At 36.7% G+C, this 72,089-nt stretch overlaps 7 protein-coding genes and 1 non-coding gene across 8 annotated transcripts in view; 4 read left to right on the top strand and 4 right to left on the bottom strand.

The window, feature by feature from the left end:
• Window positions 1–774, top strand: part of LOC115984984 — a 951-nt gene extending 177 nt beyond the window's left edge. Inside the window, exon 1 of the mRNA XM_031107960.1 lies at window positions 1–774. This exon is cut by the window's left edge and continues 177 nt beyond it. Coding sequence (XP_030963820.1) covers window positions 1–774 — 774 coding nt within the window.
• Window positions 775–812: 38 nt separating this feature from the next.
• Window positions 813–3,665, top strand: LOC115984983. The gene is made up of 4 exons (XM_031107958.1): window positions 813–1,115; window positions 1,389–1,681; window positions 1,874–2,794; window positions 3,482–3,665. The coding sequence occupies exons 1-4, from the start codon at window positions 813–815 to the stop codon at window positions 3,663–3,665; spliced, it is 1,701 nt and encodes a 566-aa protein (XP_030963818.1).
• A 5,264-nt stretch (window positions 3,666–8,929) lies between these two features.
• On the bottom strand, window positions 8,930–9,784 carry LOC115988080. Its single transcript, XM_031111720.1, has one exon. It carries the CDS (start codon window positions 9,737–9,739, stop codon window positions 9,077–9,079), a length of 663 nt encoding a protein of 220 aa, XP_030967580.1. The 5' UTR covers window positions 9,740–9,784; the 3' UTR covers window positions 8,930–9,076.
• A 13,947-nt stretch (window positions 9,785–23,731) lies between these two features.
• LOC115984982 lies at window positions 23,732–24,229 on the bottom strand. Its single transcript, XM_031107957.1, has one exon. The coding sequence runs from the start codon at window positions 24,227–24,229 to the stop codon at window positions 23,732–23,734; it is 498 nt and encodes a 165-aa protein (XP_030963817.1).
• Window positions 24,230–38,459: 14,230 nt separating this feature from the next.
• Window positions 38,460–42,787, top strand: LOC115984981. Its single transcript, XM_031107956.1, has 4 exons — window positions 38,460–39,350; window positions 39,716–40,768; window positions 40,895–42,189; window positions 42,256–42,787. The coding sequence occupies exons 1-4, from the start codon at window positions 38,460–38,462 to the stop codon at window positions 42,785–42,787; spliced, it is 3,771 nt and encodes a 1,256-aa protein (XP_030963816.1).
• Window positions 42,788–51,939: 9,152 nt separating this feature from the next.
• Window positions 51,940–53,908, top strand: LOC115987557 (trihelix transcription factor ASIL2-like). The gene has a single exon (XM_031111139.1). The coding sequence runs from the start codon at window positions 52,278–52,280 to the stop codon at window positions 53,460–53,462; it is 1,185 nt and encodes a 394-aa protein (XP_030966999.1). The 5' UTR covers window positions 51,940–52,277; the 3' UTR covers window positions 53,463–53,908.
• A 4,467-nt stretch (window positions 53,909–58,375) lies between these two features.
• Window positions 58,376–58,447, bottom strand: TRNAW-CCA. Its single transcript has one exon. It is a non-coding gene; the product is annotated as a tRNA-Trp (tRNA).
• Window positions 58,448–60,427: 1,980 nt separating this feature from the next.
• Window positions 60,428–67,660, bottom strand: LOC115988070. The gene is made up of 5 exons (XM_031111701.1): window positions 67,095–67,660; window positions 65,354–65,452; window positions 63,857–63,901; window positions 62,074–62,211; window positions 60,428–61,127 (listed from the first exon to the last, which is right to left on the bottom strand). Exons 1-5 carry the CDS (start codon window positions 67,470–67,472, stop codon window positions 60,783–60,785), a joined length of 1,005 nt encoding a protein of 334 aa, XP_030967561.1. The 5' UTR covers window positions 67,473–67,660; the 3' UTR covers window positions 60,428–60,782.
• Between the last annotated feature and the right edge of the window lie 4,429 nt (window positions 67,661–72,089).

The following is a 72,089-nucleotide window of genomic DNA, read 5'->3' as shown; positions in this document are numbered from 1 at the left end:
CTGAGGCACTTTGTTAGAAGCGATCATAAAGATGAGAAGTTGAAGGGAAAAATGGAAGAATCTTCCCGGCCCCCACTAGGAGAGATAAGGATTATCATAGGAGGAACCTCGACGGGGCAATCTTCCAAGTCAAAGAAGACATATCTCAAAGTGGTGCAAAACGTCCAACTCTTTGGACGATCACCAAGGACGAGATCAATGGACGAGCCGGCTACTTCATTCACCAACGAAGATGCTGAAAGGATCCATCACCCGCATGACGATGCAATTGTCATTACTCTGTTTATTGCAAATTATACAACCAGGAGAGTGTTAGTTAACAATGGAAGCTCAGCAGATATATTGTACTACCCTGCCTTCCAACAGATGAGGCTTATGCGGGATCAACTTCATCCAGTGTGCTCACCATTGATAGGGTTCGGAGGAATGAAGGTGCAACCCGTAGGCACCATTACATTACCTGTAGTGGTGGGATCATACCCGCAACAGATAACTAGGGAAGTCAATTTCCTTGTGGTGGATTGTTCATCCTCATACAATGCTATTATTGGAAGACCAACTCTGAACAGTTGGAAGGCGATAACATCTGCCTACCATCTATCAGTCAAATTCCCTACGGAGTACGGGATAGGACAAGCACAAGGAGATCAGTTGGCAGCTAGAGAATGTTATTTAGCCATGATGGCTTTGGACGAGCAGGTGCAGACGATGAGTATTGAGGAAAGAAGGGTTGTTCCAGAGCCCACGAAAGTGCTGGAAAATGTTCTTTTGTAAGAAGATGATCCCGAGAATTCACCAGAATTGGAACAGGTATGAAGGAGAAGGTAAGAAAAGACCTCATCCAGTTCCTGAGAAAGAGTATCGATGTTTTTGCATGGAGTCATGATGACATGCCAGGAATCGATCCAAGTGTAATCACTCATCGATTGAATGTGTACCCCTTTTCTAAGCCTGTTCGTCAGAAGAAGAGGGTGTTCGCTCCTGAGAGGGATAAAGCAATCAAGGAAGAGGTTCAGAAACTGACCACAGCACAGTTTATTAAGGAAGTCTATTACCCGGATTGGTTAGCCAATGTGATGATGGTGAAGAAAGAAAATGGCAAGTGGAGAATGTGCGTAAATTTCACTAATTTGAACAAGGCTTGCCCTAAGGATAGTTATCCTTTGCCACGCATTGATCAATTGGTGGACTCTACAGCTGGCCATTAGTTGTTGAGCTTCATGGATGCCTTCTCAGGATATAATCAGATAAAGATGGACGAAGTTGACCAGGAAAAGACCTCATTTATTACCAGTCAAGGTTTGTTTTGCTATAAGGTGATGCCCTTTGGTCTAAAAAACGCAGGGGCAACTTATCAAAGGTTGGTTAATCACATATTCTGTCCACAGATAGGGCGGAATATAGAGGTCTATGTCGACAACATGCTTGTGAAGAGCCTAGACGAGGGAAGCCACTTGGACGATCTACAGGAAACCTTTGAAACACTTAGGCGATATAAGATGAAATTGAACCCAAGTGAATGTGCATTCGGAGTATCATCGGAAAAATTTCTGGGGTTCATGGTTTCGCAAAGAGGAATTGAAGCGAATCTAGACAAGATCCAAGCTATATTGGACATGGAACCACTAAAGAATATCAAGGAAGTCCAATCCCTCACTGGGCGAGTTACTGCTTTGAACAGGTTTGTTCCGAAAGCCACAGACAAATGTTTACCTTTCTTTAAAGTCCTCAGGAAGGCATTCGAATGGACGGACGAATGTCAAAAGGCCTTCTAAGATCTGAAGGACTATCTCACTACAGCTCCATTATTAAGTCCGTCCGTGCAAGGAGAGGAACTGTATCTGTACTTAGCGGTGTCTCCACATGCCGTAAGTTCAGCGCTAATTAGGGAGGAAGGAAAAGTGCAAAAACCCGTGAACAACACTAGCCGAGCACTCAAAGGAGCAGAAGGAAGGTACCCACTGATAGAGAAGTTGGCTTTTGCACTAATAACAGCTTCTAGAAAGTTAAGACATTACTTCCAAGTTCATGTCATCAGTGTCATGACGAACCATCCGCTCAGGAAGGCAATGAACAAGCTGAAAGCTGCAAGACGATTGATTCAATGGGCAGTCGAACTTAGTGAATTTGACATTCGATACCAACCGAGAAATGCAATAAAGACCCAAGCCTTGGTAGATTTCATTGCAGAGTTCACTCCAAGTTATGAGGACTTAGGCGGAAGAGAGGACAATAAAAAATGGGTCGTCCACGTTGACGGATCGTCTACACTGCATGTTGGAGGTATAGGAGTTGTTTTGCAGTCACTAGAAGGAGACAAATTAAAGCACAAGGTTCGTTTGCAATACCAAACCACTAATATTGAAGTGGAGTATGAAGCCTTTTTAAAGGGGTTGGAGTTGGCTAAATTTGTAGAAGCAGACTCAATACTTGTCTCAGGAGACTCTCAGTTGGTCATAGGCCAAGTAAATGGGACATGTGAAGCTAAGGAAGACAGAATGAAGAGATATTTAAAGAAGGTAGTACGTCTTGTGAAGAAATTCAAAGAAGCTGATTTCATTCAAATCCCGAGGGAAGAGAATGTGGAAGCAGATACTCTTGCAAAAGAAGCCTCTGTGAATGAAGCAATGGACGAGTTGGATGAAGTACAATACATGCCAAGTATAAACCTTCCAGAAATGCTGCAGATAGAGGGTGATGAAAATTGGATGACCCCAATAGTGTCATACTTGAAGGACGGAAGGCTTCTAGAGGAGAAGGACGAGGCCAGGAAACTCAGGGTTAAATCAGCAAGGTACATCCTTACAGACGAAGTGTTATACAAAAGAGGTTTTTCCCAGCCTCTCCTAAGGTGATTGACTCCAGATGAGGCCAATTACATGTTGAGGGAGGTTCATGAAGGAGCATGTGGTAACCATTCAAGAGCCAGATCACTCGTCCATAAAGTCATCCTTAGTGGATTCTATTGGCCAACCATCCAAGCTGATGCTAAGGCATATGTTAAGGTATGTGATCAATGTCAGCGCTTCAGTAACATTCCTAGACAACCAGCAGAGTATCTTACGCCAATGATGGCCCCTTGGCCTTTCGCGCAATGGGAACTGGATATTTTGGGGCCCTTGCCAACTGGAACTTGGCAAATGAAGTTTTTGGTGGTAGGAATAGATTACTTCACAAAATGGGTGGAAGCCGAACCCTTGGCAAAAATTACACAACAGAATGTCAAGAACTTTGTCTGGAAGAACATTGTATGCAGATTTGGGGTACCTAGGGTACTAGTGTCTAACAATGGACGACAGTTCAACAACACACCTTTTAGGGAATTTTGTGAACAGCTTGGAATCTCCTCACCCTCCCACCCACAGGCCAATGACCAGGCAGAAGTAGCAAACCGATCCTTGTTGAAGATCATCAAGACTCGGCTTGAAGGGGCAAAGGGAGTATGGCCAAATGAGTTACCGGGTGTTTTGTGGGCTTACAGAACTACAGTGAGAACTCTTACAGGGGAAACTCCTTTTAAACTAGCCTATGGAAGTAAGGTAGTTATACCAGCAGAAGTACATATGGCCAGCCACAGGGTGAGGAAGTATCAAGCTGAAGAAAACGAAGAACAGCTCTGTCTTAACCTTGACCTTATGGACGAGGTGAGGATGGATGCAGAATAGAGAACAGCAAGGTACAAAAATCTTATGGCAAGACAATATGATGCCATGGTGAAGCCCAGGCGCTTTAATATTGGGGATCTCGTCCTGAAGAGGGTTACCTTGGCAACAAGAAACCCGGCCTACAGGAAACTGGTGCCAAATTGGGAAGGACCTTATAGGGTTATCAACTGCAAGAGGCAAGGATCCTACTATTTGGAAGTTTTGGATGGACGGAGGCTAGAACACCCTTGGAATGTTGAGCACCTAAGAAAATACTATCAATAAATGCTGAATCTGGACGAAAGTGGCCACGGATGAGATACCTGGACGAGTGGAAGTATTCTCGTGTTTGTTTGTTTACTACTACTATGTGTTTTAAGTATTTCAATAATCCCCTAGAATGTACATTAGTGTTTTCACTTTTGTGCTATTCATGGACGAGTTGGTGTGTATTTTTAATTCCCTAAGGCACTAGCTCTCGAGCATGTGCCATGCTTGTGGACGAATGTTTGCATAAGTTTGGATTTTCAGATATATATATATGATGTATTTTCAAGTATATTGTATAGGAATCCTTTATTTTTTGTATATTCATTCAGAGTGATCAACAAAGAAGCAAACAAGCATGGACGAATGAAATCCTTGGACGCAAGGATGTATCGTCCATAAGCTTTCCTTAAAGGAAAAATAAAACAAGGTATGTCCGTCTAAAGCTTAAGACGATATGAAACTTGAGAAATAATCGTCCAAAACATGGACGAACAAAGATTGTGCAAAAGCACAAGCCCATAAACGAATCTAACCAGCATAACAATCCAATGCATGGACGAGAAGTTGCTGGGAACAGTTTTATCAAGGACGGAAATATGATCGTCCCTAAATTTGAATAACGAATAAAAGCTAGCCAAGAAGAACGTCATTCATAGACAAACTGCACTTGATAGCTAAAGGATTCAATTTGCTCTATTTCGGTGATGTAATAAGAAATTCACCCATATACTCAAGACGAGGCAAACTGATTTCCTGAGTGGACAAACCACACAGCCATTAAAATGATATGAATAATGAAAATAAATTTCATACATAAAGCTGGAAATTTATGTATTCAAACATAATGGAAGGTGAAAATAGAAAATATTCATTTGTTCATAGTATTTAAAGAAGGGTGGACGACCCACGTCCAAAAAACCCTTAAAAGTTATGAAAATATAACTGATTGTATATAAGACTCGTCCATAATCTTAGACGAGATAATTGTACTTGGATAATCTTGAATAAAAGAAGCAAGAACAAAGCCCAAAACAACGGGCACTTCCAAATAAAAGTAAAATAAATTTTCTAAGGAAAATGTAATCACTTGGGTAAGCTAGTCTTGGGGTCGTCTTGAGTCACTTCATTGTTAGCATCGTCCATTATGTTGACGTCCTCAGAACTCGTCTACAACAAGGAGCTTTCATTAGCAAGTGGAAGCTTGAAAGAATCAAAGTCCAAGTCAGGATATGTTTTCTTAGCGTCAGCACGAAAATCCTCATAGCCAGCTGCATAGTGGCTGTCTAGACGATTCTTGTACTCGTCAGACTTCTTGAAGGCTACTATGGCTTCTTCACGTGCTTTCTCTAAGGACGAGACAAACTCAGAAACTTGTCCTTCGAGATAGACGATACGAGTATCTTTTTCTATATTATCAGCTTTAAGCTCCTCCACCTCGTTCTTCAGCTTTGTCTCACTTCCTTGTAGACAATTAAAATCTTTAGTCAACCTAAGAACCTCCCCCTTTTTTAGCAAAATTTCATTGTTTAGCTCCTTAGCTTTGTCCTTAGTAGTCTTAGCCTCTGTAGCGAGCTCCTTAGCCTGACAGGTTGCTGTATAAAAGTTTGACATTGCCTGCGTATGGACGAAGGAGAGTTAGACATCCTATTCAAAAAAAAAAATATATATATATATATATATATATTTTTTTTTTTTTTTTTTTTTGACAAGCAAGGACGAGGGAAAGACTTACCTTAAAAAGGTCATAGATGCCAGAACGTTCAAATTCTTTCACTGACATGTTGTAGCATTCATTGACTTCATGCTCAGTGACAATTCCTTTGAACGTCCTCCATGCGTAGCCCTCGTCCAAAACCAGGTTGGAAGGACGATCAGATGGCTCTGACGAATTAGGCTTACGAGAAGCTTTGACTGGAGGGGGAAGAGGATCAGTCTGGACGGGATGGACTGTTTGGACAGGCTCCACATCCACCGAAGGGTCGTCCAGGTTCACCGTTGGAGGTGTAAACTTGGGAACCTTAGGAAGAGAAGTCTTACCAGGCTTTTGCTTCTTGGGGCCTCGACGACTTGGAAGGTCGTCCAGGTCCACGGTACTAGATATCGACTTAGACTTTCTCTTCCCTGTCTGGACGGAAGTCACTTGGACGACTGGTAATGCAATTAGGGGTGCAGTAGCATCTTCGTCCCCACTAGTTATTGTTTTTTCTTTGTTTTCCCTTATTGTAGTTATCCCTGCGACGAGGAAAATCAAATTTTAAGAAAAAAGAAAAGAAAAAGAAATGACATGAAATAAAGTGGATGATACTTACTTCAACGGGTAGTCTCTTCATGACTGAGATTTTTAGCAGTAGGTACTGGGCCAAGCCCCCAAGCTGCTAGACAACTGAGAGTAACCAAATCATGAAAAGTTCTCCCAGGGAAGGTACGAACCTCGTCTATCCGATCCAAGTAAAATTTGTCCAAACGTGGATGGATAATAGCTGCATTACCAAGAGAAAGAGTTAGACGATTGAAAGATAGAAAACATGTAAAGAAAAACAAAATAAAATGGAAAGGAAACATATCCTTAGGAAGAAGACGACCTAAAGGACTGGTAAAAGGTGGGAAGGGGGGATTACCCACATCAGCTGGGTCCCCAGCCCAATTTCCAGAAATAATAAAAAATTCTTTTTTCCAGAGCCAGTCAGACGAGCTACGGCCCTTTATTAAACTGTAATAACAGCCCCTGGGAGAACTGGTAAAAACCAGTAGATTTCTTTATCTCCGAGGGCTTATAACAGTAAAGGAACTCGTCCACCTTAATTGGACAATTCCCTTCCAATGCCTCACGCCATAACACTTGCATAGCGACTATCGTCCTCCAACCATTAGGGTTGAGCTAGTTAGATCCAATACCCAACCTATGGAAGAGGTCTCTGCAGAAGAAATTTAGAGGAAACCTAAGGCCAGCTAAAAGGTAAGAAGTGTATACCCCTAAACTAGAGGAAGGAGAACAACACCATTCTCCAGCCTTGGGTAGACGAGGGTTAAGCTCCCTAGGAATTTGGTATCTATCTACAAGAGTTTTTAACTTGGCAGTGTCTAAGGTGGATGCTACCTCTGGGGCACAACTATAAATGACATCCTCCTCGTCCTCTTCCTCGTCTTGAGGAGGGCTAGGTGGCTGTCTGGATGAGCTTGCCCCAGATCCAGAAGCCATCCTACGTTATAGTTCCTGAAATTCCTCCAAGGGAATGCCAGGAACCCCAGACGAATAATGCTCGTCTGAGGAATCGCTACAGGACGAGCTACCTACACTACTCTCATCACTACCCTCACTCCCAGAAGAATCGTCCTGGTACTCGTCTATCTCCTTCTCTAAACTACTAGACGAAGACATGGTTGAAATGAAGAAAGATTTAAGATGAAAGCCTAAAAAGAAAGAGAAAATACCTGATGGAACTAGGAGGAGAGCTAGACGAGGCTCTTGGACGAGATGGCAGAAAGGAAAATGAGAGGAAAGTGAGGGGCATGAAAGAGAATGCACTATTTATAGGCCCCAAAAACAGTGTCAGTGAAACGACGTGCGCCACTCAAAAATTGATGCGTGGCAATTCCTTGGGGAAACGAGATCGACACAACTGGCCAACCAATAGCTTCGTGACACATGGCTCATAAAAGTAAAACTTGATTAAAATCATATAAACACACGTTAAATCACGACAATATCCTAGACGACCCTTTGAACAAAAGGGCAACTGATAGGATAGTGTAAAATTAGTCCATCTCCAGTTCGTCCATAAGGATCGTCCAGGGCCATTAGAGCAAGCAAGATCAGGAATCACCCAAGGACAAGAAAAGACGTTCATGGACGATAATATCGCTCATGAACAAAGAGGTCTCCCATGGATGATGACTAGGTCGTCCATGGTGGTCGTCCGTGGACGATGATCAGATGTCCAGGGACAACCAAATCGTCCATACAATGGATGGACGAACGCGCAACACTTAGGAAAACTTTCAAACACTTTGGAACGGTTATTAAACCCATAACTATCTCCATGAGTTCCTCGAATAAATTAACTTCCCTTAGCGGTTACAACTTCTGTAGCCGTTAAGGAAGTTATGTCCGGACTCATTGGCTTCTACGAATCCTGAGGAAGTTATTGGGTGAATAACCGTCTTCAGGGTCTCTATATAAAGGGCCGGTCTGAACATAACAAGGGTAAGAACATTCTGAGACTTGACTCCCAAAAAGTTGAACTCCTTTCCTGCGAGAGACTAACTTTGCCATTGGAGGGTGTTTGGCCGGTCAACCCCGGTCCCCTTTGATTGCGTTTTCACTTTTGTAGGCCTTCCACAGTCACCAGTAGCCCACCGAAGCCGGAGCGTTCAACCTACTGATTTTATACGTTATCAAATTGTATAATATATGAAATGGAGAGAACTTTGATGTAATTTTTTTTTTCTGTTCTCTTTTATTTTTTTCAAAGCATTATTATCTAGAACATTAAATATCCCTTATTAACCAATTCTTTTACGCAATATTTGTTTTTGTTTACAACACATTATACAACTTTTTTTTATACAATCTAGAGTTTAGGAAAATGATAAGTTCTCTTAAATATTTATATATATATATATATATATATATATATGTATTTATTTAGATATGTTTTTTGAGTTTATCTTAATTAAGTCTCCTGATTATTGTATCAATACCATAACTCGGTTCCCAACAAATATTATTGGTTTTGCCCGTGTTATAACAAAAACTTAAGAACGCTAAAAATATCAGATGTCAAGAAAAGATATGTTTTTTATTAGAATAAATCTAACATATGTAGTGAGGATATTAATGGCCTATTGGGTTTGAATTTTTCAAGTGGTTTAAAAAAATACATAAAAATAATTAAACTTGATTTATATCTTTCTTGGTTAACCCAAAAAATAAAAAAGATAATATAATTTTTAATGTGAAAATTCCATAATATTTATAACTAAAGATACATACATAGAGGAGGGAAAAAACATCGAAAAAGCAAAATCAAACAGACCCATGCAAATTTGTAAATAGATATAGCAGCTGTCCCACGACAGTTTTATGGCATAATAATACAGAATCGGAACATGCTAGACGTCTTCTGAACTTTATTTTTGATACAACTGATGGAAATTCAAACTTAGACGCTTCCTGAATTTTTGGGAATCTCCTCTCTACATTTTATGCAGAAATTCCCACTTCTACATTTGTCACACAGATTCTCTTGTTCTGAATTTTTAATCTCTTGTTCTTGATCTGCATATGCTTTGGACATATAAATCAAAACTCGTAGCACAAAAGGCAAAGCGGCTGCTATGAGGATGAACCGAAATCTATAAGAATAATCAGCTGGCGTGACAGCAAATATGGCCGATGCGTAAGTTGCAAGCATTGAAGCTGTGGCAATCAATACTTCTAACTGGAAAGGGAGGTTATATGTGAGAGACATAATGACAAGAACCGAAGTGGAAAGTGCCACAGTGTTACAGATCAAGAAAACATAGAAGTCGGCTTCTCGAGACGCATAAATGGCCGTCCCTGCTTCATGTTCATCACATGAAGGGTCTGGGCCGTCTGACCAATTCCCTCGAACAAGATTTCGAAGACATGAATTGATATTCCCTCTCATAGTATCTTGCCAAACACCACCAGGAGGGTTAACCCCAGCTTGAAAAGTGACTGCAGCAATTAGAGTGGCAACTACCAAGAGAATGTTTCGGACTTCGCCTTCTATGTCCTTTGGGTTAAATTTGAAGGCTAGGAAGCAGCTCTTGCTTTTGCTAAATGGAAAGCAGCTAGCCATTAATTTTCCTCAAGCAATAACAATGTATCAATGCTTGTGTTGTGTACCTAGACTTATATCTATATATAATAGAATGAAAGTTATATGTTTGTCTCTCTCACTCTTTGATAGTTCACGAGCAATGATAGGAGTACGACTACAACTTTTATAATGATCAATTTTTGTCACAATTTCACCATTCATAACTTGCCATATAAATAAATTATAGCAAAATTTATTGTGTTAGCATTTTCCGATTGTCCACTTATCTTTTCCTTGGGCCCAAATGTTGGCACATTATCTGAACGCGCATACTGTAGATTGGTATACGTGATTCACGTGGGTTGCATGTCCATCCTTATCTATTCTGGGGTTTACGTGTTCACCTACGACTCAAAAGTTTATTGCATAATGTTATTAACTGTACGGTAAAGTTAGAAATCTATAAAAATAAAAAGAGTTGATGTACTTTCTATGATAGAAAATAAAGAAGAGAAAGAAAGATCGTTCTGTACAAGCAAATTAACCTGCAATACATTATTATTATTTTTTTACCTCTGTTGTTTCGTTATATTGAACATGTAGAGGGAATTTTTTTTTTTTTTTTTTTTGTTCACTCTTTCTTCTTTTCTTTTCTTTTCTTTTTCCTATCTCATTAAGTTGAAAATTTTCTCTTTATTTTACAAGCAAACCTGCAATACATCATTGTTACATTTATCAGCTGCCAAAAATTAGTGGAATTACATCCTCGTTTGGCAAAAATTAGTGTGCATAATTCATAGGGACCACTAAATTTGACTCACAAAGCGTAAAGACAAACAAGTGGGCTATTAAATAATAGTGAGTGGACGAGCATGATCTAAAGCAAGGAAAACAACAGCTATAAAGTGCAACAAAAGGAATCTAGTGTTTTCTAATTATGCATGCACTTACTGCTCAGGGAAAATGACATTTAACTTTAATTTTTGAAGTATGTTTCAAACTATATAGCAAAATACTATTGTTTTTTAATTTGATATTATTGATGTCAAGTTTTGCGTGGAACTCGACATTAGTAATGTCAAGTTCTATACGTATTTTTCTACTTGAATTTTTTTGAAAATTTTGTACAAAATTTGACAATAGAAATGTTGAGTTCTACTTTAAAATACCCATATGTCGAGTTCAAAAAAAGTAGTATTTTGCTAAAGTAGTTTGAAAAAGGGATTATTTGACTATATAGGTGCAGTTTGGATAGAGCGTTGCGCGACTACGTCTCAAGTTTTCTGCTTTTTTTTTTTTTTTTTTTTTATTATTCTCCCCAGCAGCAATTGTTGACCCGGTCCTCTGTGAACAGTGCATTTGTGCACTGTTCACGGGTCCCACAAACTCCATTTTTATCAACTTTTTCATTTAAAATGGGTCCCACAGCACTATTCACACATTTAAAAATTATTTTGCTACAGTGTTTTTAGTTTTCAGTTTTCAGTTTCAACAAAATAAGTTCTATCCAAACAGACCCATAGTTCAAAAATTAAGGTTATTTAGCCATTTTTCCCATCTAAAGACCAAAAGTCTTGGACACAATTTTTGTCACTACCATCATATATGTGATTATAAGTGATAAAGAAAAAGTAATGAGTTTATCTGCATGTGATAATTCATCACTCACAATTACACATATCATCAAATTGTGGCAAAAATGGTGGCAAATGATATGGTACTCAAAAAACTTGTCTAAAAATTGCTCAATAGTGCAGTATGTGATGCATGAAAATTATATTTTTGTGCTCAATAGTGCTAATTAATTGCGTACAGAAGGAGTCGTTAACAAACACAATCAAAAAAATTTTGAGATTATGTTCTACGGAAATTAGATAATCATTTTGGGATCTAATCTTGCTAATCAGTGCAATTCTCATCATATTTAGGGATCTTTGCTAATTATTGGAGATTATTAAGCAAATATTTGTAGATACTCAATTTTTTTTTTCTTCCAAAATGACACGCAAGAAGGACCATCAGTTGGAGAAATTTGTCTTTTCTCTTAGGTCATTAGGGATTCGATTAGTAGGGGAATCGAGTTTGTTTGGGGGTAAAACATACATGCCTTCTTTAGGGCCAACTAAAAAGTTTTCTCCCCAAAATTGGGAGAAAACTTGGTGGGGAAAATCTGATGGGTGAAGGACAAAAATGCCCATATGCAAGTTGCACATGGGCTTCAATACGTGTTGTGTTGTGTCGTGTTTTATTTATTTACTATATATTTAAATTCCAGTTTTAATAACTGTATTATTTTTGTTCTCATTCTTTTCTTTTTTTTTTCATTTGCTTTGCTAGGCTCCAGTACCCTTGTTAAGTGTTTCTTTTGTTCTCATTCCGGTTTTTTTTTTTTTTTAGATGTGATTTTTAAGACATGATTTTTATTTTTTTAATAAAATTTGGTGAATGTATTTTTTGAGGTTTTTCTTTTTTTTTTCTTTTTTTTTTGTTTTAATTGGGCATCATTTTTAACAAAGGTATATAAGTAAATTTATACAAACTCACTTTTTTCATCCCTTTACTTTTTCACTCCCAACCAAACAAAAAGGAGGGAAATTAAAATATTTTCTATCTTTCCACTTTTCCATCCTCCCACAATTTTCTATCCTCCCATTTTTCCACCCCTCTAATGAAACGGACCCTTAGTCCCATATGAAAGTGGTATATTGTGAAATAATTTATGTCCCTTGACTTATTCATTGAGAATAATTATACCAATGAGGCTTGAATGAGTTTGGCATATATTTTGTGTTCTTGTGCACTAGAGATGGAAGTCTATTGACATTAACCCCCCCCCCCCCCAAAAATAATATTCTATATGTATTATTTATCTTTATTAAAAGATTTCGCCTCCACAAAAATTTTAATCATCCCCCTCCAAAAGGAGGGAGAGAGAGAGAGAGATCTTTTGAACTCTAAAAAAATTTGTAGTATCTCATTAAATATTGATAGATTATACAAATTTTATAAAAGCTCAACTCAAATTTATTGTTTTTTGTGAAAATAATATTGTGATAATTCTTTAGTGGTTCTTATACAACTAAATTTAAGGCATGTGGCAAAGGAAATTATATTTTCAAATTCAAAAATTAAATACCAATTTGGTATGAGTAATAAATGTTGTCTAAGGAGTTTAGGCTTTGTTAACTCACGCTCAATAATGCACTTTTCAGACTATATTTTCAATATTCTTAGTTTTTATAATTTTCTTGAGTACTCTTTTTTATTCAATTTATTGTTATTTTTTAAAATATATTTTATAGTATTTTGTTGAACTTTAGGACAATGTACAAAGTCGCATGAGATATCAATTGAAAAGAAAATCGACTTTTTTGAGAGACTAAATTGGAATGATAGTTTTCTATTGTTATTTATTGGTCAAATAATTGTTATATATTCTTAGTAATTAGTGTATTACACAAGTTTTTTTTATTATTAATTATGAATGGTAAATGAAATTACTTTTTTCTAAATAAAATTTCAAATGTTTAAGAGATTAAAAGTTTCATTAAAGCAAAAGTTATCTCAAAACACATTAATAAAGTTAAGAATATGTTACAAATACAATATAAACTCTCAATTTAAATTCAATTCTTTATATAACACTTAAAGATCTTTCAATTACTCAATAATACTTATTCAATTTTATAAGAAAAATAGTACATAAGCCAAGCTTATGATGTTAAAAAATACATAAAAGAAATTAAATTAAGAATTTCTTCGTAATTTTAACTTAATTACCTCTCACAAAAAAAATATATAAAAAAATTCACTAACATTTTTAATCGAAATAACAAACATATGCATACCTCTGCATGTTTATTTGTGTTTGAGTTTCATACAATTTTAATTTGGTCCAAAAATTTGTCCAAAAATAAGTTTTGGAAAGAAGAGAGCAAATTTAATTGATTCTACTTTACCATGCAAGACGAAAGCTTGCCACATCAGTAGGTGACATAAGCGTTATGACGGAAAGGATCAACATTTTCTTTTCGGGTGGGTTTGGGCCTACATGTTACAATTATTTGACAGTCACATGTGATAAAGGAAAATTTATACTTTTTATATTGTAGATTAAAAAAATGTGTACAATAATTTTTTTTTTTTTTTGCAAATGTGTATAAAGTTGTTACATATTTGTTTAATCTATATATATCAACTATCAACTAGAGCATAGATTCTTCTCCTAAAAAAACAAACTAAAGCATAGATGTGCTTAATAAAGTGATGACGACATGAAAAAGGAGTTTAAATTTTCCAACTGGAGAGCACTTCCTCTTTTTTGGATAGTGAAATTTTCTTCAACATTCATTTCACACTCAAATGGCCAATTGGCATCCTCCAAATAAAAGATAGCATGTGATGTGCCATGCTAGCTAGTTAGAATAGATCTGTCTAGCACCAATAATTCAAAATAAGATTTGATATAGAATTCAAAATCAAATAGCACCGTCGAGTAAAAAATTTAAAATGTTTGGCCTATAGCATCAATAACTCAAATCAAAACTTTGTTAACTATCAAATTGAACCTATGAAAAATAAAAGGAAACGATCACACTTCAAATAGAACTAGTAATGAATCAAGATATGATATAGACCTAAAACCTACATATTTTTACCATAACTTTTTTAATAATCCTATAATATGTGTGATTATGATTAATAGAGAAAAAAATGATGATTCCATATAAAAAATGATGGTTTACCAATCACAATTGCACATATCATTAATTATGACAAATTCAATTGTCTTTTTGGGAACTAAATCTAAAACTCAATATCGACCCAAAGGAGATTATTAGCTATCGGTGTACCTCTTCCGCCTATAAGATAAACCAAGCAAAAAATTTGAGTAGCAATACACGTGTGTTGATATAACATTAATCTGTGCCCAATTGGCATGACATAAAACATAGCAATATGTGGCATACATCCAACAATAGGGTAAGATCAAACTGTAACCATGTTTTAAGAACCAGAATTGTCAAAGATTGAAAAAGGGTCTGGTTTCCAATTTTTACTGATTTTTGTCCGTTTTACCCGACCGGTTTAGACATAAGCAACATCAATTTCCAAGGAATTTATTGTTATCATACTATCCCTAGTTCCTAAGAAGGTTTGGGGTGAAGCAGCTTTCACCATTGTGTATGTAATGAAATGAATAGAATTCCCTCCTTAACCGCCATTGGTGGAATTTCACCTTTTGAGATGCTCTACAAAATTCCTCCAAATCATTCTGAACTTCGCTGTGTTAATTTCGCTCCATTTGTTTTGTCCTTCTCCCCAAAGTTGAAATGAAAAATTATCTAAATGAGCTACTATTTATGTGTTTTTAAGCTATGGTATTGGGGAAAAAAAAGGACATTAGTGTTATATATGTTGTTCATGTTGTCAGTTAATCTATGACATCACTATGCACAGTCCATTTTACAGTTGTCCTTTGTTGTGCGTGGGATAATGCATAAAGGACTATTATTATCTTGTTCATCTAAGCTCGAGTTTAATGCTTAATCTGTAGTTGTTTACTCCTTAACTGAAGTAGAATATTGAGCTTTAGCTTACGCTACTTAAAAAGTTATTTGGCTTCAATGTTTACTCAAAGTGATAAAGGGATTTTTTTCCTAGTCTTACTCCGCTTTATTGTGATAGCAAGGTCATGGTCTAAACAACACATAATGATGTATTTCATAATCGCACCAAACACGTCAAGATAACATGACATTTTTCGTCACTGCATGCGTGAAGGAGTCATTGTCATGCCTTTCATTACTTCACACTTACAAGTTGCAAACTTTTTTTTGATAAAGTCTCAATCCGCCACTCACCTTCTCTACTTAGTATCCAAATTAGTTACCACCAGCAAGTGTTGTGCAGCCATAGGAAGCCCTGAAAAGACCTCATCACGACTAAGTGTCAAGAGGTCACTGGTTTGAGTACTAGTATTGACTCATACTTCCTAATATGCAGAAATTGTGTTAATAAGATCAAATAGTGGCACATCTTGTGTGCCGGTGGTACTCACGAGCTTATCAAAAGCCCAAATGACAATATACCATGAGGTGTGGAGCGATAATTACACACAATACATGCGAGCTCCCTTTTTCATTTTTTCTCAAAACAAATCCAAATTTGTTTGAGAGGTGTTAATTCACAATAATATTTTTTTATTTTTTTTATTTGTGGAATAGGCGGATAGGTGGCCAATTAGGGTCATAATATTTGGGCCAGGGCTTTTGTAGATTGTAATTGTGTTTCAAACCCTAGTGATGATAATATTGTGCCGTTATCATAATGTTTCTGTTTGCACCGTTCATATATAAAAGCTTATGTGAAATATATTACTTGTCCAAATGTTTTTTTGCTAGGTGTTTGGTCCTCCCATTCGATAGAGTCTCCCATATGATATTTATAGTTTTACTTTGAAATTCAGCCTCGTTGGATACTCGTGATCTTATTCCTACTCAAGTTTTTTTTGTTGTTGTCCGGTTTATGTCCTATAACACATTAACACTGCAATTTATTAAAAAAAATAAAAAAATAAAAAAAGGCATGTGTGTTCCGGAAATTTGATTATCTGTTCTAACTTGACTTTCTTAAATGATAAAAGGGTCATTTAAAAAAATAAAAAAATAAAAAAAAGGCATGCACTTTTCAGAAATTTCACTATTATAGGTCATGTTAATGGGTGCCCTTAAGACAATGGTTAACAATCCATTTTAGAAAAGTTTTGATATCACTTTTGTAGAAAATAGAAAAAAACTGTCAAAACATTAATTGTTTTTTTTTTTCCCATAAAAATTTTCTTTAAATAGATTATTAATCATTGCCTTAAAAGTATCCGTTAGCATTTCCCTAATATTATTACTTATTAATTGTACGGAAACATTAGAAATCTATAAAAATAAAATAAAAATGAAAATGAAAATGAAAAGAGCTTACTTTCTATGATAGAAAATAAAGAAGAGAAAGAAAGACCGTTGTTTACAAACAAGTTAACCTGCAACACATCATTTTTTTTTTTTTTTTCCTTTTTTGGTTTTCCACTCCCTTTCTTTTCTTTTTCGTATCTCATTAAGTTGAAAATTTTCTCTTTATTTTACAAGCAAACCTGCAATACATTATTGTTCCATTTATCAGCTGCCAAAAATTAGTGGGTTACATCGTTGTTTGGTAAAAATTAGTGGAGAAAAAAGTGTGCATAATTCATAGGGACCGCTAAATTTGACTTACAAAGCGTAAAGACAAACAAGTGGGCTATTAAATAATAGCCAGTGGACGAGTTCATGATCTAAACCAAGGAAAACAACAATTATAAAGTGCAACAAAAGGAATCTAGTGTTTCCTAATTATGCATGCTGCTACTCTAAAGATTCAAAATTACTATTTAACTTTAATTTTTGATTATGTAATTAAACATCCCCTTTTCAAACTATGTAGCTAAATACTACTATTTTTGAACTCAATATTATTGGTGTCGAGTTCTATACGTATTTTGCTACTTAATTTTTTTTGAAAATTTTGCACAGAATTTGACAATAGAAATGTTGAGTTCTAATTAAAAATACACATATGTCAAGTTCCCAAAAAGTGGTACTCTGCTAATTAAAATAGTTTGAAAAGAAGGTTGGTTGGCAACATAGTTTAAAAATTAAGGCTATTTAGCCATTTTTCCCATCTAAAGACAGAAAGTCTTGAACAATTTTTGTCACTACCATGATATATGTGATTATAAGTGATAAAAAAAATAATAATAATGAGTTTATGTGCATGTGATAATTTATCAATCACAATTACACATCAAAATTGTAGCAAAAATTATAACAAATGGTGTGGTAGTCGTAAAATTTGTCTAAGAATTGATCAATAGTGCATAGTATTGTATTGTGTATGTGATGCATGAAAATTATTTTTTTGTGCTCACTAGTGCTAATTAATCGCGTCTGGAAAGAGTCGTTAACAAACACAACCAAGACAATTTTGATATTATGTTGCACAGAAACTAGATAATCACTTTGGGATCTAATCGTGCTAATTAGTGCAGTTCTCATCATATTTATGGATCCTTGATAATCATTGGAGATTATTATGCAAATATCTGTAGATACTCTTTCTTCTTCTTCTTTTTTTTCTTCCAAAATGACACTTGGGAATTAAGGACCATCTGTTGGAGAAATTGGTCTTTTCTCTTAGATCATTAGGGATCTTATTAGTAGGGGAATCAAGTTTTTTTGGGGGTAAAACATAAGTGCCTCCTTTAGAGCATTAGCATTGGTGGTGCCAACAATTTTAGCTTTTGGTACTACAAAAAGCTAATTTATCTATTTTTACCATCTCACTTTACAAAACACCCGACATTAGTGATTTTATTTTAGCATTCAACACATTAAAATAATATAAACAATACAATAAAATAATTTATCCACTAAAATAAATAACAACCACCACCAACACCACCCAAAATAAATCCCTAACCCAAAACCAAACAAAACTCAAATCCAAAGAGAGAAGAAAGGGCGACATGGGTCGATGATGGAGAAGAGATGGGTTGACTTGGGGCTTGGGGCTGCAGTGAGTGGAGGAAGAAAGATGGGTCAGCGTCTAGGCAGGGGAGTTGGACCGGTGAGGAGTGGAGGAAGAAAGAAAAAAACAATGAAAGGGAGAAGAGAAGGGCGGTGGCTTGGGTCAGCGGCAAGTGGAGGAAGAGGTGGGTCGGAGTTAAGCAGGGGAGATGGGTCGATTGACAGTTGGCCAGGCGAGATGGTTCGGCAAGGTGGAGGAAGAGAGAAAAATATCTAGGGGGAGTGGGTGAGAGAAGTGAAGACTAATGAGAAGAGAGAGGAGGAGCTACAATGGAGGAGCAATAGGAAAATGAGAAAAGAAAGGAAGAGAAAAAAAAATCATTTAATAATCTGAGCTACAATGGAGGAGCTGACAAAATATAGTTTTTTTGTTTAACATCTGAGCTACAGTGCACTGCCAAAGATGGTTGTGCATTGTAGCTCAATAGCCAAATATTTTAGCTTTTTCTCCACTGATGCAGCCCACTTTTGTTATATTTGGTTGCTAAATTTAGCAATTTGGCACTACCAATTCTACGCTCTTAGTCCCATGTGAAAGTGGTATATTGTGAAATAATTTTTGGCCCTTGAATTATTTATAGAAAATAATTTTACCAATGAGGTTTGAATGAGTTTGGCTTGTATTTTGTGTTCTTGTGCACTAAAGATGGAAGTATATTGAGATTCCCACCCCCCCCCCCCCCCGGCAAAAAAATTAATATTATGTATGTCTTATTTATCATTATTAAGAATTTTAAGAGCTTTCAAAAAAAAAATTAAGAGTTTGCCTCCCAAACCATTTGAACCCCCCCCCCCCCCAAAAAAAAGAAAAAGAGAGAGAGAGAGAGAGAGAGAGAGATGTCCCTTGAAATCTAAAAACAATTTGTAGTATCTCATAAAATATTGATAGATTATACAAATTTTATAAAAGCTCAACTCAAATTTATTGTTCTTTGTGAAAATAATATTGTGATAATTCTTTAGTGGTTCTTATACAATTAAATTTAAGGCATGTGCCTAAGGAAAATATATTTTCAAATTCAATTTATTGTTATTTTTAAAATATATTTTATAGTATTTTTAAACGTATGCATACCTCTGCATGTTTATTTGTGTTTGAGTTTCATACAATTTTATTTTGGTCCTAAAAATTGTCCAAAAATAAGATTTGGAAAGAAGAGAGCAAATTTAATTGATTCTACTTTACAATGCAAGACGAAAGCATGCCACATCAGTAGGTGACATAAGCGTTATGACGAAAAGGATCAACATTTTCTTTTCAGGTGAGTTTGGGCCTACATGTTACAATTATTTGACACTCACATGAGATAAAGGAAAATTCATACTTTTTATATTGTAGATTAAAAAATGTGTACAATATTATATATTTTTTTGCAAATGTGTTGTACATATTTATTTAATCTATATATATCAACTATCAACTAAAGCATAGATTCTTCTTTTAAAAAAACAAACTAAAGCATAGATGTGCTTAATAAAGTGACGACATGAAAAAGGAGTGTAACTTTTCCAACTAGAAAGCACTTCCTCTTTTTTGAATATTGAAATGTTCTTCAACATTCACATTCAAATGTCCAATTGGCATCCTCCAAATAAAAGATAGCATGTGATGTGCCATGCTAGTTAGAACGGATCTTTCTAGCACCAATAATTCAAAATAAGATTTGATATAGAATTCAAAATCAAATAGCACCGTCGAGTAAAAAATGTTTGGGCTATAGCATCAATAACTAAAATCAAAACTTTGTTAACTATCAAATAGAACCTACGAAAAATAAAAGGAAACGATCACACTTCAAATAGAACTAGTAATGAATCAAGATATGATACAGACCTGAAACCTACATTATTTTACCATAACTTTTTTAATAATCCTATAATATGTGTGATTATGATTAATAGAGAAAAAATGATGATTCCATATAAAAATGATGGTTCACCAATCGCAGTTGCACATATCATTAATTATAACAAATTCGATTGTCTTTTTGGGAACTAAATCTAAAACTCAATATCGACCCAAAGGAGACTATTAGCTATCGGTGTACCTCTTCTGCCTATAAGATAAACCAAGCAAAAAAATTGAGAAGCAATACATGTGTGTTGATATAACATTAATCCGTGCCCAATTGGCATCACATAAAACATAGCAATATGTGTATACATCCAACAATAGGGTAAGATCAAACTGTAACCATGTTTTAAGAACCAGAATTGTCAAAGATTGAAAAAGGGTCTGGTTTCCAATTTTTACTGATTTTGGCCCGTTTTACCCGACCGGTTTAGACATAAGCATCATCAATTTCCAAGGAATTTATTGTTATCATACTATCCCTAGCCCCTAAGAAGGTTTGGGGTGAAGCAGCTTTCACCATTGTGTATGTAATGAAATGAATAGAATTCCCTCCTTAACCGCCATTGGTGGAATTTCACCTTTTGAGATGCTCTACAAAATTCCTCCAAATCATTCTGAACTTCGCTGTGTTAATTTCGCTCCATTTGTTTTGTCCTTCTCCCCAAAGTTGAAATTGAAAAATTATCTAAATGAGCTACTATTTATGTGTTTTTAAGCTATGGTATTGGGGAAAAAAAAGGACGTTAGTGTTATATATGTTGTTCATGTTGTCAGTTAATCTATGACATCACTATGCACAGTCCATTTTACAGTTGTCCTTTGTTGTGCGTGGGATAATGCATAAAGGTCTATTATTATCTTGTTCATCTAAGCTCGAGTTTAATGCTTAATCTGTAGTTGTATACTCCTTAACCAGAATATTGAGCTTTAGCTTACGCTACTTCAAAAGTTATTTGGCTTAAAGGGGTTTTGTTTCTAGTCTTACTCCGCTTTATTGTGATAGCAAGGTCATGGTCTAAGTAACACATAATAATGTCTTTCATGATCGCACCAAACACGTCAAGATAACATGACATTTTTCGTCACTGATCACACTTACAAGTTGCAAACTTTTACATGATAAAGTCTCAAACCACCACTCACCTTCTCTACTTAGTATCCAAATTAGTTACCACTGGCAAGTGTGGTGCAGCCGTAGGAAGCCCTGAAAAATCCTGATCACAACTAAGTTTCAAGAGGTCATTGGTTTGTGTACTAGTACTGACTCCTACTTTCTAATATGCAGAAATTGTGATAATGAGATCAAATAGTGGCACAACATGTGTGCTGGTGGTACTCACAAGCTTATCAAAAGCTCAAATGATAATGTATCATGGGGTGTAGAGCGATGATTACACATAATACATGCGAGCTCCCTTTTTCATATTTTCTCAAAAAAAAAAATCCAAATTAGTTCGAGTGGTGTTAATTCATAATAATATATTTTTATTTGTGGAATAGCCGGATAGGTGGCCAATTAGGGTCATAATATTTTGGCCAGGGCTTTTGTAGATTGTACTTGTGTTTCAAACCCTAGTGATGATAATACTGTGCCGTTATCATAATGTTTCTGTTTGCACCGTTCATATATATATATAAAAGCTTATGTGAAATATATTACTTGTCCAAATGTGTTTTTTGCTAGGTGTTTGGTCCTCCCATACGATAGAGCCACCCATATGATATTAATTTATAGTTTTACTTTGAAATTCAGCCCCGTTGGATACTCGTGACCTTATTCCTACTCAAGTTTTTTTTGTTGTTGTCCGGTTTGTGTTCTATAACACATTAACACTGCAATTTATTATTTTAAAAAAAATAAAAAATAAAAAGAGAGAGAGAGAAAGAAAGAAAGAAAGAAAGGCATGTGTGTTCCGGAAATTTGATGATCTGTTCTAACTTGACTTTCTTAAATGATAAAAAAAAATAAAATAAAAATAAAAATAAAAAAAGGCATGCACTTTTCAGAAATTTGACTATTCAATTCTAATTTTTCCTCACGGAAAGAACCACAGTATCATTGAGCGACACGGTTCTTAACATAGTTCTTGAGTTAGGCCAAATGCTCGAGAACACCAAATATATATATATATATATATATATATATATATATATATATTTATCTCAAGCAAATTTTTCTTGTTACCAAAAAAGAAAAAAAAAATAGAGAATATATTTGGCATATGCAGCAAGGATATTAAGGACCTGGTTGGTTTGAATTTTTCAAGTGGTTTAAGTCATTATAAAAACTAGTCGCTAACCCGTGCGATGCACGGGATAGTTAAACAAAATTTATACACATTCACTTTTATTGGTACAATCATTTGAAAATAATTCTAACTAATACCCAAATGTAAGAGACACATTGACTTACTATTTAAAGTAGCCTTATGAAAAATTTACACATATTGTGCAACTGAACCTTAATTTCTCATCAACAATAAAAACATGGAAAGAAAATAAAAATTACAACAATTAATTCCATTATCTTTCATGCTATACTTTGTAATTGTACGGAATTAAGTCAACTCAATTTAAGTAGTTGTAATAAAATTGGCTTCTACTATTCTCTATTCTATAGAGATATGAACATATTGGATTTCTCAAACAATTACCGGTATTGCAATAAAATGATTTATTATTGAAAATAAGAAACAAAGAAAATCTGTCTATAGCTTAAGAAACACAATATACTAAAATTAAAGAGATAAAATTTTCAGAGGACAAAATATTATAGATAATTTTAGAAACAGATTATACACTTAAAAGGGTTAGTAATTTATAGCACTTACCCCCCACTGTTAGTATACAGGCACCAAGTGCGATCGTCGTAACCCTTTGAAAGAACCTTCCCCAATTGGACCCTATCAAAAAAAAAAAAAAAAAAAACCCAATTAACAAAATTGATCCAAAAGGGTCTAAAAAGCACACAAAATCAATTCAAAAAACAAAAATATTAGACAAAGTAATTACTTTCCGCTGCCAATGAAATCGTCTTTTATATTGCTGTTCCAAACTGCAACACTTATCTCTCTAAGGCCTTCAATTAATGAAAATACAAACTTCTCTTGGAATATAAAGAGAAATTAAAGGTGTTGAATTTGATATTTACGTTTGGAGAGAGAGAGTTTGCAAAATCTGTGGCTTTATATTTCTTAACTTGAGAGAGGGGTAAAGTTACTAGGGTTTTGAGGTGTTATAATATTTTTATTTTTATTTTTTATTTTTTAAATATTGTGCTGACGTGGAAAATTGTGGTGCCAGTAAAGATTTCGGTTTTATATATATATATAGATGATTAAATTTTATTTTTATCTGATTTGAATTAATAAAATGATGAACTTTTTAAAGTGAAAAATCCATAAAAGTTACAATTACTTAAACATGGAGGGAAAAGTAAAACACATTGAAAAAGCTGATCGGACATGCCCCAACATGCATGTATATTGCTAGAGCAGCTGTACCTCGACGGGTTATCATAATAACAAAGAAAGTGGCAAATGATAGAAGATTTCTTAACTAGTTGGAACTCAAACTTCTATACTTTTTGAATATTTGAATCAAACATCGTAAAGCAAAAGGCCCAAGAGAAGCTATTAAGATGTACCGATATCTAAAAGATTCATCAGGCGTGACAGCAAATACCGCAGATGCATAAGTAACAAGCATTGAAGCTGTGGCAAACCATACTTCTAAATGGAAAGGGAACCTATATGTGAGGGACATTATGACAAGAACCGATGTTGAAAGAGCCAAGGTGTTAGAAAACAAGAAAACATAGTAGGCTTGTTTTTGAGACGCATAAATTGCTCTCCCTGCTTTGTGTCCATTTGGACCATATTTTTCATCTTGCCAAACCCCTCCAGGGGGGTTAACCCCAGCTTGAAAGGTCACTGCAGCAATGAGTGTGACAACTACTAAGAGAACGTTTCGCGCATCGTTTGGCGAGTCCCTTCCTTCCTCATATTGGAAATATCTGAACCAGCTCTTTGGAGTTGGAAGAGGAGGGCTAGCCATTTTCCACAAGAAATAACAATGTACCAATATTCCAATGCTGGTGTCAAGGATTGAAAGAAAGTATATATATAGAGAGAGAGAGAGCAACTAGTAATATCTTTATACGCCCTTTGTTGTTGTTAATGTATATTATGTTATGGGCTTTAGGCCCAATTAGGTTACTTGTATAGCACACTGGTACTTGTACTACACCCTACTTGTACTGCACACATATGCCTCCTATATAAAGGCAGTGATGTATATTCTTTAATTTATGAAATACAATACACTCTTCAAGTATTTCTAACATGGTATCAGAGCCACTGCTCTAATCCTTTGGTGTGCCGCTCTTAAGCAGTCTTGTCTTCTTGGGTGTCCTCTGCAGCCGTTTTTGTGAGCAGCACCGCTGCCTTCACCGCGACTCCAGTACATCAAAGACCACTGCCTTGCCGCCACCACCCCTTCCGCATCTCCGATCAGACCACAGATAGCATCATTGGAAAGTACTCTCTCCGATCTGCCGTTCTGTAAAATTTCGTCTTCATCGGACCTTCCACGCGCCTCCACGCGCCACCAGAAATCTCGGCATCATCTGCACGCGCCGCCACGCGCCTCCAAAAATTGTCACGCGCCGCCACGCGCCTCCTATGTCAGTCACGCACCTCCACGCGCCTACACGCGCCAGACTTTTCGCTGACGTCATCATCTGTTTGCTTACGTCAGCCCTAACTGACGTCATCTGCATACGTCAGCGCCACATCATCTGCTGACGTCATCCGTTGACTTTGACCAGGCTGACCTTTGACCGTTGACTTTTGACCAGAGTTGACTTTTTGCAGTCCGGGTCCTCCTTACCCAGTTTTTCGCGTAGATTTCATTTTTGCGCTCCATTTTTGCATATTTTGCTTCTAAATGAGAAATAAGGACAGGTCTTCTTCTTGCAATAATCGTCGCCAACAATCCAGCAAACGTCTTTGCAGTTTTTGCAAACGTTTTGGCCACAATATTGAGACTTGCTATCGTCGCAACAAATCAGTTGTGTCTGTATCCGCTGCTACTGTTGCTAACACTGAGAGTGTCCAACCAATGGCTCCCATCTCTGCACAGTCTAAGTCTTCAGGACGCACTTTCACCATGTCCACAGATGACCTTAAAAACATCATCGCCAATGTCATTCGTATGGTTGGTAATACATCTTATTCCTCTTCTCTCTCAGCTTTATCTGGTATGTCTCCTTCCTCTTGGCTTATGGATTCTGCTTGTTGCAATCACATGACTCCTCACTCGTCCTTATTTTCTGAACTTAAACCTGCACCACACCCTCTTAATATTCACACAGCAAATGGTTCCACTATGTCTGGTCATAATATAGGTTCTGTTTCAACCGCCAATCTCTCGGTTCCTAGTGTCTTTAATGTTCCTGACCTTTCTTACAATTTATTTTCTGTGGGCCAATTAGCTGAGTTAGGTTATCGCATTATCTTTGATTATTCTGGGTGTATTGTGCAGGATCCAAGGACGGGACAGGAGCTTGGGACCGGTCCTAGAGTTGGGCGTATGTTTCCCGTGGACAACCTTCGTCTTCCACTTGTTGCTCCTGTTTCTGTTGTTGCAGCTGCTACAGCTTCTTCACTTCCTTCCCTTGCACTTTGGCATGCTCGACTTGGTCATGCATCTTCCTCTCGGGTACAACAATTAGCTTCTAGAGGTTTGTTAGGTTCAGTGTCTACAAAAAATTTTGATTGTGTTTCGTGCCAATTAGGAAAACAACCAGCTTTGCCTTTCAATACTAGTGAATCAATATCCACTGATATCTTTGACCTTATTCATTCTGATGTTTGGGGCCCTTCTTCTGTCTCTAGTATTGGTGGGTCTCGATATTTTGTTGTCTTTGTTGATGATTACTCTCGCTATAGCTGGATTTTTAATATGAAACATCGTTCTGAATTATTGCAAGTATATTCTAATTTTGCAAAAATGGTTGAAACTCAGTTTTCCAAACGCATCAAAATTTTTCGATCTGATAATGCTCTCGAATATACTCAATATGCTTTCCAAGCTGTTTTACATTCCTATGGCACTGTTCATCAACTAACTTGTCCAGGTACCTCTCAGCAAAATGGTAGAGCCGAACGGAAACTTCGTCATATTCTTGACACTGTTCGTGCTCTTCTTCTCTCTGCCAAAGTTCCTGCTCCTTTTTGGGGCGAAGCTGCTCTTCATGTTGTTCATACTATTAATCGCATTCCGAGTCCGGTTATCCAAAATCAAACTCCATATGAGCGCCTTTTTGGGTCATCTCCAGACTATCACCACCTTCGCTCCTTTGGTTCTGCTTGTTTCGTTCTTCTTCAGCCACATGAGCATAACAAACTTGAGCCTCGGTCAAGGCTTTGTTGTTTTCTTGGCTATGGCGAAACTCAAAAGGGGTATCGGTGTTATGACCCTGTCTCTCATCGTCTTCGTGTTTCCCGCAATGTTATCTTTTGGGAACATCGCCTCTTTGTTGAGCTCTCTCACTTTCGTGCCTCCCTATCTTCCTCCTCTGTTTTAGATCTTTTTCCAGATGAGGCACATATTCCTTCTGTAGCTGTTCCTGATCCTCCTGTAGTTGCTCCTGATTCTCTTGTAGACTTCTCTGTCCAACCACCAGATATCACTGATCCATTTCCTAGTTCACCCTTTAATGAACAGGTGGAAGATGAACAGGTTGAAGACGAGCTACCCAACCCCAACCCTGAGCTTGGGTCCCCTGCTCCTGCTCCGCCTGAGGATCTTGCGCAAGACATTCCACCTCGTCAATCAACTCGAGTAAGATCTATTCCTACACATTTACTTGACTATCATTGTTACACTGCTCTTGCTACATTACATGAGCCTCACACCTATCGTGAGGCTTCCACTGACCCTTTATGGCAGATTGCAATGAAAGAGGAACTTGATGCATTATCTAAAAACCATACTTGGGATTTGGTGACACTCCCTCCCGGGAAATCTGTGGTTGGTTGTAAGTGGATCTACAAGATTAAGACTCGCTCTGATGGGTCCATTGAGCGCTACAAAGCTCGTCTTGTTGCAAAAGGTTTTACACAGGAGTATGGGATTGATTATGAAGAGACCTTTGCTCCGGTTGCTCGTATCTCATCTGTTCGTGCCCTCTTAGCTGTTGCTGCTGCCCGTAAATGGGATCTTTTTCAGATGGATGTCAAAAATGCATTCCTTAATGGGGATTTACATGAAGAAGTTTATATGCAACCTCCTCCTGGTCTCTCTGTTGACTCAAACAAGGTTTGTTACCTTCGACGTGCACTTTATGGCCTTAAACAAGCTCCACGAGCTTGGTTTGCCAAATTCAGCTCTACCATCTCTCATTTGGGTTACATGGCCAGTCATTATGATTCTGCCTTATTTCTTCGTCGCACTGATAAAGGCACTATTTTACTTCTCCTGTATGTGGATGATATGATCATAACTGGTGATGACCTCAGTGGCATTCAAGAACTCAAGGATTTTCTCAGTCAGCAATTTGAGATGAAAGATCTTGGACATCTCAGCTACTTCTTGGGTCTTGAAATCACTCATTCTACTGATGGACTTTATCTTACTCAAGCTAAGTATGCTTCTGAACTCTTGTCTCGAGCTGGACTCACTGATAGCAAGACTGTTGACACTCCAGTTGAGCTTAATGCGCATCTGACTCCCTCAGGGGGGAAACCATTGTCTAATCCCTCTCTTTACAGACGATTGGTTGGCAGCCTAGTTTATCTCACAGTTACTCGTCCAGACATCTCTTATGCTGTTCATCAGGTGAGCCAGTATTTGTCTGCTCCACGATCAACTCACTATGCTGCTGTTCTGCGCATTCTTCGATACTTGAAGGGCACCCTCTTTCATGGCCTTTTCTACTCAGCTCAGTCTCCTCTTGTACTCCGTGCATTCTCTGATGCTGATTGGGCAGGAGATCCTACTGATCGCAGGTCTACTACAGGTTACTGTTTTCTCCTTGGTTCTTCTTTGATTTCTTGGCGAAGCAAGAAACAAACTTTTGTGGCCCGCTCCAGTACTGAAGCAGAATATCGTGCTCTTGCTGATACCACATCTGAGCTCCTTTGGCTACGATGGCTCCTTAAGGATTTGGGTGTGTCCACCTCCTCTGCTACTCCCCTTTATTGTGACAACCAGAGTGCCATTCATATTGCTCATAATGATGTCTTTCATGAACGGACTAAACACATCGAGATTGATTGTCATTTTATCCGTTATCATCTTGTCCATGGTGCTCTTAAGCTTTTCTCCGTCTCCTCCAAAGATCAACTTGCAGATATCTTCACCAAGTCACTTCCTAAGGGACGCACTCGTGATTTGGTTGACAACCTCAAGTTGGTCTCACATCCACCTTGAGTTTGAGGGGGGCTGTTAATGTATATTATGTTATGGGCTTTAGGCCCAATTAGGTTACTTGTATAGCACACTGGTACTTGTACTACACCCTACTTGTACTGCACACATATGCCTCCTATATAAAGGCAGTGATGTATATTCTTTAATTTATGAAATACAATACACTCTTCAAGTATTTCTAACAGTTGTTATGATAAGTTTTATCAGTCTGTATATATAATTTCCAGTTGTGACTATTTCAAAATGTATGTCCATTAAAGTAATTTTATATAAGGTTCAAGGAATATTTCTTTCTAATTCCTTACATTTACTAGTTCAAAGTGAGAAAACTGGGAGTTAGTCTTTAGTTATCCAGTGAAGTCAATTTTACACAACTAGGAAGAAGGGGCGAAAAGAGTTTGCTTTTGTTAAATATGATTTTGTGGCCAAAGAAAAATACAGAAAGTAAAAGTCAAATTTAGGTTTGGGGAGCCTATGCCAATCATGGTCAGTGTGTTTAGTCCTCCTTTAAAATTCAAAGCCTACTATTATTTTTTATTGGAAAAGGTTAATAGATGCACTAACAAGGATATTGAGATATAAAAAATATTTTATGAGAGAAAAAAAATGTAATTAATTTTTTGAATAGCTTATTATATTTTTCATAAAAACGATGGTAAAACTTTCTTTGAATGGTTTATTAACAAATATCATAAGAGTACATATTAAGCAAAATTTAAATTAAAAAAAAAATTAACCATTTGTAGTAAGAATCTGAAGATGGAGAGCAAGGATTCTAATAGTGTCTCATGATCATCGGTCTTTGACTCAGTCACTTTCTTAGCTGTCATAGCTAGAGACTCTAATTAATTGTAAGGTTATGAAGGTTTGGGCTAAATTGCATGGAAAGTGCTCCCATTTCCAAGCTGAAGCTGCGGCACTCTTGCGGGCAGTTCAAATTGCTGCAAGCAAGTAATGGAGCTATTTCATTTTTTACGGTGACTCTAAAGTTTGTTTTGAGCCCTTAATTTCCAGAGATCTCCCATCTAATTGGTCCTTAAGTAACACCATTTGTAATATTATTAGTATCTCTAAGTTTTGTCTGTGTTTTAGTTTCCATTGGGTTAAGCAGGTATGCAACTCTGTGGTTCATACCGCAGCAAAGCTTGCTATACGCTACAAAATTTCTTTTTATTTCAATAACGATAATCTGCCTGCAGAACTTGTCTCTGCTTGTAAGGTAGACTATCCTCATGCATGTTTCCCTTGTTTAATGTTAATAGAAGATCATTAACGGAAAAAAAAAAAAACAACCAAGGAAGAAGGAACAACGAACAAGTGCTGGCCAGACAAAGTCAAGAGCCTCTCATCAGGTCAGCCTTGTGCTCATGAATCCAACAAGTCAAGCACTGGGAAGCCCTCCTTTTCTTTTGCTTTTGTTGAATGCTGCATGGTAGGCGAAGCCGTAAATGATGAAAAAGAATCGTTAAGATTAATGAACTAGATGAGGACTCAGGAAAATAAAAATATATAATAAAAAAAAACTAGATGAGGAAGCTTCCAATATCAAACATGGATGACACTTCATGATGCTAGGCTCGATCGCCCTTGTTTACTTGTTCACATATAATAATATTAACCTACAATGAAAATGGAATAATAAACTTACACTCTCAATAACATAACTGCTACTCATCATCGTTTTTACTCTGTTTTTTTTACCACCCATTACAGATAACCTTCTTTTTTTCTTTTTCTTTTTCTTTTTTTGAGGAACACCCATTAGAGATAACTTAGTAATTATTTATGGACCAAATGTTGGTGGTATGAGAACTTGATGTTTTCATCCATTGCATTTGTTATTATTAAATTTTTTAAAAAAGATACAATATGATTTAAATTTACGGTGTTTGCTTCATAATTATTATTCTTTATCATTAAATCAAAACACCAATTAATTTTTAGTGTAATCATAATTCTAATTAATAAGTAAGATCCCATATTCGACAACAATTAATTTTACTAGTGTAACTAATTGAAATCCACCCATCTATTATTTGGTTAATAGTAGTATTATTTTTATATATTTTTATAGTTTGATGTTATCTTGGAAACTGAACTTAATTTATAGTCTTTCAATGAGAACAAAGAGTCATGGTAATTGCTAGGAAAATCTTACATTTATTATTATTATTATTATTATTATTATTATTATTTTCAATAGCCTATAATAATGTGAGGCAAGATTTTGTCAAGGTACAAAAAAGCCTTGTAACTTTATTGGCATCTCCTCATACATAAAATGTTTGAGAGTCTAGGAGGGAAAAGATTCGAGAAAAAAAAAAAAGTTCTCTTTATTAGTTCATTTAGTCCTCCACCTCATAAAAAATGTTGCATCTATGTCAATGCATTAATTACATGAAATTTAGTAGAGAAAAATATATCATGCATCAAATGCATGAGTCCCCTCTCTCACATGAGGTGTACTAATATTTATATAAAATGAATTTATGTGATAGATTTTTTTAAAATTATGTAAGAAATAATGTATTTGGAATACTTATGATATAAAATAAAATAAAAAATAAAAAAGAAGAAGATAAAAACAATTGATTTTGGAATATGAAATTCCTTCTCATATATAATTGTTTTGGCATCAATTGAAACAAAAATATCAATAATAGACGAGGCAAATTTAATAAAACGTTCAATAAAAATAGAAAATGTATACATGTGTGACTAATATTGCATATTCTAATTTATTATTCTTACGAATTTACATTTACAAACTCCTTTAATGACATAATGTATATGTGTGTTTGACCAATACTGTAATAAACTAATTTATACTATGTAATTAAACAATGTATTAATAGGGTATATACATTTATTTTCATGTATTAATTAATATTTACTAACTTGTAACCTCATGTATATGCATAAATACACTTAAAGATATACAATAAGATGCATTATATAATTCTTATATATATAATTTAAATATTATTGATAGTCATTTTTATATTTTATTAACTCTTTGAAAAAATTTGTAAGGATATTATTAGGTATAAAATGTAAATTGTCCATTTTTTTTAATTATTGTGAAGCACTTTTTGTTTTTTACGATTCATTTATTCTAGACTTTTTGGTTTTTATCCTTAATAACTCACTTGGATGAATATTTATGATATGGTCCCACAGTTGATTCTAAAATTAAGAAATAAAATTCTTTAAGAATAAATAATTTAAGACACATGACGCAAAATTGGAACTCTAATTTGAAATTCTAATTTGAGTTTCTCTTAGTTTAACCTAGTATTATATATATAGATATATAAATAGGTGGTGATTTAATTATTTATGTAAAATGATTTTTCATAAATAAGAATTAATTTATTTTAAAAATAACATTCTTATTCAAATTTAGTTAGCTATTTGGAAATAATTAAAACAAAGTCCTAAAAAAAATTAATGTACGTTCAAGAGTATAAAAAATAATTGATGAAAATACTATTTTGATCCTTACATTTTGGGTCACAATTAATTCGGTGCTTACATTTTGGTAGCAATCAATTTGGTTCCTATAATTTTTGACTTGCAATTAATTTGGTCTTTACCTTTAAGTTATTAACAGAAAATGCCTACGTGGCAAATGATGTGCACTATGACACACTTGGCCCAACCAAATTCAGCTATATCGATTAAAAAACTGACCCATATCCACGATAGCAAATTTAACAAAACCATCCACTTTCTCCATTAGACATCTAACAAGACCAACTCTACTTTCTCCTGTCTCTCCATTCTTTTTCATTCGTTCTTCATCACCCTCCATCACCACCATCACCAATACCATCTCCACCATCCCATCCCCTTTAGTTGCCTCTCTCTTCGATTACTCTGCTCCTTACACTCTTCCTTGTGTGGATTAGCACCTGGCAAATTGCCTCGCTTGACTTGATGTCCGCCTTAATAGCTTCAACAAAGAGATGAAGATGAGGAGTAACAGAGGAATGACTAGGATTGAGTTTGGAGAGAGAAGGGATTTGGGTTGGATGAGTAACGAAGAGACAACTAGATCTGTTAATTTTTCTAACATGGATATGACTTGGATTTTTAATTGACATGGCTGATTTTGGTTGGGCCAAACCTGTCATATTATAGGCCACATAAGCTTCTTAGTTCACACCGTTTGCCACATGTTATTTTCTGTTAGTGAGTTAATGATAAAAATCAAATTAATTGCAAGTTGAAAATAACAATGATCAAATTGACTAATATTAAAATGTATGGACCAAATTGACTATGACCACAAAATGTAGGGACCAAAATGGTGTTTTTGCCAAAATAATTTTACGCTTAATTAAATAAATGAAAATAATTAAACATTTGCCCATTCACTCAAGTAATAATTTCATATTCTTAATTATATTAATTCTAACCATTTGCATTCCACTTTTTCTAATCACATAACTGAAGTTGATTTCCCCTTTTTTTTTATGGAAAGATTCCCCCAAATGTTGTAATTCATAGTAAGTATTACATATACTAAAAGATAATTTGTTACAAAATGAATCGGGCGAAACAGTAGCCAGTAACACAAAAAAGACCAAGAACATAACAAAAAGACAACCAAGGCTTATACCCTTTTAAGGCCACAAAAACCTCCACAGAAAAGCCCAACTAGAAAAAGATCACAACAACCTTCACAAGAAAGCCCAACTAGGAAAAGAGCCGAGGCATTACCAGACTGATCCAACTTTCTTAGAATATGACCTCTATTTCGTTTATCTGTACTAGCCCACTATAAAACAAACGTTACCTTAGGGGTTTTTTTTTTTTTTTTTTTTTTTTTTTTTTTCCTTTATTTATTTATTTTTTTGAAATAGTTACACTATGTTATTGACGTTGCAACTCGAACCTATTTTTTCCCTAAACCTCCAAACACTTTGTGTATGGGGAAGTGTCATATTACATTAGAAAGTCTGCTCATTCATTCATTTTTTTCTCTTTTTTTTTGTAAATTACAACTTATCCACTTGTGGTTTGACCGAAATTTAAGTTGCCTACCTGTAACTTGAAATTTAACACTTTACTTACCTGAGATTTGACCAAAATTTAAATTGCCTATATGTAGTTTGAAATCTCATTATGCAAATGTTCTGCTAGATTCTTTTTTATCTCATTTGATCTTGTATTTTTATGTTTTTTGTGTTTTTGGAGGAAGGAAACATAAAAGTGAAGCAAAATTACATATTTAGCCATGTTTTTAACAAAAGTGGATTACGAAACTCTAACTAAGCTAAATTACCATTAACCTCTTTGATATTTAACTAAAACACGAAAGTATTAGTTATATATTTTAGAATTATTGTTAGGTGATTATATTTTGTAGTAAATTTTAATCTTTAAAGTTATCCAAAAAAAAAAATTAACCTTTTAAACAAATACTAGTTTGCCAATTATTATTGCAATGAGGATCTTCATGAACCAATTAATGCTAGCAATACTTTAAAACGATATCTAAATGGAAAATTAGGTCTTCATGAACCAACGCCACCAAACACTTTAAAGGATCTTTCTACATAGAAATTAACTTTAAAAATCTCAAGTAGCATAACTATACCATATAGATACTTCACTCTATATAGGCAATAATCAATATTCCAAAAACCACCGCACACGTTTGGTGCAATGGTCACTCCACAAGTATAAATGATTTTGGGTGTGGGGGGCAAGGACTGAGGTTCAAGTTTCCAAGAGGAGTTTCACACATATATACACTTAGATTAAGTTAGAGTAGAAACTCTATCTTGTATATATATATATATATATATATATATATATATATAAATAAAATAAAAAATCCAAAATGAAAATCAAAAGCATTATGTGAGGGACATGATCACCAGTGGTAGCTTTAGGATTATTTTTTAGGAGGGTCAATAAAAAACATAAATTATATAAAATTTTAAATAAAAGAGAACTTAATATATCAATATCACAAACAAAAAAAAAAAAAATTTGAAGTAAATAAAGTTTTACAATTGTTTTCTAAGATGTTTCATATTTTGAAATCATTACATGATATCTTCATTATTAATCCTCCGAGCTACATCTTTTTTAATGTACACAGTCAAGCAACCATTCATCAATTGATCTCTCATTTGATTGATTTATTTCAAATTTTTTAAGATTTAAATGAGTTTTTTCTAATGTTTAAGATTAACAAATTTCTATTTTTTTTTTTTAAGGTCAAGATATTGTTAAGATGATCATATTCAAACTTATTTCAGCTGGTTAAAAAAATAAAAATAAAAAAGTAAAACATATTATATATAATTTTTGTTTGGGTCAGTTCAAAGGGTTTAAATGAAACCCCCATGCTCCAAGTGGAGCCACCCCGATGATCACAAAATTAATACTTTCCGGGGGGTTTCAACTTTAACCCATCTTGAAATGTCAAAGCAACACAATTAATATTAATAATCGTGGCTACTAATATTGGAAGAACTTGAAGCATTTGACACACGTTTTGAATTGGGTTAACTCATTTTTTGTTAAACAATAGATAAGGCTTGCTCTACATGATGTCTTCATAAGAAAACGAATTTCGGTAAGTTGGGGATATTAGTGTGTGCTTCTGAACATTTTTTTTTGTATTTTGCAATTGTTTGTTGAATAATGCGATTGTTAGTTGTTACTTTTCTTTTTTCTTTTTATTTTAATTTATGAAAAAGAGGAATTTATTAAAACAAAACAGAGGAACTACAAAGAAGTATGACCGCTTGCCTCGACCTTGATAATAGACTCAAAACAAAGGGGACAACAACCAATATTAAAAGAACCAAATATATTATGCTTGAGAGACCATTTAGCTAAGGTGTGGGCTGCGCCATTAGAATTCGTAGGATTGGAACTCAATTTACAGAAACGACGTAGTCAGCGTGATACCTTAGTTTTAAAAAATTTTGTAATTCAAAGATAGAAATAATTTTAGCATTTACCCCATGAGAACTCTCATTTGTGATAAGACATGGATCTATGCGAGTGAGCGACCCATATATATACATGCTCACACTTGGTATAGTGTAAAATTCTGGTCAAAACAAAGTATTTTCACTTGACTTGGAAAATCAGTTTCCCTAAGACGTAAAATGTTATATATACTCCCATAATTAATTGGGCACAAACATTTTCAATTCTTACTCCCCACCTGCCCAAGCTTGTATAATTTCGACCCAAATTTCTCTAATTTGCTTGTATTTGACTGAACAAAATTTTATTTTCAGAGTCCAAATATGTTCAGTTGTACGTCAATATCGTGCCAATATCTCACCCTACTACGTTCTTTCCTCTCATTCTCTCACTTCTTGGAATGCTGCAATTCTATATAGTTAATTCCTTCTTCGGGTTAGGGAACCTCTGTATTGTTTTTTTCTTTTGAATGTGTCCCTAAGTTTTCATTTCGTCACTAGTTTTCTATGGTATTTGCTTCTTTTATTGTTTATTATTTTATAATTGGTGACTTATATGCTAATGGTAATAAACTAGAAATCAAACTAAATTACATAATTGATTGATTTTTAAAAAAAGAAATTGAATAATTTTGTAGTAAATCAACTTGTTAAATTACTTTTCAGCAAGCTTTATTAACTACTGTAATTCAGTAGTTACTATACAAGAAAACTCAAACCCCTAATTGATAGCCGCAAGTAAAACATCTTCTACTTTTAGTAGGAAGGCCTCCCCATATCCTCAGCAACCAAAGTAAAAACCGAGCAAACTCCACAAGAACAATCACTGCCACTAATGCAACAACAACAAATATAGTCCCAAGATTCGTTGGAGGAACATAAAAAAACTCCAATTACATATGTAGCAATCATCGCAAGCATGGCGAGCTACAAGCCTGCCTTAAGAGGAAATCCAGTACTGATCTGACGAGTTATATCATGCCAACAGATGCAAAGAACCCTATAGCATTAAAAACAGTGAACACAGCAAAAATTCCTGGCCATGGCAGCTTCTCCAGGTGCTATCACTCTCATTAAAACATTCCTATTGATTCTAGATCTTCTGTTCTCTACTGACGAAATACCACTTGAAGGGTTAAGCATTGCTTGGTATGTCACTGTCGCTATGAGAAACATTTTGGCTTTCCATTGATGATTCTTTAATTTCTTTTGTTAATTCTGTCCAAATGTTTGATAGACGAGAAGGTTTTCAATATCTTTTATGATTTCGGTATGTCCAGCCAATGATGATATGTGTAGTTGTAGACAGTTCTCAACTTAGTTCAGCACAATTTATCAAAAGAAGAAGTCCAAGAAGTCCTCTAATCAAGCAGCATCTGTTGCTAAAGTATCAGTTGTAGCAGATAAGTTCATACACACAGAAAGCAGGGGAAGTCAAGACTTAGAAGAACAGAGCAACACGACTTGTAGTTAGTTGATGTATGCGACCTGTAGTTTTGTTTAGTTAATAGTGTATGTATGTATTACTCGCGTGCAAGCTGAAGTTAGTAATACCCGTGGCACGTGCCAAGTGCTGTTAGTGATTAGATTTCTGTTAGTTATCTCTTAGCTTGTATATATATAGATTAGTGCTTGTAATTCTAATCATGCAATGAAATCATTTTTCCCAAATTAGTTTTCACACAATTTGGTCAAGTAAAAGCGGGGCCTTCAACCAGTAATGAGTGAAATACAATCATGTCATTGTGAGAAGCCGCTCAAATAATCTTGGATCCATCCTTGTATAAAAATATATGTCAGACTATAAGAGCTAGCTTTTGGTTTTTACAACATTAATTGGATTGGAGAAATTATTTTATAGTTTATAAGATGCCCGCTTATCGCGTTTCTCAGGGAATTTTGTAGTGGAGGCATGAGTATACTAGGAAAGTTTTAAAGAAAGGGATTAGTTGCAGTAACTTATTATCCTCTATTAGAGCCACGTCAAATATCAGGGTCAAATAAAAAATAAAAATAAATTTGAGAAATCATAAATAAATAAAAAATGTGTGTATGTATATACATACATATATATATATATATATATATATATTTTAGCACTCCTTTTTACTCCACCAAAGCAAAATCTTTCTCTCCATATGGCAGAACTACTAATAAAGACGAAGATGATACTAAATCTGTTATATATATATATATTGATAGAGAAGCGGAAAATAATCCATCTCCAGCTCGTCCAAATGGCTCGTCCAGAGCCTACAGCGCAGGTTGATTCCAGAGTATTATCCAGAAGAAGAAGAAACGTCCATGAATAATAGCACCACTCCATAAATTAAGTCTTCGATGGACGACATGATCGTCCATCAGGTTCGTCCATGAGCAATCGTTAGATATCCTTGGACGACTAAACCGTCCTACGCCAGACAGACGGAAGGTCAACACTTAGACTTTCGACTAAACCCGCAACTATCTCAACAAACCCTTCGAATAAGTTAACTTCCATTAGCGGTTACAGTTTTATATCCGTTGAGGTAGTTAACTCCGGAGTTGTTGGTTTCCACAAATCCTGGGACGGTTATTGGACAAGTAACCGTCTCAGGCTCCCTATATAAGGGATCGGTCTGAACCCGACAGAGGTAAGATTTTCTCTCAGACAATTTTCCAAAATACTTGGAACTTCCTTCTCTACGAAACTAACTTCTCCATCGGAGGGGGTTCGACCGGTCTTCTCCGGTCTCCTCTTTGATTGTGTTTCCTTCCTTGCAGGCCATCAACTGTTTCGATAGCCCACCGAAGCCAAACCATCCACCTTACTGATTCGGAGCGATATCAGTTGGCGCCGTCTGTGGGAAGCGAAGGTTGTTTTGCGACTTTCTTTTCCGCGACAAAGGGTTAGGATGGTCAGGACCAGGTCGAGGGCTACTAGCCCTAGCCGTCAGGGAAGCAGAGGCGCTTCAAGTGATCCCCAGCGTGATCGCCAATCTGCACCAGTCATGCAGACGTCATCCGTTCAGAATATGCAATCCATGGCGGCTGCAATGGCGGAATTGACTCGCCAAAACCAGGAGTTAAGGATGGAGATCACTCAGAGGAGACAGACACGTGAGGAACACGCAGGGCAGACACAAGGCCATGGTGACACACAGAATACTGAGATTGGAAGTCAGTTTAGAGGCACCACTTCACGGACAGTGCCACACTTAAAAGAGGAGATGGACCAAATGAAGAAAGTCATGGAGGAGATGAAGGAGAACATGAGGAGAACGAATCCTATAGAGGATTTGGTCCACAGGACTGACTCTCCTTTTACGGCTTCCATCAATGGTCACCCTTTACCATCAAAGTTCAAACTACCTTCCCTGGACTCGTATGATGGGACACGTGACCCCTTTGATCACATTGCAACATTCAAGACAACAATGCACCTTCAAGGGGTCCCTGATGAAATCATGTGTCGAGCCTTCCCTACTACCCTTAAAGGCCTGGCACGAGTTTGGTTCAATAAAATCCCCCCAAGTTCCGTAAGTTCTTTCGAAGAGTTGAGCAAATTGTTTGTTAACAATTTCATCGGGGGACAGAGGCACAAGCGCTCTTCGTCCAGCTTACTGACCATAGAACAAGGGGAGAACGAAAGCCTGCGGTCATTCATCACTCGTTTCAACAGAGAAGCCCTTAGTGTGGACGAGGTGGACGACAAGCTTCTACTAGCAGCCTTCCACAACGGGATTAATTCCGATTTATTTATCCACAAGCTATACGAGAAGGAGCCTCAAACCATGGCCGAGCTCGTCCATTCGGCTCAGAACTTCATGAATGCAGAAGATGCAATCATAGCCAAGAAGAGAAAAAGAGCTGAGAGGATGGAAGCGCACCCAGCTCGACACTCAGAACAAGCCCCTCGTCCAAAGAAGGGACGGACGGAAGATAGGAAGAAACGAGATAGCAGGAAGACAGGTCCCTTGGGAAGAAGCCAGAACTATACACCCCTGAACGCTCCACTTAATCAGGTGCTCATGCAAATCAAAGACGATCCTTCTTTAAAATGGCCAGAGAAGATGAAAGGGGATCCCAACAAGCGCAATAAGAACAAATATTGTCGCTTTCACAGGGACCATGGGCATGACACGGATGAGTGTTGGAAGGGATCGTACAGAAGAGATCGTACAGAAGAGAAGCTGAAAGGCAAAATAGAGGAATCATCCCGGCCCCCACTAGGAGAGATAAGGATTATCGTTGGAGGGAACCCGATGGGGCGATCTTCCAAGTCGAAGAAGACGTATCTCAAAGTGGTACAAAATGTCCAGCTCTCTGGACGAACACCAAGGACGAGCCAACCATTTCCTTCACCGATGAAGATGCTAAGAGGATCCATCACTCGCATGACGACGCGATCGTCATTACACTGCTCATTGCAGATTATACAACCAGAAGAGTGTTAGTTGATAATGGAAGTTCAGCAGACATATTATACTACCCCGCCTTCCAGCAGATGAGGCTTGGACGAGATCAACTTCGTCCAGTATGCTCGCCGCTGATAGGATTTGGAGGAATGAAGGTGCAGCCCGTGGGTACCGTTACATTACCAGTTGTGGTAGGGTCATACCCTCAACAGATAACCAAGGAAGTCAATTTTCTCGTGGTAGACTGTACTTCTTCATACAATGCCATCATTGGAAGACCCACTCTTAATAGTTGGAAGGCGATAACCTCGACCTACCATCTATCAGTCAAATTCCCTACGGAGTACGGGATAGGACAAGCACAAGGAGATCAGTTGGCAGCTAGAGAATGCTACTTAGCCATGATGGCTTTGGACGAACAGGTGCAGACAATGAGCATCGAGGAAAGAAGAGTTATTGCAGAGCCCACGGAAGAGTTGGAAGATGTTCTTTTGCAAGAAGATGATCCTGAGAAATTTACCAGAATTGGAACAGGTATGAAGGAGAAGGCAAGAGAAGACCTCATCCAGTTCCTGAGGAACAGTATCGACGTTTTTGCATGGAGTCATGACGACATGCCAGGAATCGACCCAAGTGTGATCACTCATCGATTGAATGTATACCCCTTTTTTAAGCCTATCCGTCAGAAGAAGAGGGTATTCGCTCCCGAGAGGGACAAGGCAATCAAGGAAGAAGTTCAAAAACTGACCACGGCAAAGTTCATTAAGGAAGTCTATTACCCGGATTGGTTAGCCAATGTGGTGATGGTGAAGAAAGCTAATGGAAAGTGGAGAATGTGCGTAGACTTCACTGACTTGAACAAAGCATGTCCCAAGGATAGTTATCCTCTGCCACGCATTGATCAATTGGTGGACTCTACTGCTGGCCATCAGTTGCTGAGCTTCATGGATGCCTTCTCAGGATATAATCAGATCAAGATGGATGAAGCTGATCAGGAAAAAACTTCCTTCATTACCAGCCAAGGCCTGTTTTGCTACAAAGTGATGCCCTTCGGCTTGAAGAACGCAGGGGCAACTTATCAAAGGTTAGTGAATCATATGTTTCGTCCACAAATAGGACGGAATGTGGAGGTTTATGTCGACGACATGCTTGTGAAGAGCATAGACGAGGGAAGCCATCTAGACGACCTACAGGAAACCTTTGAAACACTTCGGCGATATAAGATGAAGTTGAACCCAAGCAAGTGTGCGTTCGGAGTATCGTCGGGAAAGTTTCTGGGGTTCATGGTCTCGCAAAGAGGAATTGAGGCAAATCCGGACAAGATCCAGGCTATATTGAACATGGAGCCACCGAAGAATATCAAAGAAGTCCAATCCCTCACAGGACGAGTTGCCGCCTTGAACAGGTTTGTTTCGAAAGCCACAGATAAGTGTTTACCTTTCTTTAAAGTCCTCAGGAAGGCATTTGAGTGGACGGACGAATGCCAAAGGGCCTTCCAAGACCTGAAGGACTATCTCACAACTGCCCCATTATTAAGTCCATCCGTGCAAGGAGAAGAACTGTACTTATACTTAGCGGTGTCCCCACACGCCGTAAGTTCAGCTTTAATCAGAGAAGAGGGGAAAATACAAAAACCGGTGTACTACACTAGCCGGGCACTCAGAGGAGCAGAGGGAAGATATCCGCTCATGGAGAAATTGGCTTTTGCACTGATAACGGCTTCTAGGAAGTTGAGACATTACTTCCAAGTTCATGTCATCAATGTCATGACGGACCATCCGCTTAAGAAGGCAATGAACAAGTTGGAAGCCGCAGGACGACTGATTCAGTGGGCAGTTGAACTTAGCGAATTCGACATTCGGTACCAACCGAGAAATGCAATAAAGGCTCAAGCCCTAGCAGATTTCATCGCAGAGTTCACTCCAAGTTACGAAGACCTGGGGGAAGGAGAGTACAACAAATGGGTCGTCCATGTAGATGGATCATCTACATTATATGCTGGAGGAATAGGAGTTGTTTTGCAGTCGCCGGAAGGGGACAAATTGAAATACAAGGCCCGTCTGCAATACCAGACTACTAACAATGAAGTGGAGTATGAAGCCCTTTTAAAGGGGTTGGAACTGGCCAAATCTGTAGAAGCAGACACAATACTTGTCATGGGAGATTCTCAACTGGTCATAGGCCAAGTCAATGGAACATATGAAGCCAAGGAAGACAGAATGAAGAAGTATCTAAGGAAGGTAGTACGCCTTGTGAAGAAATTCAAAAAAGCAGATTTTGTTCAAATCCCAAGGGAAGAGAATGTGGAGGCAGATACTCTGGCGAAGGAAGCATCTGCGAATGAGGCGTTGGACGATATAGATGGTGTACACTACATGCCAAGTATAGACCTTCCAGAACTGATGCAGATAGAGGGAGAAGGAAATTGGATGACCCCAATAGTGTCCTACTTAAAGGACGGAAGGCTTCCAGAAGAGAAGGACGAAGCAAGGAAGCTCAAAGTCAAGTCAGCCAGGTATGTGCTTATGGACGAGGTGTTATACAAGAGAGGTTTTTCCCAGCCTCTCTTAAGATGTTTGGCTCCGGACGAAGCAAATTACATGTTGAGGGAGGTTCACGAAGGAGCATGCGGGAACCATTCGGGAGCCAGATCACTCGTCCATAAAGTCATCCGTAGCGGATTCTATTGGCCAACCATCCAAGCTGATGCTAAAGCATATGTCAAAGTATGTGATCAATGTCAACGCTTCAGCAATATTCCCAGACAACCAGCAGAATATCTCACGCCAATGATGGCCCCTTGGCCTTCGCGCAATGGGGACTAGACATTTTGGGGCCCTTTCCGACTGGAACTCGGCAAATGAAGTTTCTGGTGGTGGGAATAGATTACTTCACAAAATGGGTGGAAGCCGAACCCTTAGCCAAAATTACACAGCAGAATGTCAAGAACTTCGTCTGGAAGAACATTGTATGCAGATTCGGAGTACCAAGAGTACTAGTGTCTGACAATGGACGACAGTTTGACAACACACCTTTCAGGGAATTTTGTGAACAGCTTGGAATGAAGAACCATTACTCCTCACCCTCCCACCCACAGGCCAATGGCCAAGCAGAAGTCGCGAACCGATCCTTGTTGAAGATCATCAAGACTCGGCTCGAAGGGGCAAAGGGAATATGGCCGGATGAATTACCAGGTGTTTTATGGGCTTATAGAACGACAGCGAGAACTCCAACAGGAGAAACTCCTTTCAAACTAGCCTACGGAAGCGAGGCAGTCATACCAGCAGAAGTACACATGACGAGCCACAGGGTGAGGAAGTATCAAACTGAAGAAAACGAGGAACAGCTCCGTCTTAACCTTGACCTTATGGACGAGGTCAGGATGGATGCAGAACAGAGGACAGCAAGGTACAAAAATCTCATGGCAAGACAATATGACGCTATGGTGAAGCCTAGGCGTTTCAACATCGGGGATCTCGTCTTGAAGAGGGTTACCTTGGCAACAAGAAACCTGGCCTACGGGAAACTTGGCCCAAATTGGGAAGGACCTTATAGGGTTATCAACTGCAAAAGGCAAGGATCCTACTATTTGGAAGCTTTGGATGGGCGGAGGCTGGAACACCCTTGGAATGTCGAGCACCTCAGGAAGTACCATCAATAAGTGCTGACTCTTCACCAGTGTCCTTGGACGAGATATCCGGACGAGCAGAAGTGTTTACTACTATTAAGTGTTTTTAAGTATTTTAATAATCCCCTAGAAAGTACATTAGTGTTTTCACTTTTGTGCTATTCATGGATGAGTTGGTTTGTATTTTTAATTCAATAAGGCACTAGCTCATGAGCATGTGTCATGCCTGTGGACGAATGATTACATAAGTTTGGATTTTCAAATATATATATATTGTTTTCAAGTATATTATTGGAATCCTTAAATGTTCATTCAGATTGATCCACAAAAAGAAAGCAAGCATGGACGAATGAAATCCTTGGACGCAAGGATATATCGTCCATAAGCCTTCCTCCAAAGGAAAGATGAAAAGGTACATCCGTCCATAATCCTGGACGAGATGAAAACTAAACTGAAAATTAAGCAAAGGTACATCCGTCCATAATTCAGGACGAGATGAAACCTAAACTGAAAATTAAGCTAAGGTCCGTCCGTCCAGAACATAGGACGAGATGAAACCTAACCTTAAAATGAAACTAAGGTCCATCCGTCCAGAACATGGGACGAGATGAAAAGGGCATACTCGTCTAGACCTCAAGACGAGGTGAATTCCTAAAAGTGTTCGTCCGAGACACGGACGAGCAAAGACCTCAAAACTAGCTTAACAATCCATTACATTGGACGAGAAAACGCTAAAAAGTCTAATCATCAAGGACGACAAAATGATCGTCCATAATTTTGGAATGATGAAAAATTTAGCCAAAAGGAATCAATTTACTGTATCTTGGTGATGTAATAAAATTCACCCACATGCCCAAGACGAGGTGAACTGCATTCCTAGATGGACGAACCACACTGCTGATATGAAAATAAAAATTTCATACATAAAGCAGGAAACATGTATATTCAAACACAATGGAAGTAAAAATAGAAGTATTCATTTCTTTCATGAAATTCAAAGGGTGGACGACCAACGTCCAGAAACCCCTTCAGTTTTGAATATGAAAATGTATATAAAACTCGTCCATAATCCTGGACGAGATGATTGTACTTGCATGAACTTTAAAAAAGAAAAAAAGAAGTAAAAAGCCCAAAACAACAGGCACTTCTATGAAAAGGCAAATAAAAGTAAATTTTCTAAGGAAATAGATTTCACTTGGGTGAGCTCGTCTTGGGGTCGTCCTGAATAACTTCAGTGTTAGCATCGTCCATGATGTTGACGTCCTCGGAACTCGTCTGCAACACGGAACTCTCTGTAGCAAGAGGAAGCTTGAACGAGTTGAAATCCAAATCAGGATACGCCTCTTTGGCATCAGCACGGAAGTCTTCATACCCAGCTGCATAATGACTGTCTAGACGATTCTTATACTCGTCAGACTTCTTAAAGGCAGCAACTGCTTCCTCACGTGCCTTCTCCAAGGACGAGGTAAGCTCTGAAACTTGTCCCTCGAGATGGACGATGCGGGTATCCTTCTCTAAGTTGTCAGCTTTGAGCTCCTCCACTTCGTTCTTCAACTTCGTCTCGCTTCCCAGCAGACGATTAAAATCCTCTGTCAACCTAATGACCTCCCCCTTCTTGAGCAAAACCTCATGGCCCAGCTCCTTAGCCTTATCCTTGGCTGTCTTGGCCTCTGAAGCAAGCTCCTTGGCCTGGCAAGTCGCTGTATAAAACTTTGACATAGCCTGCATTTGGACGAAAAGGAGTTAGACATTTCATTCAAAATTAAATGTCTACACACTAGGACGAGGAAGAAACTTACCTTGAAAAGGTCATGGATGCCAGAACGCTCAAACTCCTTCACTGACATGTTGTAACATTCGTTAACCTCATAATCAGTGACGATCCCTTTGAACGTCCTCCATGCATAACCCTCGTCCAGAACCAAATTAGAGGGACGATCAGAAGACTCAGACAGGCCAAGCTTTTGAGAAGTTTTGGGAGCAGGGGGAGGATCAGACGGAACAGGATGAACCGTTTGGACGGGCTCCACGTCCACCACAGGCTCGTCCAAGTTCACTGTTGGTGGCACGAACTTGGGAACCTTTGGAAGGGAAGTCCTTGGTTTTTGTTTTTTGTGGCCACGACGACTGGGGAGGTCGTCCAGATCCACAGTACTCGAGATTGATTTAGACTTCCTCTTCCCAGCCTGGACAGAAGCCACTTTAGCAGTAGGGGCAGCAACATCCTCGTCCCCGCTAGCCACTGTTTTCTCCTTGTTTTCCCTCATCGTGCTTATTCCTATGGTGAGGAAATTTAATATATATATATATAATAAAAAATAAAAATAAAAAAAGAAGGGAAAGGAAAGCTGAAACAGTGGACGATCACTTACTTCGACGAGTGAGCTCCTCGTGACTTAAATTCTCAGCAGTAGGAGTTGGACCGAGTCCCCAAGTTGCTAGACGAGAAAAAGTAACCAAGTCGTGGAAAGTCCTTCCTGGAAAAGTGCGAACCACTTCTATCTGATCCAAGAGAAGCTTATCCAAACGTGGACGAACGACAGCTGCATCACCAAGATAAAAGGTTAGACGAGTGACAGATAAAAATTTTTTGAAGGACAAACAAGATAAAATGGAAAGAAAAACATACCCTCAGGACGAAGACGACCTAGAGGGCTGGTAAAAGGAGGGAAGAGGGGAACACCCACATCAGCTGGGTCCCCAGCCCAATTTCCAGAAATAATAAAAAATTCTTTTTTCCAAAGCCGGTCAGACGAACTACGGCCCGTTATTAAACTGTAATATGAACCTCTGGACGAGAACTGGTAGAACCCAGCAGATTTTTTGATCTCTGAGGGCTTATAACAGTAAAGGAACTCGTCCACTGTAATTGGACGGTTCTCTTCCAATGCCTCACGCCATAATACTTGCATGGCAACTATCGTCCTCCAACCATTGGGGTTGAGCTGGTTTGGCCCAATACCCAACCTTTGGAAGAGGTCTCTGCAGAAAGAGTTTAAGGGAAACCTAAGGCCAGCTAATAGGTAAGAAGCGTATACCCCTAAGCCAGAGGAAGGGGAACAACACCATTCTCCAGGCTGGGGTAGACGAGGGTTAAGCTCTTTAGGGATTTGATATCTATCTACAAGAGTTTTTAACTTCGCATCGTCTAAAGTGGATGCTACCTCTGGGGCACAACTATAGATTACATCTTCGTCCTCTTCCTCGTCTTGAGGAGGACTTGATGGCTGTCTGGACGAACTAGCCCCAGATCCAGAAGCCGCCCTACGTCGTTGTTCCTGAAATTCCTTTAAGGGAATGCCAGGAACCCCAGACGAGTAATGCTCGTCTGAGGAATCACTACAGGACGAACTATCTACACTACCGTCACTCTCAGAAGAACCGTCCTGGTAGTCGTCTATCTCTTTCTCTAGACTAGAAGATGAAGGCATGGTTGAAATGTAGAGGACTTAAAATGAGAGCCTAAAAAGAAAAAAAAAAAGAAAGAGGAAATACCTGATGAAACTAGGACGAGAGCTAGACGAAAATCTTGGACGAGTTGGCAGAAGAGAGAATGAGGAAAAAAGTGAGGGGCATGAAAGAGAATGCGCTATTTATAGGCCCCAACAACAGGGTCAACGAAGCGACACTCACCACTCAGAGATTGACACGTGGCGATCCCTTTAGGAAACGAAATCGACGCGACTGGCCAACCAACAGTTTCGTGACACGTGGCGTACGAAAAAGCGAAATTTTGTTAAAATCACGACAATGTCCTGGACGACCCTTTGAACAAAGGGGCAACTGATAGAGAAGCGGAAAATAATCCATCTCCAGCTCGTCCAAATGGCTCGTCCAGAGCCTACAGCGCAGGTTGATTCCAGAGTATTATCCAGAAGAAGAAGAAACGTCCATGAATAATAGCACCACTCCATAAATTAAGTCTTCGATGGACGACATGATCGTCCATCAGGTTCGTCCATGAGCAATCGTTAGATATCCTTGGACGACTAAACCGTCCTACGCCAGACAGACGAAAGGTCAACACTTAGACTTTCGTCTAAACCCGCAACTATCTCAACAAACCCTTCGAATAAGTTAACTTCCATTAGCGGTTACAGTTTTATATCCGTTGAGGTAGTTAACTCCGGAGTTGTTGGTTTCCACAAATCCTAGGACGGTTATTGGACAAGTAACCGTCTCAGGCTCCCTATATAAGGGATCGGTCTGAACCCGACAGAGGTAAGATTTTCTCTCAGACAATTTTCCAAAATACTTGGAACTTCCTTCTCTACGAAACTAACTTCTCCATCGGAGGGGGTTCGACCGGTCTTCTCCGGTCTCCTCTTTGATTGCGTTTCCTTCCTTGCATGCCATCAACCGTTTCGATAGCCCACCGAAGCCAAACCATCCACCTTACTGATTCGGAACGATATCATATATATATATATATATATATATACATACACTAGCCTCATCACACGTGCTTTGCGCGTGCAATAAGGCTTTTAATTTTTTGGTTTAGTGTTATAATTTTTTACTCATTCTAATTTGAGATTTACATTTTTTTTTTCCATAAAAATTGTGCGTTTAAGACTACTAATATAGCTAGAAGTGTCATAAGGTTAGCTATAAAAAATGAACAAATCCACATATGTTTATATGATTTCAATGTTATTTCGATGTTCATTTTCTGTAGCTAACCTTATGACCCTTCTAGCTCTATTAGTAGTCTTAAATGCACAATTTATGTGGAAAAAATGTAAATCTTAAATTAGAATGAGTGAAAAATTATAACACTAAATAAATAAATAAATAAAAAGCCTCATTGCACACGCAAAGTACATGTGATGAGGCTAGTATATTGAAAGGTAGTCTCCTTCTGATTAAACATCTTCTATATAAATTTTTTTTGTCTAAACTAAACACCTTCTGTATAAATTTCTGTCTCTAAATTTAACTCACGTGTTTCTTACTTTTTATCAAACAAAAAACTGTACATCTGCAATTGACTTCTTTATCATGAAGCAAGGGATAATTTTGCCTTAGTAGACAACATGTACATGCATCTTCAAGAGCAACATACTTATTCCGTACTCACTACACACTCGCTAAATTAAAATATTATTCCATGCCTCAAATCCTTTTAGCTGAACCTATGTACAGTGTTTTTGTCAGCACTACCACCTCCATCTCCCTGGAATCTCCCTCACCAATCACCACCATACTACTGGGGAAAAAGAACCACAATCAGATATAGAATTTCTTGAAGGGGAAATAAATCAAATATAACATTAGGATAATGAATTATTATAATGAATAAATTCATGATAAATTCTTTTGTAGACACCCCCCCATAAGTAAGTTGATCCCTATAAAACGTGTATAGCCTTAGATGTCTTCACCAAAAAAAAAAAAAAAAAAAATGTATAGCCTTAGGTGAAGGATCCTTACGCTACAAATTAATATGACTACAGTGAATTAGTAATTTCATAATAATTTTTTAATATTTTCTAATTAAAAAATAAAATTAAAGATTAAAAAAAAAAAAAAAACTCGTTGCCAAGTGAAAATTCAACAAAATTTGGCCATTCAAGTCAAAAAGCTAATTGGCCATATAAAAAATATAAATGAAAATTACATAAAATCATGGTACAAATTTTTAATAAAATTTGTAATATTTACGAAAGTGTTTTTCAAAATAGATTTGCCAGGTCTATAGATTAAGATGGTTCAACAGCTTATTGAATTCGGTTTCAAAAAGAAGAATTTTTAACCAAAGATTTCAACATCTAAAATTAAATCCAATTGACATTGGTCTAAACTACTAATAACACAGTACAACTTTCTATGTTTGATTAATACTCCCTTGAAGACCAAAAAAAAAAAGGCTCTAAAGAATTCATCAAGAAAATTGGGCGTTACTCACATATTTGAACCTCCATTCTTGAACAATTTTTTATTGCTACACTTGTTAAGGGCTTCCACTACAAACAACTACTCTATTTGCATGTTTTTGTTTTGCTTTGATTCGGGCAGCACAATCACCAAAATGTGAAAATAGCTCTGGAAATAGGCTTTTGCTTAAGAGACTCATGGTGGTTGGAAACATTTAGATTGGTGTGATAACTGATAAGCATAACCAATTAAGAGTAGTAGGAGGTTATGTTAGAGGAAAGTTTATGTTTTGGAGTGGGAGAATAATTAAACGTGTTTGTGTGGTTGTTTGTTTTTTGTTTTTTTTAAATGAAAAATATCAAACTTGGGTTGCCACTTGCCAATATGGATAATAGTGCGTTTTGAATTCTACAATGGATTTGTGTGACCTATTTTCAAGGGTGAGGAATGGAGCAATTATCTGGGGAGCCTTTTTTTTTTTTAATCATTGAATTATTAAATTTAAATTGTAATCAAATATGTATATATCTTTCTTTTCTTTTTTTTGGGATAAACTTGAGGATGTTAAAAATAAAAAATAAAAATTTGATTTGAAGATAAACGTGAGGATAATTTTTTTTTTTTTTAAGGGAAAAAAAAAAAAAAAAAAGAACCAACAACAACAACAACAACAACAAACGTATAGTTGCTTTGAAGAAGTGGGTTAATGGAAAAGTGATCTTATTTTGTAGGAAATGTTTTAGGTGAGAGTTAGAGATATATTTTTACATTGTTGTCCTCAAGTTTTGCCCCTACTTAAAAGTAGGCTTTAGGGGTATTTTGGAACAAAAAAAATCCGATCTAAACAGAGAAGCCCTTAAATAGTAGTAGTAGTAGTAGTATATATATATATAGTTGTGTGAGGAAGAGAGATATGCGTAGAATTGGGTGTCTTTATTTGTAGTGATTGTTTAAAGTGTTTAAGAACACAACTTTTTCTCAAAACTGAAAATATCACCCAAACAACATTTCTTGTTTTTATCTTCTTGAAAAATCGTTATCAAATATAGGAACAAAACACAAATCATGTCAAATTTGTTGGTTGAAAACTGGTTTCAAATTCAAATTTAAGAAATTAGTAAAGTTTTGAAAACAAATAACAAAAATCCAGTGACCAAACAAGCCGTTATCTATCGATCATAGGTTTTGAAAAATAGTTGGTAAGCATCTAGCCCTTTTGTCCAAAATTGTGTCAAGTGGGGGTGTCCAACCCACCCAACCTACTACCACCCAATCCAACTACTTTGGCAGTCGGACGCGAGTCTCGACCTTCAAAAACCCAACATCGGCAAGCCAGTTGCAGTCTCATACACCAAAACCTATGAAACCCAACTTGATTGAAAAACATCAAGTCCAACGATTTTAAGCTTTTCAACAACTTCTTCAACTAGATGTGACGGATTTCAACAAATAAAACAACTAGATCTGGTAGAAATATACCAGATTCGACGAGTTCTCCACACGATTTAGCGAAAATCTCTTCGGATTTAACGAGATCTCTACCAAATTTGGCTAGACCTCACCAAATCTTAGACAGATCTAGCAAGGTCTCGCCAGATTTGAAGAGATTTTGCCAACTTCCGATAATTTTTGGTGGTTTTTGGCTTCACCTGAGAGTTACCTGAACCGCCCAACCCAATAGTCTTATGGGTCAAATGTAGGTCTAAAATTCCCCACCCAATTTGATTGGATTGGTTGCGGATTAAGCACAAATCCGTAAAACCCCCCATGGACAGCCCTAGTGCCAAGTGTTTACTTATTTGGGCTTGTCTTGCAATATACACAGGCCCAATGCTGATGTGCACCCCTTGTACTTTTTATTCTCAAAGCCCATGAGATGAGATGAGACAGAGACGGTTCGGCTCACACAACTCATTCAAAGTCACAACTAAAAAACTCTAAAAAGTTGGTTCATAACTGTGAAAAGCCGCTATAACTATGTGTAAACAGGCTTGGAAATCTGGCTAATTTTAGCTTAGCTGGCTGGCTACCCCCATGTGAGAATTTCACTCAATTTTTATCTATTGGAAGGAACACGCAACCAACGCAAGAAAGACCCCCAAGTTGCTCTCACTTTGTCTCAAAACTCATTCTCTCTCTCTCTCTCTCTTTCTCTCTCTGTGTCCAATAAATACAAACTCCCCCACTAATAGAGATAGTACCACCATCTCTTGTCCCCCCAGTCAAACCAAACAAAACACGAAACAAAGAGCCACCACCACATCACCCACACCCACAACACCCACAACCACAACAACAACAACTCAACAAAGCCCACAACATCAATCAAACCAAAAAAAAAAAAAAAATGACATCCCAAAATATTTACAACCCCGCCACTCAACCACAAACCCCAAAGTCAGAACCACCCCCACCCTACTCACACCCACACTCCCACACGCTCCCACACGCTCACGCTCACACGCCCCCACACACCCACCCACCCACCCTAGACGGTGGGTAACACTAACATCACACACACGTTAAAACATGACGAATTGATGGCGATAATAATGGCCCCAAAGTCAGACACCTCTGTTTGTGCTTGTGTGGACCTACTACCCTTCCTCTGCCAACCACTTCCCACACCCTATCACAACCCCCCCCTGGCGCACGTTAGCCCTCCACCTAAGCGGTGGCCTCCCTTCCTTCTTTTCTATACATCTCATAACCAGCCGCACACCCCTCCTTCCTCAACCCCCATTATGTCTCATTCTCTCTCTGGCTACTTTACGCCTCCTCTCTTATCCTTCACCCACTGAACAAACCTCATGGCTGCTGCTGCTGCTGCTTCTTCCTCTTCTCCCGTCGAGACCACCGCCACCACCCCACCGCCGATCCCCTCCAGCCCACCCACCGCCGTGCCTCTCTCTCTCCCGCTCCCTCTGCCCGCTCCGCCCACGGCCCAGATCCAGGCCCAGACCCAGACTCCGACCCAGACTCCGATCCAGGCCCAGCCCCAGGCCCAACCCCAGCCCTCCACCGCCTCGCGGCGCCTGCCGCCGCCGTGCTGGTCGCACGACGAGACGGTCGCGCTGATCGACTCGTATCGCGAGAAATGGTACTCGCTCCGGCGCGGGAATCTGAAGGCGACTCACTGGCAGGAGGTGGCGGATTCGGTCGCTCGTCGCTGCTCCGCCGCGTCTCCTCCCAAGACCGCCGTGCAGTGCCGTCACAAGATGGAGAAGCTGAGGAAGCGGTACCGCACGGAGCTGCAGAGGGCGAGATCCATGCCCGTTTCGAGGTTTATCTCCTCCTGGGTCCATTTCAAGCGCATGGACGCCATGGAGAAAGGTCCTTCGGCTAAGCCTCGAGTCAACGACTCCGACAGCGACGAAAACGACAACAACAACGACGAAGGGCTCGACGTTGAGAACGACGAAGAAGAAGATCAGGATTTGTACGAAGAGTTCAAGAATGGAGGCTCGAACATGAGGCACATGAGTAAATTTTACAGAAATAATGGAATCGGCGGAAGTGGCGGCGGAGGCGGAGGCGGAGGTGGTGGTGGTGGTGGTAGTGGTGGAGGAAGTGGGTTTCGGATTCGGATTCCGAGTGGTGTGAGCGTAGCGCATCTCGGATCGAAGTTTTATCCGAAAGTTGAGCCGAAATTCAATTCAAACCCTAACCCTAGCTCTAGCTCTGGTGTGAATTTTGGGGCTAGGGTTATGAGAGAGTGTAACACCGCGGTGAGGTCGGGTTTGGGGAAGAGAGAGAGGGAGAGAGACCCGGTGGCCGAGATGGTTTCGGCTATAAAGGTATTGGGAGATGGGTTTGTGAGAGTGGAGCAGATGAAGATGGAGATGGCTAGGGAGATTGAAGGGATGAGGATGGAGATGGAGATGAAGCGGACCGAGATGATTCTCGAGTCCCAGCAGAGGATTGTTGAGGCCTTTGCCAAGGCGGTATCGGAGAAGAAGAAGAAGCCGAAGAGAATTCCCTCACCGGAGTCTTAGGTGTTGGCGAATTCGGTTTTCCTTTGTGGGGGGTGTCTTTGTTATTAATCCCCCTATCCTATGAAAGGGTCTATTGTTGTGTAGTTTGAGAGGTGGCAGAGTTGGGAGCTTTGCTTAGTTCAAGAGGCCAAATGGGTATTAGTCTTTGTGACTCGATTATTATGTGAGTTTGCTTAGGGTTTTTTTTTTTTTTTAGTTTTCATGTTTAATTTGGTTCCATGCCGTTAGAGATAGTAGAATATGGAAATTTGTGTAGTTGTAGCTTTGATTTTCAGTGAATGTAGTAGCTTTATTTTCGATAATCATTAATAGTGTTTACTCTTTGTGTTTTTGTGATTCAATGTTTCATTTGGTTCCACATGCCACTAGAGATGGTAGAATGTGGAAATTTGTGTAGTTGTAGCTTTGATTTTCAGTGAATGTAGTAACTTTATTTTCGATAATCATTAATAGTGTTTACTCTTGTGTTTTTTGATTCAAAGCTTTGGCAATGCTATTTCTGATTGTTATGCATAAGATCCTAGGAGTGCTAACTATAATTGAATTGGGCTTTATGTTTTGTTTTAATGCTTAATGTGGTATGGTGAAAACAGTGGCTCTCAAAAGTAGGAGACCAGATGGTAATTGATAGAAGTATGAATCTGTCTAAACTCTACTTGAAGATGTACAAACTCATAGATACATGCATACTCTTATGTAATGCTATGGTTTAGATGTTTCATTGATATGATACTAGAAGAAGCTGTAAGGGTTTCATATTCTTAATACATGAGAAAAGGTACTTGGATTTTACCTATGAACATAGTTTAGTTCCTGCTTATCTTAGTACCGCAGGATGTTCCTTTTGGTATCAAATATGGTGTTTGTGTGGTGGAAAGAAGTGTTTATCCTAATGCCAGAGGTTATGTTGTCTTCTCAATTGATAAAGGTTAGATCATTTGTTCACTAAAAGCCCTCTGGAATTTGAATTCCAGTTAGGTTTCTGCCATTGCTTTCTGTAATGCTGGGACCTAGATTTGAATGTTAATTTTAATGGGTATAAAACTTGTTAGACATCCGAAAACTTATATCTCATGGCTGGATCTATGTGCCTGATTCACAGGAAGCTGTGAATCTTTAGTCTTGGTTAGTCTTGGTATTAACTCACAACTCACAAGTTAGAACTATGACTTTGATTGGGATGATAATGTTTGGTATCTTGTTAAAGCATGTATCCTTCTAAAGTTGGCTACCTGCTGCTGCATAATGACATTATCTCAAAATTCTTCATCGGCACTTGAGCTTCAGATCTCTCCAGTACTCTGATGATGAGTGAGACATTACAATCTCTATTTCTAGGTAATTCCTTCATTCAGGAGCACAACATAGAGTATGTATGAGCTAGAAAATTAGGATGGTCCTGTCCAGGACTAAGATGTGGGTTGCAGGATCTTCCTAGTTTGATCATCCATTTTTTTACTTTATTTTATCCTTATTACCCATGATTACTTTGACAAGTATGAAAAATGATTATCACCTCATTAGAAAATTTCATACTGTCTTTTTCCATGGTCAACCAATGTGGTGTTTACATTGTTATATTCTTCATTCACTCAATAAGTGATCACAAATGACTTAAATGCATGAACACAAGTCCCACTTCTTTTTGTACTCCTCATCCTTAGCTCTCTGGTCCCTTGTGTAAGGTTGGGGCCAAATTCGTGTTTTTCCATTCAATTCATCAAAGCCGAAGTTGTGTTGAAAGGTCAAGTGTAATATTCTCAACCTTCTTTTTTTTTTTAAATAATTTTTTTTTTAATATTAAAAGTCAGAAAGCACGGAGTTCAAAAGCTTGAATCATTAATTATTATTTCAGAAAGCCTACGATCCTGCCCTCTTATCTTATCTTATTCTGGGTATATTCTTGCATTTATTAATGAAGTCAGTGAAATGCATTGATTTCAGAGGAACAGGACAAGTAGGAAACTATCATGTATGAATCGGTGGAGATTCTGACTTTTGGAATCGTGTGAGTGTGATGATTTGTAGCGGAACTTACGTATGAATTTACTTTTGTATTTTATTGATAACAACCATTATCTGCCCCTCAAAAAATAAATAAGAACCATCATCATCTGCTTTTGCCAACTTTGTCGGCGATTACATTTCCTTAGGCTGGTCATTTCGTGGATGCGTGTAAACATAAAATTGGTATCACCCATAAAAGATGGTGTGACTTATCGGCAAGAGGCTCTTATATATTCCACCACGCCTGTAAGTCTAAAAGTTATGGGTTGAAGTAGCAAACCTCACTATTACTCGAGTGGTTTCACATGTATATCAGGATTTAAGTGAGCAGGAAAAGTGACTGCATGCGTGAAGACCATTTTTTTTTTCAATTATATCTTTATATAAGAAAAATTGTCTAAACAACGGTAATTACACACAATAACACATATATTATGCACATATGTTAGTTTTTAATTGAAGTTTTTAATTTTTAATTGAAGTCGTGACTTGAAGTCACAATTTCAATTAAAAAGTAATATGTGTGTCTGGGGTGTGTCGCGTGTTAGTGTGTGTGCAATAATATTTTCCGAATTGTCAATTGTTATCAAATCAGTACACCTTAAATGAGCAAGTGGTAATTTTTGTCCCGTTTGGTCGAAAGTTGATGTTTTCTATTGCACCTTATAGTACCCCTTACCATCATGAAAAGTAAAACATATCCATAGTATGAGATATGAGATACATTGGATACCGTGGATCAATACCTGTCTCCTTAAAGCTCAAAGGGAAGGTGGTTGTAACTCGTAACCATGAAACTTTGGCCGAGTAAAAATTTTCAAGGGGATGTGATTGATCACCAAATGTTGGAAGTTAAATTGATGTTAGCAGTCACTAGATTAATGACTAATATACTTAGAATTATCCTATGTTTGGATGAAGGGAGATAAGGAGAGAGGTGTTTTAGTCACCTTCCTCTCTACTCTCCTCCCCACTCCCTCCATTCCAAACATACTAAAGTTGGCACCTTATCTCAATAGTGGATAAAACCGAGGTTAAAAAATAAAAGAATAATTAATCAGTGATGATTGAGTTGTGCATTTCAAATGAGTCAACTTGCCTAATTAGAGAGTATTGTCTCATATGGCATCTAACCTCATATTGGCAAGCTTGACAAACACATGAGATGTGACCGAGTAATTCATAGAGTCAAATCAATCAAGACTTATAGAGACTCAACCAAAAAGAAAAAATTGAGACTCATGAAGAAAAAAGAGATTTAATTCCAGAGAAAAAAAATTGCATAGTTGACAAGGGATAACATTGATCTAAAGAATTCTTAGTGTGTTGGTGGGCAAATTTAAAGGGATAATCCTAATAGAACACTTAACTAAAAGTCTCGTTCAATTATATATGAAGAGGACTCTACATTTTGCATAAAAGCCACACACATATTTTACAAATAATTCTCTAAAATTCATTGAGTTTACCACAAAAATAAAATAAAATAAAATAAACTCTCTAACTTAGGAATTGAAGAACCTACGGCCAACACCACATTGGTGCCCTCGGATAAGCTTTATCTTTCTTTTATAGGTGTCTGTGATCCAAATAGCTATGCTTGTACATCAACAATGAGAATTGAATGAATTGCCATGGTAGCTTGCAATTTTAAAAGTTTAAATGTCTAGCATCGTATAATAAAACATGTGTATTTAATCATTATCTTGTTAGAAGTATAATTGTCACTTGTAATAATTCAATATATAAAATTTTTCATTCTTGACAGTATCTTTTAATTTTTCTTTTCAAAATTGTTGTAAATTTTCATGTTCATTTTGTAGAGGAGTTTTTTGTTGTACAGTTTTAACTTTTAACTGTGTAATCACATAATTAATAGAGAGAATTTTGACAAACTTGTATGTACATCTCAATTGGCACTTTGTGGGATATTCAAATTGTTCAAATCATTCTTTGTATCTATTATACTAAATTCTTCATCATTTTTCACATTTGATTGAGGTGACCCAAGAGCTCTACTTGATGCAGTGCTATCAAATCTAAAAAATGATGCCATAATACTAGATTATTACCTACTTATATACTTCTTAATCACACTATAAGTGATTTATCTCTCATAGTTATTGAGAGTCAAAGGCCACCAACTAGAAACACCTTATCGTCCTTTAAAGGCTAAAATGTCCAATAGCAAGTACAAGTACAGGCAGTATAAGTGCATCCAACTGTAAGAGCATTATTTTTAGTGTGTTTCCAAGTGCCTCTAATAGTAAGTGCAATATTCCTAGTGTTTTTCCAAGGGATCTGCAAAAGTTCCAAGTGAATTATTCTTATTGATCTGAAAAAGATTTCAAGTAGTTCCAAGTGCATCATGCATGTGAGAGAATGTACATAACACATTGCTCCAAACTGATGTGCTAGTTTTTACAGAAACTTAAGAGAGCTAGAAAGTAGAAAACACTCTTAAGCCATTAACCATTTAACCTGCAAAACTTCTTCCCCATAAAATTTGCTCTCACTTGTTATAACTTATATGCAATCCTTTCTCAATCTCTATCTTTGTAAGATAGTTTAATCTGGGTTCAGTTGTTGTGATGTGACTAATGTTTGTGAAGCAAGCATTTATGTGAGATATTCCCTTCATATATCCATGTGAGGATAAAGAAAGAGAAGAATACTATTGGTCCAGATTAGATGAAAGAAGACAAAAGGTAATTTTTTAAGAATAAAGTGTGATACACCCGAGGTTCTAAAGGAGTAGTGTACCACCCTGAATGATATTGTGCTTGTTAGATTCTCAGTTCACCAATATTAAACTGAAAGAGGAACAATGTGTGGGCACCTACAAAAAGGTTAACCAAATATTGAACTGAAAGCTACAACAAAAAGGGTGAGGATGGAAGGGGAATTGAACCCGACGTGAATCGAACACGCAACCTTCTGATCTGGAGTCAGACGCGCTACCATTGCGCCACGGATCCTCTTGTGATTAATGCTTACTAATATTCTAAATAAACCTGGTTATAAATAAAGCTTTCTTTTTTCCTATCTCGTTTGGATAAAAAATAATAGTGAGGCATTTATCACTTATCAGTAGTTGGCACCATAATTTAGATACGACCCTCATGATTTTTATGTCTCCTTTATTCTATGCCTAGTTAAATTTTTTGTTTTTTTTTTAATAAAATTCCATTTTATTTTGAAATTAAATATTTTTAGATATTAGTATGACAAGTAAAAATTTTCAAGCAAATCACCAAAACTGGTTGCTTAACCATCGGAGCCACTAGTGTTGGAGGTCCAATGATCGAACTACCGAAACCAGCAACAAGAACAGTGGCTTTGACGATCGCTACCAAAGCGTGTTTCCGATGACTAGACTATCAACAGAATAACGACTTCAGCCACTAGATTGCTGGAGCCAGTCGCTAGAATGGCGTCTCTATTCACCAAACTACCAACATCGATCACTGGACCACTAGAATCGGTCGCCAAAGCAGTGGTTCTGAGCATCGGACCCTAGAACCGATTGCTGAAGCAATAGCTTCATCCATCAAAATGCCAGCACCAATCATCAAAACAACAATTCCAGCCATTAGACCGGTGACTTAGCCACTTGATGGGGTGAAGGAAGTCACTTTATGTTTTTGTAAAATATTTTACCAAAATTTTAAATGTAAAACGTTTTACAACTTTTTATATGGATTTTATTGCACCGAAAAATATTTTACAAAATTTGACTACATTTTACCTACAACAAACACCTAAAAATTAAAATTAAAAAAAAATTCTGGAAAATATTTTATTTCAAAACAAATGGAATATAAGTTAACTCTTTTTTTCTTTTCATTTATAATTTTATTTGACAAACTCTCTTACAAAATTTATAAGAGAAACCATATGGATTAAACATTTCATTATAATCATTCTTATGACTATATATTTAGAATTCATAGTTGGTCATACGTAAATGCCTTTAAATTCATGAGAAATACTATGTTTATAACATTTTTACAATATTTTCAAAATAAACTCTAATTGTTAAATGGTTACAAGTGGGCAAAAAATAATTTCAATGGTGGATTTTAATTAGAATTTTTGTTGTAAAAATATTATAGATATAACTCTTCTCTTGACCATATTACATAGCAAACACCGTTTTAGGAAAGCAAGAAAGTTCTTTAACAAGAAACCCCTTTCAAAAGGAATAAAGATTCTCTCCGTTTGTTTATAAAATGAAGATAGTCTATTTCAATTAAACATTTAACAGTTCACAAATTTTTAACCCTTTGCAAATATAAAAAGTCAATATAATGTTGCATCATTTTAAATTAGAAATTAGTTACTGTTTACAAGAATGCTCACTTTTCTTTTTCTATGTCTTTATTAAATTTTGGTTTCACTCAATGGTCATGCTCATAGATCACACTCAGTTCCCCCACCCCAAGCTGACTGGTACATTTAAAACGTGATTCAAGGGTAAAGACAAACATGTACACGTATTGGAGTCCCATACAACCTAATGTGAAAATCATATGCCTCAATATAAAAAGCAGGTTGGAGCTATATGGGAATTCTTGGCTATCATTGCTATAGTGATGCAATGTACAACATATTTTAGGCAATTCTGAACATGATGTACTTATTTAAAAATACATTAGGATATACATTAGGATTTTCCGATTCAATTATTAAACAAGTTTTTGAATGAATTTGTTCACTGCTTTCTCTTTCAGATACAGAAATTCATCACTCCCCCCCCCCCCCCCCCCAAAAAAAAAAAAAAAGATATAGAAGACATGCGTCATTTTAACAACCATAGAACAAAAAAGCAAGACCAGAGTCATCAAATCCATAAAATGTACACAAACCTTTGTCCGTCTAATCATAGCTTTAAAGAAAATGAAATTAAGCCACACATTTCATAAGAATCTTGAAACAATTAATATACAAGTTCAATTAGGACAAAAATTGATTTTATTTTCATTTCTGTTTTCCCAGGTATCAACAAATGTAATGGCTATATATCCATAATACTTTCAAAACAAATTACAAGTATGGAGCTATAGAGAAATTTCCCAAGAAATCGAAGCCTTTTATATACATTATTTCAAAATCTGAGCATCGAGAAGTTCCGCTAAACTGCGAGCCATAAGATGATTTGTTGCCACCATAATGGAGCAGGTTTCTCTGATACCATTTGGAATCTTCGTCTATGTTTGCATTGAATTTCAATATCCACAACTTGTATTCAATCACTGGAACCATAATGGAACAAAACTCTATGACCCACTTGACTCTGTATCCATGTTTACATCATTTCAGGTTTCCATGACTTGTCTTGATTCTTTGGAATTGGAAGGCAACAGGTTTCTCCAAGACAGAGACATTAATGTTACTCCAAACCTCCGGTTTGGTAGGAAGCTGTGTGATTAACTCCACAATTTCCATATCTTCAGGAAGAACAGAACCAAAGACAGTGTAAGCTTTTTTCCACTCATTGTGGTTAGCTAAGCTGATAAAGAATTCTGGGCCAGAACCAACCCATGCAACTGATCCTCTTCTTATGGTGGGGCAGGTCTCTGTAGGAGTATCCTTAAAACTGCTTCCAATAGCTTCAAGTGTACCTTGTATTACTGCAAAAGGTGGACCAAATGGAGCCTGCATAGCTCAAGTAAAACTCTTTTGAGTTAGAAAATATATCCGTATAAATACAAATATTGATATTCGCTTCACACTACCCGCTGAAATTAAAGTTATATCAAAATCTATATATGCTATTATTAAAACATAGAAAAAGAGAGCAAGAACTGTTTTCAGAGCAACATTCTGCTGAAACTAGAGCTCATGCTAAAGAAATTATCTTTACTGGGTCAAAGAAGAATAAAGCTGGTGTGGAGTTTGAGAGTAAACAAACAAATATATGGGAAGTTCAAACATTTGGAGCCTTTAATTTAGTATGCATCAAATAGAAAAACAAATGTAGTATAAAAATAGCATTTTCGTATGAAGCCAATGAGTTTTAGCTCAAATGGCACCTCCCCCAGTGTAAAAAGTAAGGTAGACAGTGATGTAGTGGGTTCAAGACTCACCAAGTGTGCATGTGACATCTACCATAGAACTACTTATAAAGACTAACTAGATTTTTTTAATCCATTTTATAGGTTGAAATATCAAAATAAGAAAGTAAATCTTTTAATTAGTACTTTGATGCATCTACCATAGAACTACTTATTTTTTCTGAACTATCCTTAAGATTAACTCCTTTTCAATTCAAGCTTTCTGTCTCTCTACATCCTGCAAATAATATTTACACTCGTAGCACAAGCACTTCTGTTGCTGTGTGTGTGTGCTTGGGTGGGTGGGGGTTCGGTAGTGTGTGTGTGTGTGCGACAAAATAAACAATGGGAAATTTTCTGTCCATTAAAATTTCCAAATAGCCTTAGACTTAAGCACTCTTACTCCAGATTAATTTCATCTTTAAGATAAAAAATATTTAATGGAATCAATGAAAAAGCTGTTGAACTATTATTAGTAGGTAAGCATCCTAAAGCAGTCTACTTAGTATCAACCTGCTATAACTGGCATATAAACATAAATATCTTACATTTTCTATGTGATTTCCTTCTGAATCCCAAAAGTTTCCCCGACTTTCTGCTCGATAAAATTGACAACCCGCAAAATGACGCAATTGTAACATCTCAAGAATATAGGAAACAGAATGTGGGGCACAATCAGGGAATAGCTGCAGAAATAAAAAATCAAGACAAAGTTGAGAGGTTGGAGACAAAAATTATTTTGTTTAACATTTAAGAAACAGATCAAAGTACTTTCAATAAAAGAAACCTTAAAGAAGCCGTTCGTCATTGAGATGCCAACAGAAAACTAATAAAACTTTAAATTGGCCTTCAAAGATTTGCAAGTTTACAAACTCTTCTTTTTTTATGTGTTTGAGGCAAACAGAGTGTACTCAAATAATATAAATATTAAACTATAGCAAATATACAAATGTCAAAGCCTCTATGTTTTAAATTTTTCACAAGTTCACATTGTAAACCATCAATAACATTTTTCAGATCATATAAGCCTACAAAAGACAAGATGGATTGTTGCAACAACCGAAGATAAGAGGGTAATTTTTTTCATTCCACACTGTACCATCATTTGGAGGGGGGAAAATGAGAGCTTCTAGCATCACATCTGCCTCTTACAAAAAAAAAAATCCACTTATGTTACTCACCCTCTAATCCTTTGAAACAGAAATGAAGCTTGTTCACCAATAATAGCTAAAAGTAAGAGTTCTAAAAATTTTCCTCCTTTCTTCATTTATTATAGACATCAAAAAATAAAATCCTCATTTTAGGCATTGAAGTCCCTCATGCAGTGTAAATTAGACAAGAAAAGCAGTGAAGTGGCAGGAAGAAGGAAGAGTGTGAGAGCTAAAGCTTGGCATGTCTACTGGCAGGCATGGTTGCCACTGTAAGTAATGAAAATGACCAGCAGCAAAATCCAAAACAAGTGTTGAGTTTACGATGCAGGTTGGACACTATATCTTGGTGAAAAATAGAATGGAACTTGAGAGAGAAAGGGAGAGGTAAGAGTCATTTGCAGATCCAGACTCACCAACAATGAGATGCATTGCAACAAGATTTGTGGTGGCTGCAGCTAAAAAATTCAAGACACTTAAAATATAAAAGAAGTTGTATTCTATTTACAAAAACACTAATACCTCACACTTAAAATTTAGTAACTCAAAGGGATATTTTTGTCCCAAAAATATGTGTATGTGAAACTAATGAGAGAGCAAATGTCAGGGTCCAAAGACATTAGCCTAAGAAAAATCTAGAATCAAATATAAAAATTTAAAAGAAAAAGAGAAAGTAAAGATAGTGTACATAAATAGGCAGAAAACATAGATGAAGCAGGGCCAAAGAACTTCCAATTCCTTCTCTCAGGCATCATAAAAAACTTAAGAAAGGCAACAACAGAACGTCAGCTGACTTCAGAAATGTACTTGGGAGTTCTGGGTGAACCCCAACAATAGAAGAGCAACGCACAGAAATATATGAAGGGAGAGAGAGAGAGAGAGAAGAATGAGTTATTGAGGTCAATATCTGCTTGCACAGTGATCATGACAAAATGTCCTTAGATGTGAATTATTGCTATCTGGTCAATTTCAACTCACATAATGTTCTCTCATATATTCATTAAATCCAATATTTAAGCAAAAGCAGCTCACATAATTTATTCCTAAAGATTAAATAATAGAAAAAATGAGTCCAGAAAGAAGCGTAATGTAATGTGTTGGGGCAATCAAGTATTGTCAAGCAATTGGAAAACTGAATTAATAAGCTGGCATGCATGATTAACCAGAATCCAAAAGCACTTACTTTGATGTGAATAACCCCATATTCAGTTTTCAAGCCAAAAATACCCTACAAGGAAAAAGAATATATATATAAGCAAAAAAAGAGCAGTGTGAGTTCATTGCACACAGCAGTGATATGAATACTAACAAAACCTTACAAACTTCTCCAAACACCATATTTTTAAGAATTATATATCCTCAATATGTTGTTAGTACATGAGTACAAATGGTTGCACCCTTCTTGTGTTTATTTTTTTTGAAGTTACCTTTACCAATCAAATAAACAAATATAGCTAATAAATGACATGAAAATAGATAACTTCTTATGTAACTACTATAGAGTCTCTTGGTCCTAAATAAGCCCTAGAATTCTTAAATTCATAGTCAGAAACTGTGAAACTCCTGATATCGTTGATACTGAGTAGTCTAAGTTCTCTTTGGTAGCTAATGATGGAATCTCAGCTAATAGGTACGAATTAACACTGGGTAGAATAAATTTTAGAAGAAAAAAAAAAGCAAGCATTTCAGTTTAATATAAAATTCTCTTCCAAGGATAGCTGCAAGAAAAGCTTTAAAAAAAAGTATCATTAGGGGGGGAAAAAATAATTCATACAGAACTCAAGTAACTGACTCTTTCAGCCCAAAAAAATTGCTGTTTGATTGTGGGCTATACAACCACCAGTTCCTTCCACAGATTGCTGAATATATGAAAATGAGCACTGGCTCAGAAAAAACTTAGGTATAATTAACAGGGAAACTAGTTTATGGACTTTTTGTCTGGCAGAAGAGATGACTGCATGACAAGCACAGGGACCTCTTCTGGCATTGTGCAACTTCCTTAATTCCACTACAATCAATATCTTTATGCTTATGGTGGCATTAATTTGTAAACCTTTCTTCTATAGGAATTAGAATTGCGCATTCAAATCTATGAGAAATCATTCCCCACAGGGACAGATTCTGCAGTAGAGACCATATAATCACAAATGTTACCCTTGGCATATTTTCTATTGTAATTGCAGGGCAGTCAATCATGCCTGCCATATCATATGCAGCCAGTATACAAAATAAGAAAACAGAACTCCTAGAAATTTATACACACACACACACACACACACACACACAAAAAAACGATTTAGATTTTTTTTTGACATATAAATAATCTAAAAGCAATTGCAAGTCAAAACTCGGTTATGTCATTTTCAGAAGAATCTGGTATCCAATTATTACTTTTTATAATTTCTCATTGAGAACCTCATACACTCAGTTGCCTATCTTCTTTTTTTTTCTTTTTTCTTTCTTTCCCTGCTAAATAACTATACACTTAACCAGTTTTAGCCGAAAGATATGTTTAACATCCAGTATCAGAAGTATATAAACTGAGCTGAGATGCATATGTCATCAAGGAAATCCCTAGAGGAAAGAAACAAAACTGCTTCAACTATACATACTAAGTTATGTTGGTCCAGACTTCACAAACTGTAATCAACAATCGAATGATGTTCAACAAATAATGTACCTTTCCTTTTCCAAAGACAAGCCCAGAAGTCCACATGACTTTATCACCCGAGTCTCGCCGATCAGGGTCCAATGCATCCTTCTGTTTCTTCAACCAACACTAACAGCAAGAACAGAAAGACAAGAATCTGAGAATCAGGAAATGTGAATAGACTTGTTGAAATCTCTTAAGGCATGTACACACACAAACATATCTATTATCTTCAGAAGGGAATTACATCTAAAGCCACTTTGAACTTTTTGCACTAAAAAGCCTCAAAAGGCACACATATTACAAATTCCAAATGTTAAGTTGACCAGACTTCAAGCCTACTGATCCATAATACTGTTTTAAAAACATTTTATCTAGAATCTCTATATGCTGCTTCTTCACTATAATTTCTAGTTGCAACTCTCTTAAATATCAGTATTGGGCTACATTGATTTTTTTTTTTTTTTTCAACTAATATTTTAAATTCCTAACTGGGAAGTTAAATTAAAAAAAAATACACAACGGGCACAGTGCATGTTTTTTATCAGATTCTGCAGGGATATCAATGTGAAATGGGAGGCTTGTGAGATGCTTTACAGTGAGCAGAATTCTAGTTAGGCAGCACTCAGTAGGAATAAAAATATGCTTTGTAATATGGATGGGTACTATTTGGGATAGATGTCTAGATACTCTAGAGAAACTTTTTAATATCTTGGTTTAAGCATCCACAAGGGGGGCAAGAGTGATGGCAGTGGCCAAAAAATTAAGAATATATATATATATATATATATTTATTTATTTATTGAAAAGGAACTACCTTAGGCTTACGCATACAGGATGTATATGCAATATCGGCAAAAGAATAAAGCAGATCAACAAGGAAGATGGTTTGACAGTTTAAAGTGATCCATACAGTTATATCAAACTGGATGCAACATACTGCAGAGCAGCTATAATTCACACATTATAGTATTATATATAGCTCATTAATGAAATAACATACTCCTTAAAATATAAATAAAGTGGAAAAAGGTATTACAATTAATGATATAATTAAACTGAATATGTGCATGAGAATTTAGGTTATCTGTAATTGAGGACAAATAAGTAAATGTGATGCGGTTGTTAATCATGTCAAATGTCCTTCCAGTTCAGATCTGAAGGTTAAGAGTTCTAAAACAATGAATAGCACCATTAAGGGAAACAGAAGACTTAGTTTTTCCAATAGCCACACACCTTCATCGTGAATTCAACCTTACATTTCTACACTCTTAATTGCTGCGTGAATCACATCCTTCTAGCTAATTTAAAGGGAAAATACCAAAAAACCATGAGTTTTTTGAATCAACAAACAAAAAAAGAATTGCCATTGAAGTAATAAGCACCAATTGAGACTACAAAAGTCAACATTTCAAACTCTATCAATCCATGTTACTAGGCCGGTTATATATGCACTATAGCCAAAATTTCAAACTGATTACAGAATAAATATTATTTTTCTCCCAATGTTTTTCTATATAAGCTGCATTGAGTTGACAAATTACCTTACTTTATATAAATAATTTACATATAACAAATTATTAAGTTCCTGAGCCACATTAATAAGATGAATATTCCTCAACCCAATTCCACATATTGAAATTCCCAGCATTCCAGCTCGTTATTTGCATTGAAAGTGATAAAATATTAAAATCCACCAACCCAGATCAGATATCAGATTTCAATAAAATGAAACTGAAACCAAAAACAATGAAAAAAACAGAAACAATACCTCACCAAATCTAGGACCACAAGCCTCCTTATCCCCACAATACACCCAGGAATCGCAAAAACAAGGCCCATCCTCTCCACCACACATGCTCTTACAAGCCATGCAACAATCCTCAGAAGAACTGACCTTAAAGTCAGAACCCCATTTCACAGCATCACCCCAAAGCTCCAAATGCTCAATCCCTCTGCAACACTCACTCTCTTCTTGACCGCCATCTTCAACAACGTCTGAAACTGACGAAACAGTGGCAATCCTACTGGGCCTGTTGAAGACCACAGAGAGGCAAACATAGACCATGCAGCATGAGATTGTGCCCATAAACAAGAGGCTCAGAATTGCACAACGACCGAGTTCTGAGTCGTTTTGCCTGCGACCCATTTGAGCCTACGAACCCAATTGAACCCAGAAATTGTTTGTTTTTTTTCTCTTAATTCTTCTTCCTCATCTTGTTGTTAATGTGAAATCTGAGAATTGTTCTGATTTTGTCAAATGTTGTAGAGCTGTCATAGCAAAGAGCCCAAGACAGAATAAAAAGACACGTGAACTTCAACCAAAGACTTGTCTGATTCCTCATATTCTATTCCACTTAAATCCCATTTGGCAATAACTAATAAGGAACTTTGTTTATATTAATTTATTTATATTGGAGAAGAATTTTAATGCTCTTTATGTTTTTCCCTTGTTCACTATTTATTTCACCTAAATCCCATTTCTCTTTTTTTGAGTTATTTTTACATGTATTTTTAATTTATTTATTCGAATACTTACTTATTTTTCTAGGATTGATAGTTGTTTTAAAATCAAAATTTGTGCATAATAATATCTAGAAGAAATTCAAATTTTGTTGTCTAGACTTAATATTTTTGACATGGGTACTTTTTAAGAACTTATCAGAAGAAAATAATAATAATATTAGAGTTTGTTTAAAAGCTCAATTTTAATTCTCTTTCCAAATAAAGAGTATGTCAAATAGTGTATTTTGCTTTGAGTGAAGTCTAGGCTCTTTCAAATATAAAATCCAATCATTAAATTTTAAAAATAAATAAATAAATTATCATTAAAATAAAACTTACTTAAATTCTAAATACCAATAGATTGCTATTTAAATACAAAAATTACTGATATTTTTCTTTTTTGTTCTAAAATGGGTCAACTCTACCTGATCCATCGTTGTAATGCATTGAGTATGGAATAACCATTAATCATTTATCTCTGGTTTCAAAAATCACACTCATACATTTTTATCCTCTATGTTTAAGTGGGTTACGAATATAAGTCAAACTTTGCCATGCTTAAGATTGTTTTCTTGATAGGAAGGGCACGACCGCCAAGTCTAAAAATGGTTTTGTATTATAAATACAAGTCCAATTTTACATGTCATGTTAGGAAGTGATCAGATATACATACAAAACCAAGAGTAATTAACTACTCAAAATACAATGAAGGAAACAAGGTGAACAAGTCAGCTTAAGGAAAGTTCAGTCAACATCAATCTGCTTCTAAAGAAATTTTAGACGGAATAATCTGATCAATCCATCTAACATGTGACTTTCTAACTCAAAAATCGGGATCAACATTGAGCTAGCTAACAATTGCTAGCTACAATGTATAGTCATATTTGACTAGGATTGTAGCTGAGCAAAATGAGTCCTTTATTTTTATTTTTTGACATCTCGCTCTCAACCAAAGCTCTCTTATTCTCTTTCCACCAAGTTATCACCGAAACTCCTCCCATATTCATACTTTATCTCTAACTCGACCATGGTCAAAACTCTTTTTCCATGGCCATGGCCAAACCTCTCTCCCCTTCCCACTCTTATTCCACTTTCTCTCTCTAGAAGATCTCTAGATTATGGAATCATGAGTTTGCGTGAATTTGATCTATAGGTTTGATTTGGATTTGTGGCTAGGTATATGTGGGGTTTCAGTGGTGAAGGATATGGGTTATAGGTAATGGTTAATTGGCCAAGGAGTGTCTTATTGGCTTCTTGGTGCTCTAGCTTAAGTTGTTTGGATTGGGTTGTCCGAGGCATGGCTTGGGTTTGTGGGTTTGGTTATGCAAGGTTTCGAATGGGGTGATTTGGGATTACTGATTTGACCACTATGTATGATCATTGAGATTGACTTTAAGTTTGTGGGTTTGCATGGGTGGTGATTGGATGGCGATGGTGGCTTTAGATTTTAGGGTTTGCATGGACAATGGCAATGACAATGACAATTGGTGATGGCTATAGGTTTGTGTGGTCTTGGGCTGTCCACGGGTCAGATTTGTGCCCAACCCGAACTCAACCCAAATAATTTAGGTCGATTATAAAATAACCTGAAATCGACCCAAAAGATCTAATCGGATCTGCCGGTTTAGGTCTCGTCGATTTCTAGTTGTATCGGGTCAATCTCGGGTTTTATCACCAAGGTCAATATTTGGCTGGTTTCGTCAAGATTCGGCCGATATCTAGCTGGTTCCAACGAGATCTAGCCAAATCCGTCAAGATCTGCTTGATATCTGGGCGGATCTGATGAGATCTGGCCTAGTTTTGTCAAATAACGACAAGATCTCGAAGGATTTGGACTAAATCTCGATAGATCTTGACAAGATCTCACCGGATCCAGTCTGAAATCCTTGAAAAATCGCCAGAAACAATAACTATTACGGGCAGGTCAGGTTTCATGGGTTTTGAGAAAGGACACCCGCAACCAACCCGCCAATGTCAGGTTTAGAGAGATCCAGACTCGCATTTGACCTCCAGAGCTATCGGATCGGATGGCAGCGGGTCGAATCTTAGTGGGAATGAAGAGTCATGTGATAAATAGGCTAACTAAAATAAATAAAGTAATTTTTTTGGATTAAATTTGGCTAAAAGTTTTCTTAGTTCAATTTGAATGCATTGTCTTATATATATATATATATATATATATATATATATAACATATTATGGACTTCTTCCTTCCTTTATTTTTTTTATAAAAATAATAATTTACTTAATTTTGTAAGAAAATAAAATTCTTTTCAAATCTTTTCAAATCAAATACAATCCTATTACATTGGGTTTGAGTTGAGTTGCTCAAGAGCCTCAATAAGATAGTTTGCCCAATTATAACTCCAATAAAAGCTTTCTCTATTGAGGAAAATTAATCATATTTTGAGATCCGAACTTCCTCCACTCACAAATGATAAGTTCCATTATGGATTTAATTAACGAACCTAACTATTACGTAAGAGGAGGAAGTATTGCTTTTAGAGTACTAAACAATTACTTATCTATGAAAAGCCCAATCCATTGTTTCAATATCAACATCCTTTCCTCTTTTCTTTTCTTTTCTTTTCTGTGTGTGTGCACACGCACGCGCTCATGCAAATGGATTTAATTATACTGTTTTAAAGACAACTTACCTCCAAACCAAATTAGAGGAAAATCCCTTCAACTCACTTCATGCTGATTTAAACAACCACCAATGCGTACTTTTAGTCACATGATCAATTTAACAAGCCACATGACTTTTAAATAATTTAATGAGTTATGTAATTTAAAACATATGAAATGATAGATTCCAATTAGCCCTCTCTTGTTGTCAAATAAGAGAACCAAGGTTCAAACCTCATCTACATTAAGAACTAATTAGTGTCTTGGGCCTGGCACTATAAGTTTTATCACATCTTTAAAATAAAATGAAAACATATGAATGGCTTTATGAATGGGAGGAAATTCCTCCAAGTCCCGTTTTAAGGAAAACTTTAGGAAGAAATAATAACATGCATCTTGTACTTACTTTAGACCATTTATATTCACTCTAAGAGAGAGAGAGAGGATACCTTAAGTTCATAAAGCATCTTGTACACACCGAAGCAATTATTACGAATTGGAGGGCCTGTAAGGCTGTAATAAAGAATCTTGTAATAGGCCTTCACAAGCTTTAGCCTTAAGAGGAACCAGCAATTTGGACGGAGTACTGTCCTAGTATTTTACCCATTGTATTTTACCCATTCTTGAATTGTAGAGGCATACATTATACGTGAAAACTTTCACTTTATTATTTTTATCAACAAAAATAAATAAATCTTACAATCGCATGTGAGACATTTTGTTCGCAGTTGCCCCATCAAATACTTTAGTCAATTTATTCTTGGGATTGATAATATTTTAATAGAGCTTTTAAATATTATTAGTGGATATTTTGTTGGCATTGATAAATATTATAGTGTCAAACCATGTTGGAAATTAACGTCGCAATAATGTAAATTGTTTGAAAGAGATTTTTATATAAATATATATATATATTTATATATTTTCACTGCCTTTCAAGTACGTAGAGGGATAGAGAGAGTGGAGATGTGAACACTCCATCTCCCTCCAATCAAACTTATATACCACTTCTGTAAAAGTTGAAAAAACCTCTTGCCAACAAATTTATACAAGTCTAGAGCACGGACATAATTCACGATAAATTTCACATTCGTTCGATTTGGCAAGTTGTTAATAGTGGATGATAAAACAACGTTAGTTGTGAGCCTTTATATGAGAATCAATCAATACCCTGCAAACTCAACAATTTGTGAAATTTGTTGTTTAGAGCATTACACTCTTATTTATATCGTCAGCATTTTCAAAGACAACAAAATTTAGCTCCAAATGGTCGTTTTCTACCCACGAATTATAAAGAACATTCATGTATGTTATCTAAACAACTCACAAACTCGTTAAAAAGGCATTGACAAAAACTAGATATAGATAATCTCTTCAATCACCACATAAGTTGTTGGACCATTAGAAGAATATAGCTCAAAAATCAAAATTTTGAGCCAAACTTTTTCCTTCCAAACATCTTAAAATAAAACATAACCAGCCTGGCTCCTTGCACACACAAGAGAGAGAGAGAGAGAGAGAAGAGAGAGCACAACAGAAACAAAATTTTCAAGCAATTACATTTCACATATATTGTTTATAAAGCTAAAATACACTGTTAAATAGATTACAAGACTAAAACTGAAAACAGTTT

This window comes from Quercus lobata, chromosome 4, assembly GCF_001633185.2.
Source record: "Quercus lobata isolate SW786 chromosome 4, ValleyOak3.0 Primary Assembly, whole genome shotgun sequence".
NCBI classification, from domain to species: domain Eukaryota; kingdom Viridiplantae; phylum Streptophyta; class Magnoliopsida; order Fagales; family Fagaceae; genus Quercus; species Quercus lobata.
The sequence above is the reverse complement of the archived record's forward strand: the minus strand, read 5'-3'. Positions and strand labels throughout refer to the sequence as shown.

Coding starts and splice junctions, on each gene's coding strand:
- LOC115984983 (XM_031107958.1), top strand. CDS start 813: ATGAAGGAGAAGGTAAGAAAAGACCTCATCCAGTTCCTGAGAAAGAGT. Junction 1,116..1,388: donor ATGGCAAGTGGAGAATGTGC/GTAAATTTCACT, acceptor TTCTGTCCACAG/ATAGGGCGGAATATAGAGGT. Junction 2,795..3,481: donor CTCAGGGTTAAATCAGCAAG/GTACATCCTTAC, acceptor GTGGGCTTACAG/AACTACAGTGAGAACTCTTA.
- LOC115988080 (XM_031111720.1), bottom strand. CDS start 9,739: ATGGCTAGCTGCTTTCCATTTAGCAAAAGCAAGAGCTGCTTCCTAGCC.
- LOC115984982 (XM_031107957.1), bottom strand. CDS start 24,229: ATGGCTAGCCCTCCTCTTCCAACTCCAAAGAGCTGGTTCAGATATTTC.
- LOC115984981 (XM_031107956.1), top strand. CDS start 38,460: ATGGTCAGGACCAGGTCGAGGGCTACTAGCCCTAGCCGTCAGGGAAGC. Junction 39,351..39,715: donor CTCAAACCATGGCCGAGCTC/GTCCATTCGGCT, acceptor GGGATCGTACAG/AAGAGATCGTACAGAAGAGA. Junction 40,769..40,894: donor GGTTAGCCAATGTGGTGATG/GTGAAGAAAGCT, acceptor GCTGGCCATCAG/TTGCTGAGCTTCATGGATGC.
- LOC115987557 (XM_031111139.1), top strand. CDS start 52,278: ATGGCTGCTGCTGCTGCTGCTTCTTCCTCTTCTCCCGTCGAGACCACC.
- LOC115988070 (XM_031111701.1), bottom strand. CDS start 67,472: ATGGGTCGCAGGCAAAACGACTCAGAACTCGGTCGTTGTGCAATTCTG. Junction 65,453..67,094: donor GTGGTCCTAGATTTGGTGAG/GTATTGTTTCTG, acceptor TCTTGCTGTTAG/TGTTGGTTGAAGAAACAGAA. Junction 63,902..65,353: donor TTGTCTTTGGAAAAGGAAAG/GTACATTATTTG, acceptor TTTTCCTTGTAG/GGTATTTTTGGCTTGAAAAC.